Below are 71702 nucleotides of genomic sequence, written 5' to 3'. Positions count from 1 at the left end.
TATTGGCCTCAAGAGCAGGCAGGCAATTTGTAAAAATTGCTATGAAATCTTGGGGAAGTTAGCAGTAACCATGTGTTTAAAATTATTGATATAACCTTAAACTAAAATTCTTACACTATAAGCTTTTCTCTGCACAAAACAATTAAACCTAATTTTATTACATTTACGTGTATTCTTTTTTTTAAATGTGTCCAGAACCTGCTGGACAGTGTGTGTAAAAGGCCCAGCGAAGAGAGAAGAGAAAGGGTGGGACAAGAGACGCGCAGAATTGGAGACAAGACAGGCTTTCTGATCAAGTCTCGTTTATTGTGGGCAAAAGTACAAGTATTTATGGTGGTTTGTGAGGGAGTGGGGGTCGTGCAAACTCAGTACAGAGGAGACCCAAGATAAAGGGTTTGTTTCCCGCTGGAAGAGGAGTTGACCAGAGGCCTTTGATGATGTAGGAAGCTCCAGGAGGTGTCTAGATGTCTGTTTGTTCAAGGTTAGAGGAGTCTTAGGAATGTGGCTTTATCACTTGTAGATTAGTGCCGGCTCCCCACAGATTCCCCCTTTTTGTATTTATATAAAGAATCAAATAAAGAATTTTTCATTTCCTGACCTGTGCCTGGCTTAGGTTGTCCCATGGGGAGAAGCCTTACCCGTCACAGGAAGGATGTACAGAAACATCTCTTCCTGGCTTAGGTTGGCTAGTCCTTGAGGGATCTTACCCGTCATTGTCTAACCAGGTCTCGATGTTTTTTGAAAATTTTGATTGCTCATATGAGCATCAAAGGGGTCATCATCAGTCTCAAGACGATGATAGTGTATGTGAATGGGTTTTGCCAGAGCACTATCTATCTGGGACTTTACAAAGGACGTCATTTTCCGGAAAGCCCAGGGTCCAAAGGACAAAAGTATGAGAAAGCCAATTAAAGGCCCAAGTAAGGGAAGGATATAAGGGAGGATCCCATGGAGCCCACTCCAAAGAGGATTGTCAAAGAGCTCTTGGTGCCGTTTAATCAAATCTTCCTGGAGTCTCCTAATTTTGTCCCTAACAATACCGGATTTGTTTGCATAGAAGCAACAGCGTTCTTGGAGGGCTAAACATATCCCTCCTTGTTCTGCAGTGAGGAGGTCCAGGCCTTGTCTGTTTTGCAAGACAACATTAGCTAAACTATTGATCTGATCCTGAAGATCATTTATAGTACTGGAGAGAGCCTGGACGCAGATGCCAGTCCATGGTCTCATTTTAAAAACTGCTGCTCCAGGCTGTGAAATGTGGGTGTGCCATGCTGACAGTCAAAGCTGATCAAAGCTGAGCCAGGTCCCAGAAGCAAGCCAATATCTGTAATTTGACCAAAATCTAGAATAAAAAACACAAATCTAACAAAGAAAGATTAAATCATTCTTAGATAGAAAGACTCAGTTCACCAGACTGCTGCAGAACATGAGGAGGCCAAAATAAATTGTTTCCTATGTAAAGAAATGAGTTTGCTTTACAGGCCAGGCAAATGGCTGCAGTCTTAAAGAGCATTATTTATTGTCCTCTTATCATGTAGAAAACTTGAAGAAACAAAACACAAATATCCAGTAACAGACAGATGACCAGGCGAAATACTCAGTTGCCCAAGCATTTAGGATACAATGATTACATATAACCAGACTGAAAATAGCAAGGCATGACACAATTGAATTGCATTAACAGTTTCTATTGACCATTGCTCTGATCATAGAGATCAGTTACAGAAGGAAAAATGCAAGAACAAAACTATAACATCTGATAAATCTTAAACAATTATTTATTATAACCTTATAATAATAACAGAAAGAAATTTTGTCTCAGTTCACAACTTAGAACAATTATATCTAAGTAGATGTTACATGAGTGAACATTATACATACAAATCATTTTGCTTTTATAATACCCAATACATAGAAAAATATCCCAAATTGCATATTGTCCATAACAGAAACATTTTCAAAAGGACAAAGAAAAAAACTATTATGTTCAGTGTTGAGAGGCCCTTTAAATAACCTCAGGATGACCCAATACAATCAATTTAAACTTATACAAAAGACCCAATTCCACATAAAAGAATTCAAGAAGTTTCTTAAAATAGCAATTAAACTTTTAGAAATATTCCTACCAAAGTATGGATCACATTTATGACCATATTCCTTAAACAAGAAAACCTTTATGTATCAAAAACAAATATTCAATCAATTAAAAGTAAGCATGCCCTTAAAAATCAGTTTGCTGCACTGTCCGTAATCAGATAAAGAAAAAAAAAAAAAAAAACGGCAGGAACACATTTAGAGGGGTGAGGGGAGGAGAGGATTCCACATAGCCACCCTTCCCCTATTCCTGCCCGCTAGAAAAACAAAAAAAAAAAAAAACAAACAAAAAAAAACTTCCTTCAGCTTCCCCACTCAATTTCCTACATGGAGATCCTTTTCAAGATTTAACTCATCAGTTTATTTACTTTCTTCCCAAATCTACCAAGTTCCAAACCTTCTCCTTCCTTCAAAAACCTGTAAGATTCACACTACAGTGAACAGCCCAAACCTCCATATAACCCACACGTGTCCAGCAGAGCTGGATTTAAAGTATGACTTATGTTAACAAATAACTCAATATATTTCAGATGGTAACAAACTGAATCAAACAGCTGTTTTTAAAAGTTTTTTTTTTCTTTTCCACCACCTTTCTTCTAACAGCTATCAGCATCTCATCTACAAAGCTTTTTATTGCCTTCACAGAGAATGCCTAGATATTCCATTCAAACTTCTTTTCTTTAAATGTTAGCACACTGCTCTTCTATATATATTTAACTTTCCAAACTTTCAAATCCCTTTCAATCTATTTTTTTTTATTCATTTCTTTTCTTTTTTTTTTCTTTTTCTCTCCCTTTTCTCCCTTTTTCTCACAGGCTGCTGCAGTCAGCCAGAGACAGAAGGAGAGAGAAAGATTTTTCAAGCTTCTTGATATTTTCTAAGCCTGCACACAGAGGCTGAATCCTTATCTCTTACAAAGTTGCTAACTTTTAGCACAGACACACACAGACACACTCGGAGCTCCATTTTACTAAGCACAGTTGCAACGTTGTTCTTTAAAATTTTTCAACCAACAACAAAACAGATAGACAAATCACACAGAACATAGAACACACAGACTACATAGTTAGAACATTAAAGAAACATATAACACATACCTAGAGGATATTTTCCAGCGTCCCAGAAAATATCCATCTCAGAACGTTTAAACCTATCGGTTTTATTCTGAGACCACAGGTAGCCAGCAAACAGACCAGAACAGAACCAGAAAAGAATCAAAAGGTCTACTCTCTTGTTTATCTTGCTAATTTATAACCTCAGAGCAAATAGTCTTCAGTCTTAATGGGTCAGAGGGGGAGGGGAGTTTTACAGTTTAGGAGATTGAGACAGAACAGTTAAGGAAACCCAGACAAGGGAAACTCGTACAGGGAAACTGAGTCAGGACAGTTAAAGAGAACTGTGGCATAACATTCCATACTCTCTCCCCTAAATATTCAAACCTTTGAATATTAGCACCTTCCTCTAGATACCCAGGAGGTCTTAGCACCATAATTTTGACCAACCCAAAATAAAACTAGAAAAATGTAAGGACTCATATGGCAAGAGCAAGTCTCCCCCTGATAACCCCAGAGTTAACAGCTGTACAAAGGCTCCCTTGTTGCAAGCATGTCAGGTCCTCTACAATTCTGGAGTACCACTTCAGCCAGAGAATCCAGTTTGAGATGGACAATTAAATCTGTGGTCATTTGTGCACTTTACTAACAGCAGGGCCCAAGGGCTCAACCCACTCTAGGGGAGAAGGGTGAGGCTGTAGTAGCTCCACCAGTCCCCACCCAGAGAAACAGGCAGGGCTGCTACTAGAATACAGATTTCTAAGCAGATTATGTACAGTAAGACCATCTAGGCAGGCAAACTCCAAACTTTTTAAAATGCCTGATATCAAACAAGGCCCTTTGAAATGCTGAGGTACTAATTAATGAACTGGGGTTACAGGACTGAAGAAAAACAGATCAGAGAGACTGACAGTCCCAAGTCAGGTGTCTGATTTCTAAAACTTTTCTTAAAAAATATAATCCCAAAAACTGAGTCTGCCAGGGCAATTTTAACAAAATAAGGGATTCTAAAGCTAATATATTCAAATCCAATCTGAACTAGTGAGATAGGGGGTGGGGCAGAAGTGCCTAAGGCAAAGTGAATAGGAGCTAGGGGTTCCCATTCTTTCAGGTATGTTGAAAAAAATACACCAGTTTCCCCAATGTTCTATCTCTTCCTTCCCCTTTTATTATTTATTTATTTATTATTATTTTCTTTCTCATGGAAAGGAATTATCAAATGACTATTCCCCATATTTAAACCCCAAGAGTGAATCAAAATCTCTATACATAACAGACTTGTACAGTAGCATTTCCTAAAAAGCCCTCAAACAAAACAGCAATAATTACACAGTTTTAACAAATCCCATCCCAAGTCTTAAACACACAGTAATAGATGATCCAGGCACGGTTTAACAGTCAGTCATCAATCATTCCCAAAGTCCCTCATATCAGTCCAAAGTACACTAGATGCAGGGTCTAAAGGCTTGTCGTTTGGGGAAGTTAAAGAAAACTGTTGAAGGGGTAGATTTTTTTCCCGTCTGTTATCTCCTTTTCATTGTTATGGGAACTTAATTCGAGCCTAGAATTGGTGAGCTTAAGGGAATCTTTTAAGAAAGAGGAACTGTCCTGAATAACTTTGTTAATATTTGTTAACATCCTCAGCATGTTGATGGGCGGCAAGTAGGCCGCTTATGCAATTCCAATAATTGAAAGCTGTGATAAGGACCTTTCAGGTCCGAAAGTTCTATAAAAATCATTAAGGCAATCTCTAACTCTTTCCTACACTTTTCATATCAATGGTTCCTTCCTGCGGAACTATGAACAAACATCTTCTAAAAACTTACAAATTTTACAAGTCTTTTTTTTCTTAACCCTTATTCTACGCGCCCTTAATGAATCTTTGAGACCCTCAACAAACTTATGTACACTAATGTCCTGTCCCATATCAAAAACCTCACTCACCAGGCCTCTTTCTACGGGGCGGGTGCACCCAAGCGGACCTTCTTCTCTTTATTCTCCGGGACTGCGCAGTTCTATTTCTTCAGAGGTTTTTTGATCCAGCAGTGGCTGCTCCTAACTCCACAATCTTCCAGGCCCCACGTTTTGGTGCCAATTGTCCAGAACCTGCTGGACAGTGTGTGTAAAAGGCCCTGCGAAGAGAGAAGAGGAAGGGCGGGACAAGAGACGCGCAGAATTGGAGACAAGACCGGCTTTCTGATCAAGTCTCGTTTATTGTGGGCAAAAGTACAAGTATTTATGGTGATTTGTGAGGGAGTGGGGGTCGTGCAAACTCAGTACAGAGGAGACCCAAGATAAAGGGTTTGTTTCCCGCTGGAAGAGGAGTTGACCAGAGGCCTTTGATGATGTAGGAAGCTCCAGGAGGTGTCTAGATGTCTGTTTGTTCAAGGTTAAAGGAGTCTTAGGAATGTGGCTTTATCACCTGTAGATTAGTGCTGGCTCCCTACAAAAATGTACCTTATTTTCAACACTGTGCATTTTTTGCATTGGTCATTACATTGTTTTATATTAAGAAAAGTTTCCTTTTTGAGACAAAATAAATCAGTGTTATTAAAGTAATGGAACTGGTGGCATGAAATAGAAATGGATGGAGAAATAGTTGTTTCATGGAAAAATGAAATTAATTTAGATTTTTTCCCCTGCCTCACAAATGATTTTATTTCAGTCTTTAACAATCAAAAAATGTTCCATTTGGGGGGAAATGAAATAAAAGGGGCTATTGTTTGGTTTTGTATGTGGTCAAACAGATGTGTAAAGTAGCATGTGAATATTTGTTGGAATTCTCCTGTGTTTATAACTTCTAACTTCTATTAATTTTTTGAGTTTAAATTCTTAATAAAAATAGCCAAGATAATAATATTCTTTTAAAAATCTATATCTTAAAGGTTTATAAATGTTTGGATTATCTCAAGGCTGGTTTCTCTAAAAATATTAAAACAATAAAATATTTATTTTGCCTAACCAAAAAAAAAAAAAAAAGTAGACAGGATAAAGATGGGAGGTAGTAGTTGGAAAATTGGAAAATTTTCTAACTTTTTAAAAAGTTCCTCATGAGCCAGAGAAAACCATGAGGTTTGATGAAATGCCTTCTGTTGATTATTTCCTATTGATGGTATATATTGCTTTTTTGTACACCATTGTATAAATATTGTCTCCCCCTCCCCCATTAGATTGTGAACTCCTTGAAGGCAGGGACTATCTCTGAATCCCCAGTGCTTGTCTGCTTTATAGCAAATACTTAATAAATGTTCATTGACTGACTAAATGTAAGATGGGAGTGATATCATCCTTTCCCAAGGTAATGTCTTTGGAACAAAAATACTTTAAAGACAAAGACAGCATCTAAGATTGAAGTTGTACTCCAGGGTTTCTTGATAATAGGAATCAGGAGGAGACAGTGTTGAAAATACATATCCAGGGAACAAGGAAGGAAAATATGTGCCCCTTTGCCTTGACCCCACCTAGTCCTAAAATGTATCTGACTATTGAGGGGGAAAGGGGAACTGCTGATTAAGTTACTAAAAACTTGTTGGGAGAGGAAATGAAATTGAATATTACCTCTATCATGACCTCCAACCATAGAGATGTGAACAGATGGGACATCCCCACCCTATATCCAAATGCTATGATTCTGGAAGACATGTCTGAAATGGTCTTAAAGTTACAAGAATGGGGGTAGGGAGAAGATAGTATAAAATTCATAAAATCCTAAAATATAAATAGGCTGGAGGACTGGTTTTTAGAGTTCATCTAATCTAATCCATTCATTTTAATCACATAAAAAAACTGGGAAGGGAATTAATTGACCTCTCCAAAGTCATAGCATTTGACAAATCTCTCCACAGAACCCTTCCTGATGACTATTAATTTACTCTTCTCTCCATTGTATCTTGATGGATAGCAGTCTCAATTCCCATGGGTCTCTAACTTCATCTTTGCAGCTCCCTAATCTTCATCTTGAGTCAAAGAGGCCCAGAGTGAAGGCACCAAGGCTGAAAGATGGGGTTTTGGGGTCTGGGATGGTCCATGAATAGGTATTCTAAGGCACTGGAAGATTACATGATAACTACTTGACTAAATAGTAGACTCAGGAGCCAGAACAGAGATAGAGCCTGTCCAAAGATAACAATTCCCTCTTAAACTGAGCAGTAAAGTAAGTCATTCTCCTTTCTAGGTATCAGTTTCCCCATAGGTGAAATGAATAGGTTAAACTGGGTTGTTTCTAAGTTCCAACACAACCCAAATCCAAGCCATATTCAGATTTCATATCCCCTATAACAGGATATCAGAATCAGGAAAAACCTGATACCCATCTGCAAAAATGCCCTCTTTCCCATTTCTTTTATTGCAACTCCCAGGTACCGTGGATATCTTTTACCCTTCTTGGAGCTGATGATTTTATCCCCAAGGCTCTTAATTTGGCATGGTAGATGGCAGAGGCCTTTTCCAAAACTGGAAACAACCAGGCTGAGGCCAAGGGGGCTGGGACAAGTTCAGCAGCAGATACCTGAGCAGGGTGGGGTGGCAGGTTGTGGGGTGGGGGTGGGGAAGAGGTGGGAAAAGGGCATGGTTTTGTTTTGGCTAAGTTTGCTGGAAGGAACCACGGCTGAATTGTGTTTCCCAGACACTGTTGGGCAACTGGGGGCACGAGGCCTCTGGGCAACCATTCCAGGAATAGGAACTAGGAAATAAGGAGACCTCAGCTCCTTTTACCTAAAAAAAACCCCTACTCCCCATTCTTCTTCCTGGCCCCAAATACACTGGCAAATGAATGTGTCATTTAGGTTATGTATACAACTACCTGTGAAACAAACAGATTCTTTGATTCTGTGGGGAGAGAGAGAAAGTAAAAGAAAGATTGGAGAAGGGAGGTAGGAAAATGGGCATTTGGCAAGGTGTGTATCAGGCTTGTCCTAGTACTGAATTCCTATTATAGAGGATATAAAATCATCATAAGGTTTGAATTTGGGTTGCCAGGTAGGTCCCAACTTTTTTTTTACTTATAACTAAATTCTCCCTAATAAATTTTCTTCTATCTTTCTCCTCCCATTCCTTTGCTTTTCTGGATCTTTGGTGTGTCTGGGAAAGTTACCTCGTAGTCTTTGCAGAAGCCTCAGAGGTCAAGAAATTGTTTCTTCCTTGATGTGGGGCAGAAGGGAGTCTAAGGAATTGATTCCATCTACATACACAGGTCCCTCTCCACTCCCCACTCCATAGACTGAGCTGTGTTATACTTGACACTGTGTAATCAATCCTAAGAGTTTGTAATTGGTTGTCCATCCTATTTGCTGCCTATGGCTATATTTATAAAACTTTCTGAGATATCAGTTGTCCATGCTTTGTGAATGTTCTGTCACTCTGCATTTTAATACGGTATATGTGTCCTTCATTGTTCAAATGGTAACCTAGGTATTGGGGCATCAATAGGTCTATATGCCTGGGTCATGCTCTAGTATCTAGACATATATACTTGAAAGATCCAGTAGTACAATAGAAAAAGCAGTGAATGGAATGATCAGTTTTTAAAGGACCTCAGAGATCATTTATTCCACCTTGTTTTAGAGGAAATGGAAACTCAGAAAAGTGAAATATACCAGGGTTACCAGGAAGTAAGTAATAGGTTTATGGGTTTTGTACCTACTCAGAACTTATTAGTTCCATTATCTTGAGCACAAGTCACTCTCTGAGACTGTTTTTCTACCAATAATACTGGTGAGACAATAATACCTGTGTACCTTTTTTTTTTTTTTTAATAGTTGTTAGAGGATTAATGAGATAATATGGAAAAACACTTTGAAAATGTGGTATATGATATTATGCAGGTGGAAAATGCTGTTTGTCGAAATGTATTGCTGTGAATTGTGTAATCCTGGAGTTTGCAATACACTCCAGAAATTAGGCTGGAATGGCCCATCTTGGAGTTTCTCTTCTTCCTTTTCTCTGTGCCTATTTATGACCTTATCCTCCCCACCTTCTGCTATGGACTACTTGTAAACCTCAGTCCCATGGGAACAGAAAAGGATCCAAACCTCAGCCTGGCAGATATTGCATAGAAGAAAGTTCATTATTATTATCATCCCTGCTACCCCTAACCACAATCCCCACCCCTACCATCAAAACACACCTCACTCCCAACTTTGTTCTCTTAGAATCCAGAGAATTATGGCATAGACCTGTGTTCCTTGTCCAGAGAGATCACAATCTCCCCTTTAGTTGAATTACCAAATGCCTATATAGTATGGCCTTCTTCAATTGCCAAAATTTTGTCCCCCTCATCCCTCAGCTCTGGAAGATGTCCCTAGATTTAATGAAAGAGGAAGATTTACCTTAAGAAAAGTTCCACCTATGTCACTATCTTTCACCTCTCATTTAAGCTGTTCCCAAAATCTGATTATTTCTCTTTTGTAACATTTCTTAAATATGCCCTTTTCTCTTCTATGATATGGCAACCACTATGATGCAGTCTCTCATCACCTCATGCCTTGATTATTGGAATAGTCTGCTGCCTCAGATTTCTCCCCAATCCAGTTTATTCTCATATCAGCAATTAAGGTAATTTTCCAAAAGCACAGGTCCAATCACATCCCCCTCCTAAAAGTCCAGTGATTCCTTGTTGCCTCTAGGAATAAAAACAAAATGCTCTGCTTGACATTCAAAGCCCTTGATAACCTAGCCTTCTCCTATTTTTGCAATCTTCTTACAACTTACTTCCCAACATGTACTCTGTGCATCCCTCGGTTCAGAGTATTTTCTCCAATTGTCCATGTCTGAAATGCTTTCCCTCCTCTGTTCTGACTGCTGATCTCTCTGGCTTCTTTTCTTCCAGCCAAAACTCCACATTCTGAAGAAAGCCATTTCCCAACTTTCCTTAGTTTCAGAGTTTTCCATTTCTTCATTATTTCCTATTTATCCTGATTAAAGCTTGTTTTGTATATATTTATTTACATATAGTCTCCAATTAAATTACAAACTCCTTAAAGGCAATAATGATGTTTGGACTCTATCCTGAGAACTTAGTACAGGGAATGTAATAGATACTTTAAAAGATGTTTATTATTTTCTTGATCTGCTTTCATTCCTTTGGGAATCTGATGTATATGAGTGACTGGGTAAGTATAATCTCTGCATTGGAGGAATATTCATGGTCTTGTTAGTCTTTCACATGCAATTAAGGTATTCACCCACTTTATATTTAAATTTTTCCCCTTTTTTTGGGGGGTGCTATCTCAGGAGTGCTACTATTTTTAATTTAGCATATATAAAGTGTTTCATTACACCTATGATATCCTTAAGATACATTAGTGATGTCTTGGTCAAAGAGTTAGAAACATTTTAGTAACTTTTCTCATAAAGATCCTCATTAATTTCCAAAATGATTGGAATGTTGAAAGACTAATTAGAAGGCTGTTATAGTAGGCTAAGTGTAAGGAGATAAAGGTTTGAACTAAGGTAGTTGCTATGTAAGTAGAAAGAAGAGGATGGAAGTAAGAGATATGAAAATAAAATTGGCAAAACTTAATAACTGATAACATATGAGTGAGGGTAATGGAGAAGAAAAAGTCATGAATGACGTCAAGATTGCAGAAGTGGGTGACTGGAAAGCTAATGATTCCTTCGACAGAACTTCCGAAGTTTGGACGAAGGGCAGGAACAGGATACAGATAGATCTATTTTGGATGTATTGAGTTTGAGGCAACTATGGCACATCCAGAAGAAATCTAGCAGATAATTGATGATTTAGAACTGGTGTTCAGAAAAGAAATTAGTGTTGGATATCAAAATTTGGCAGTCACCTGTATAGATTCCTAAAAGAGACAATGAGAGAAAAGAATTTCAAAGAAGCCATGGGAGAAAGATGGAGAGTATACTCAACTGTGTCAAAAACTAGAGAAATGTGGAAGATGAAAACTGAGAAAAAAATTATCTGATTCAGCAGCTAAGAGATCATTGCTAACCTTGAGAGCAATTTCAGTCAAGTGTTGGAGTAGCTAATAACCTTCAAGGGAAGTAATTGTGTGGTTAGGAATGGGAAGAAACAAGCATTGGTAAGTCTAGGAATTTGGCAGCATAAGGGGAAAGTGATAGGACAATAGCTTGAGGCGACTACCAAGAGAAGGGCAGGATTGTTAAAGATAATCTAAATATGTTAGATAAAAGAGGACCAGCAAGCAGCCAGAGATTAAAGATGAATGGTAGAGTATGGGGTGGGCGTGAGTGGGCAAGAAAGAGCAAAAAGAGAGCAGTTGGTTTATGAAGCAGAAATTCTATCTTTTCCTCAGAAAACACAGTAAAAGAGGAAGTAGATGAAAACAAAAAGGACTTTTGAAGTGGGTCTGAGGGAAAACAAGGAAGTCCAAAAAAGATGTTTTCATTGGTAGACTTACATTGGAAGTGAGACCATTAGCTGGGAGAGATCGATAAGAAACTATTTGGAGTCTTGAGAAAAGAAGAGAGGGTTTGGAACACTCCCCGAGATGAGTGAAATAGATAATCAGAGAAGACTATATAAAGGAGAATGATCCTCCATCAGTTTAAGCATACCCTTCTCCCACTCAACTCTTTATCTTTTATTTTCTTGGCAGCTAAGACTGTTTTCAGTTGATTGATTGATAATTAACCTATCAACAATCAACAAAGGCAACTGGGTGATACAGTTTATAGAGCACTGGGTCCGGAGTCTGGAGGTAGTTGTAGTTGTTCTTCAGTCCTTTCTGACTCTCTGTGACTCTTTTTGGAGTTTTTTTGTTTGTTTGTTTTTACAACGATTCTAGGATGATTTGCCATTTCCTTCTTCAGTTCAGTTTACAGGTGAGGAAACTGAAGCAAACAGGACTGTGACTTATTCTAGGTCTGGGCAGCTAGTGTCTAGACAAAGGCTGAGTTTGAACTCAGGTCATCCTGACTCCAGGCCAGGCATTCTATCCATTGCACCAATTAGCTGCCTGGAGTCAAGAGAACTTGGGTTTATATATAGCTTCAGTTATTTACTAGCTATCTGACCATGGGCAAATCATTTGTTTGCCTCAGTTTCCTCATTTGTAAAATTGGGGAGATAATACTAGCACTTACTTCCCAAGATTATTGGCAGGAGAAAATGGTAAAATACTTGTAAAGCACTCAGCACAATGTCTGGAATGTTAGCTGTTTATTAATGAACATTTATTAAGTACTTATTTTGTGGCGGGTATTGTGTGAATATTCTGGGATAGAAATATAGTTAAGTACTTTCTCTGGTCTCAATGTCCCCAGATTCTAAGTGACTCCCTGAGCAATTTCATTTTGGAATGTTATGGCTTCAGTCCCCATCCTTGGGGTTTTCCCTCCACTGTTAACTATCAATAACTAATGTCCCAGTTCTGGACACCTAGGCTTTGAGCAATTAGTTCTCCCGACCTTTTAAACTTCACAAGGTCATAGTCTACAATTTCCTTCACCTAGAAAAAAACAAAAAACTAATATTGGGCAAAAAACCAAGACTTATATTCATGGGTATACATGTCAGCTCAGACAGAGGGAAAAGGCCCAAAGCTTCTCCTCATACAATATTGTCTCCTCTCACTGGAACATTGACAGCTGGAAAAATGTCAGCAAAATTAATTGTTCATGGTTAAAATGAGTCAATATAGGAAAAATAACAATACTATATAATACTTTACTTACTGCCATATTATTCCAACTGCCAAAGTATTACTTTAGAAGCCAATGAAAAATAATAACAAAGTTCATTGGGAGCAACAAAAAATCAAGAATGCTAAGGTAATTTAAAAAAAAAAATGGGAAGGAAACAGGCCTAACAGTACCAGATAAGCTAAACTTCAAAGCAGGAATCATCAAAACAATTTGATTCTGGTTCAGATATAGAGAGGTTGATCAGCGGAACAGATTAGGTACACAATATACAGAAGTAAATGAGGGAAGGAAGAGAATAAGCATTTATATTTGTTGTTGTTGTTGTTGAGTCATGGCTGACTCTTTGTGACCCCATTTGGAATTTTCTTGGCAAAGATATTTCAGTAGTTTGCCATTTCCTTCTCTGGTTCATTTTACAGATAACAAAATCGAGGCAAACAGGGTAAAGTGACTTGCTTAGGATCACAAAGCTAATACGGGTCTAAGACCCAGTACTCTTTTCACTGTGCCATCTAGCAGCAGCACAGTAGGCTAAAGTGTTACATAAATCCAAAGATCCTAATTTTGAGTGAGAACTCACTATTCAAAAAAAAAACCATTTGAAAAAGTGGAAAGCATTATGGCAGAATTTAGATATAGACCAACATCTCAAGTCTTTTACCAAGACAAGCTTCAAATGGATATATGACTTAGAAATAAAATGTGATATCATAAACATATTAAAGAACAAGAATACATTACCCATCAGATTCACGAATAAGGAAACATTGAAAGGAACATAGAAGGTAACATGAAAAATTTTGATTATGTATAATTATAAAATATTTGCACAAACAAAATAAATGCAGTTAAAATTAAAAGATAAGCAAATAAATGAGGTAATTATCTTCAATAACAAGCTTTTCTGATACTAGTCAGTTTTATAAGAATAAACACCATTCCCTAATTGATAACAAAAGATATAAATATGAAGTTTTCAGAGGAAGAAATCCTAATTATCAATAACCATGTGAAAAAAATGCTTTAAATCATCATTCATGAGAGGAATGCAATTGAAAACAATTCCCTAGTTCCACCTTGTGCCCATCAGATTGGCAAAGCTGACAAAAATGGAAAATGACAATGCTGGAAGGGCTGTTGGAAAAAATATATACATTAATGTATTGTTGGTACAACTATGACTTGGTCCTGGCTTTCTGGAAAGCAATTTAGAACTATTAGATTATGCAAAACTCTTAGATCCACTGATACCACAACTCTGTTTATACCCTAAAAGAGATAAAATAAAGAAGAAAAGTTCCTATATGTCCCCAAATACTTACAATATCTGTTCCTAGTATCAGGGAATTAGAAATTGAGCAATATTATAAATGCAAAAAACTCTGAAAGACTTAGGAATTCTCATCAATACAGTTATCAACCACAATTCCAGAAAATTTAAGATGACAAGCTCCTAAGAGCAGTGATGGACTTAAAATATAGGTGGAGACACAATTTTTTGTGGATACAGCCAGTGTGGGAATTTATTTTCTTTGACTATATGTGCTTGTGACAAGGGTTTTGTTTTCCTGCTTTCTCATATTGGGGGGCTGGGAAGTACCAAGGTGGCGGGGGGGTAAGATGGAAAGAATGCAGATTTGAAAACAAAATAAAATTTAATTTAAAAAAATTAAAAATCAAACAAAAAAGTCAATCAAGAGAGGAGGAAAAGGCTGAATAATGATTTTTGGATGAATCCCCAATTCCATTAAAACTGCCACCAAAGAGGCTGTTATTTACCTTGAAGTTAGTAGACTAAAAACAGTTACAGAATACTTGTAGATGCTCCAAAGTCTCTCCAAGACAATTAGTGTATCTATCATGAGCAGTGCTCTGGAAGAGGATTCTCCAGTCTCTTCAATGTAGGGAGTTGCATTATTGGCACTCTACATACTAATAACTACTGAGCTCAAAGTTCCCTGTTACACAAAGGAAAAGAGAAAGAGTCACTACTCTTTAGAGTTTACATTCTAATGGGGAAAATAGCATATACATAGATTGGTGCATACAGGATATAGAGCAGATAAAAGATAACTTTAGGGGTAAAGACAGTAGCAGCTAGGGACTGCATGAGCTCTTGGAGGAGCTGTTCTTTTGTGGTCTGGTAAAGTTGAATGATAGAACAACCTCACCTTTTTGGATCCTCCTTTTGCCTTATGGATTGTGCTATATTTATTTGGAGTCCCTAGTGGGGGTGAGGAAAGGAAAGTTTTCTTTCTCTTCTCTCCAGGAGCAATTGATGGACACTTAATGTACACATAAATCAAGATAGGAGTATATGAATTTGGCTAAGGTTAAGAGGTTAAGACATGACATCAAATGGGGCGATAGATTTCCTTCAGAAGCACATTTAAGATGCAAATACTTGATGAAGTAGGAAAGTCTTTGGACAATGTTCTTGAATCCCAACTTCTTTTGTAGAAGAAGAATGATTTAAATTTTCTAGGCAGTGTAATTTTCCATAGTACACTCATTTAACCTGAGAGAAATGTCCAGGGCAGCACCCACCTTGGGGAAAGGCTAACTCTGAGGATAAGAATCCAGATGGGTGAGGGAGAAGGAGAGGGTGTGTGTATGTAAAAAAAGCATCACTCATTGATCAATTTTGAAGGACATGGCTCTTTTCAACAATAAGATGATCCAGGTCAATTCCAATAGACTTGTGATGGAAAGAGCCATGTACATCCAGGAAGAGGATTATGGAGATTTAATGTAGATCACAAAATAATATTTTCATCTTTTTGTTGCTGTTTGCTTGCTTTTTATTTTTTTTCTCAATTTTTTCCCTTTTTGATTTGCTTTTTCTTGTGCATCATGATAAATGTGTAAATATGTAGACAAGAATTGCACATGTTTAAACGCATATTGGATTACTTGCTGTCAAGAGGAGAGGGTAGGGGAAAGGAGGGAGAAAAATTTGGAACACAAGGCTTTTCAAGGGTGAATGTTGAAAACTATCTTTGCATATATTTTGAAAATAAAAAATTATTATTATAAAAAAAAAACATTATGGAGTAGCTAGGTGGCCCAATGGATAGAGCACCAGCCCTGAAGTCAGGAGGATCCTGGGCAAAGCACTTAACTCCAATTAACTTAGCAAAAACAAACAAACAAACAAACAAACAACAACAACAACAACAACAACAACAACAACAAAAACATCACTTGTGTGGTCCCTATAGCTGAAGGACAAAAGCTGTATCATGTAAGGTGGGAAGTAGGAATATGAGGTATTTCCATTATTGTTTTGCAAGAGTGAATGTTGAAAACTATCTTTGCATACATTTTGAAAATAAAAAAATTATTATTAAAAAAAATCATTCATGTGGTCCCTATAGCTGAAGGACCAAAATTATATCATGTGGGGTGGGAAGTGGGAATATAAGAGGTATTTCCATGATCATTACTATTTCTCTGAATCATTTGGTCTTATTGGAAAAGGTTTTGTCATTTGACTGGTATGAAAAGTAAGTTCAAGTTTTCAGAGGTTTTATTGGTTTAAGGAGAATTCATTCAAAATTCAGAACCACTGTGACTACTTTATATTTGTTTATGGAATTTTAGAATTTTATTTGTGTATCCCTGGGTATTTTCTGAGTATGATTATGAACTCCCTGAATCTATCAGCTAGCTAATTCAATGTTCAGAGAGCTGGGACTCAGAGATGAATCTGAGCTCAAATTCCGATTTTGGACACCTACTAGTTATATCTCCCTGGGCAAGTCAATTAACCCTATTTGTCTCAGTGTCCTCACCTGCAAAATGAATTGGAGAAGGAAACGGCAAACCATTGCAGTATCTTTGCCAAGAAAACCTCAAATAGGGTCATGAAAAGTCAAAAATGACTGAACAACAACAATGAATCCCTCATTTTCTGTGAGATGATATGCATTATTTAATTGAGTACTTGCTTTGGAGCTGGGGATCCTATTGCCCACATTTGGGAAAAGCTAGACATGTTCTATAGGTAACTCCTGTGTTGGAGATTTCTTCCAAATAAACTCCAGGTAAATGGCATAGTGAGCCAAAGATAAAAAGTCTTTGGGGATTGACCTCTTCCCTCAGATTGTCCCCTGACTATCTAAATCTAGGATATAAACAAGAGGATTGTCAAGCAGCAAAAAAAAAAAAAAAGTCCAAATGAGATTAACTAAATTTTTAGGGAAATTAGTCAGCAGAGGAAGTAGACAATTTGCATGGAGGAAGTGCTTCTGATTTGGGGATTTGGCTGGGCAAAGTTAGGACTAAGGATGAGTCCACAATGGAGAATAATTAAGCAATTGTGACTGGGGTAGAGTGAGGTGATAAGACAGGAGAGTAAAGGAGGTTGTTAAAATAGGAGATCAGGGTTTTTGAAGGGACAGCATCAGATATATTATAGACTCTAAATAGGAGAGGTTGAATTGAAAAGAAAGTCTGTGATCCATGGGCTGAATTTGAAAAAAGGGTAAGATGAAGGCCATAAAATAATCAGAATTTAGGCCAATGAATGTTTTCCTCTTCTCTGAATGTCCTTAGTAACATCTCTTTTAGGTGAATTTAATTAGGTGAATTAAATATTCTTTCCTGTATTATTATATATATTACATATAGTCAATTATAATATTCTTTTCTGTGTTATACACACACACATACACAGAGAGATACCAGGTAGCCAGATAGGGCACTATGACTAGACCACTAAATCTAGAGGCAGGAAAACTTAAGTTCACAAATCAGTTCCAACAGAGCAGTAAAGAACTGAACCAGCTACACCCAGGGAAAGAACTCTGGGAGATGACTATGAACCACTACATAGAATTCCCAAACCCTCTATTTTTGTCCACCTGCATTTTTGATTTTCTTCACAGGCTAATTGTACACTATTTCAAAGTCTGATTCCTTTTATACAGCAAAATAACTGTTTGGACATGCATACATATATTGTATTTAACTTATACTTTAACATATTTAACATGTATTGGCCAACCTGCCATTTGCTGAAAAATTACCTATGCATATATTTGTAAATAAAAAGCTATAAAATAAAAAATAATACTAATAGCTAACATTAAAAAAAAAAGAAGAAAAGAAAACTTAAGTTCAAATCTAGTTCCAGATTCTTACTTGGCTTTGTGATCCTGAACAAGTCCCTTGATTTCTGTTTATCTCAGTTTCCTCATCTTTAAAATGGGGATAATAATACCTATCTCCCAAGGTTATTGTAAGAATCAAATGATATTTGCAAAAAGTGCTTAGCATTGTGCCTAGCCCATAGTAGGCACCATATAAATGTTAGTTATTATTATTATTATTATTACTACTACTAATTTTATTATATAACCATTCCTAGACTTAAGGCCAGGGACCATCTCTTTATTTTCTCCTTCTCCACAGGTATAGCAATTCTCAATTTGTCTTTCATTTTTCACTTTACATTGGCCCTTAATGAACCCATTAGCCAATCGACACTTTTAATAGCTAGCACTTTGTCCTTTCTGGCTTACAAAGTACTTCACATATATTATCTCCTTTGGTGAAAAGCTATAAAAATGGGTGCTATTATTATTCCTGTTTTACAGATTGGACTCTAATGAAACATTAAGTGACCTGCCCAGGATCATGCTACTATTAAGTATTTGAGAGAAGATTGAAACTCAGGGCTTCTAGACTACTAAACTCATGTGTTCAATCACATTGTTGTTGAATTGTTTCAATCAAGCCTTACTCTCCACCATCCCACTGATTTCTTTATTTATTTATTTGTTTGTTTATTTTGGGCAGAGAAACTTGGAGTGATTTGCCATTTCTTTTTCCAGTTTTTGACAGATGAGCAAACTGAGACAAGCAGGGTTAAATAATTTGCCTAGATTCCCACAGGTAAAAAGAGTCTGGGGCTAGATTTCAGCTCAGGTCTTCCTGTCTTCAGAATGGGTGCTCTGTACATTATGTCATCTAGCTGCTCAATAACATTACAAAATCATTCCCTTTTTCGGACCTATCTAAACAGTTGAGCTTTCACTCAGACTAGACTTTTTATATGTCATTCGAATCCCAGATATGACTGTTTTCTCCCTTGTCTCACTAATAATAGGCCAGAAATTTGACCTGTAATGACATCGAGTTAGGCCAAAGGATTGATGTAAGCTGAGATAACTTTTGGCCTTTGCTGATTTCTCTGAGTGGAGTTGGGAAGGGTAACAGAGGGAACAGTGTCCTATGATCTTTGTGGCTCCCCTAGAGGGCACTTTCCTTACTCTTGGAATGTCTTTTACCACTTCTAAACCAACCTTCCATCCCTTCTCTTGTCAAAGGCATATTCAGTGCTCTGGAGCATTCCTGATTCATTCACCCTACTCCCTCACAGTAGTCCTGGACAAAGGGAGGAGATGTCTTAGTGATCTTAGTGATCCCAAGGACATCAAGGCTGAACTTCAGCTATAGTGCACTCAATTCCACTCCATTTCCAAGGTCATCTATTTCCTTACCAGCTACCAAACCACTGCCCTCAAACTCCAACCCTTCCTCCAGTTCCAGAACCATAGTCAAATTAGTCCATCTTTGCTGTAGGAAAAGGCAAGTCAATCCATCCTACTCCGTTTCCACCCTGTCACACAAATCCCTGTGTGACTTTCCAAGCTATGTGGCTTAGAACAAGTCAGTGTCTCTCAATCTCAGTTTCCTCTTCTGTAAAATGGGGGAGATACCACCTATCTGCCAGGATTTTGTGAGGACTAAATGAGATAGTCCACCATTTGTAAATCTTAAAGATATAGTGAGTTCCTTAGCAAAGAAAGCCCCCATTCCCTGCACCATAACTGGACTCCCTCCCTAATCCCATAGTTCTTTTTTCTTTCCATTCTCAGAACCAAATCCCTGCTATGGATCAAAATGCAAGTGAGGGGCTGTTGGACTAGAAGTCATCCAAGGGTATTCCCATGATGTCAGTGCCATTTTGCTTTCAGAAAGAAGCAAAATAGAAAGTGAAGATGGGATATAAAGTATATTAGTCCATTTTACCAGAGTAGAAACTACCTGTTTTCCCACAAAGGTAAAGTCCACAGAGAATGTCATCCTCCCACAAGAAATGAGCTAATTCGAAGGAAACTAATCAGAAAAGACCAGATATAGACACCAGTTACACATTTTTATGGATTCACATTCTGTGCAAAGATACAAATACTCAGTCACACTTCTGAAATGCTAATGAGTGTAGAAGAGGGACCACTCCTCCCCATTATAAGTTAGAAGCCCTATTAGAGTAGGAAATAGTGCATATGTGCTTGATAAGGATATGGATAAATATAAAGAAGAGGAGGAAGAGCTACAAATCTATGCCTGGCTCTGCTCACATTCAGTTCCATGGAGCCTAGCTGATTTATTCTGCTTCCATACTCCATCAGAGCCCAGAGTGGCTAAGGGGAGGAAGTCTGGAAGATCGAGTCCCAGATATTGTCAGAGCTTCCTTCATCATGGCTAATCATAAACTTTAGTACCCCATTCCTCTGCCATGGCAGACTTGGAATTAAAAGAGCATTTGACCCAATCCTTATTCCTTTGCTAGGGCATGAGGATTTGTGGACAGAATGACCACCACTCTACACTGTCAGAGTGGGATAAATTATTGAATGGGCTGGATGACCCACATTCCAATAGTGACTTGGGAGTCACGATTAGTCACATTAGGATAAACATTTTTCTTCCTCCAGTGTCAGAAGGTCAAGAGTCAAGTATGTCTGAGTCATACGTGGTAGACTTTCTCCTCCTCATCCCCATCTCTCAAATCCAGACCATGGTTCACATGGCCCAAGGTGTTTCGGCGAACAACCTCCCAGCCCCAGTGACTGGAGCTGCTCTGAGATGTAGTTCGGGATAAAGAGGGTGTTGGGGCTGCTAATGAGGCCTTCCCCAGGGTTTTACACTTCTGCTTGGATTGTAGCTTCTCAGATAGCTGTTCTTGTTCTGATTCATCTTGGTCAGATGACTTGAGGGCTTCTACATATCGGAGCACACGAAGAGGATTGTGCTCCTGAAAATCTTCAACCCTGCAAGGGAATAAATAGAAAGAATATGGTCATAGCATAGCAGGCTTGTGAGGGTTAAAGAGAAGTGCTATGAGGTAGAAGAGGGGATAGGGAGGAGTATAGAATGAGTAAGACTGAAGACTAGGATTAGTGAGAAATAGCAGCATAAGAAACCATTAGAATGAAAGGAAAATAGATTGGAAATAAGAGTGAAGAAAGGGATTATGGGGGAGGGAGACTGGAAAGAATTGGAAAGAAGGGTGGAAGACAGGAGGGTTAGGAAATTGAAAGAAAAACAAGTTTAAGAGTCTAGATGAGGTCAGGAGGACCAGAGTTCAAATCTGGTCTTAGACACCTGACCCATCCTAGCTGTGTGACCCTGGACAAGTCACTTAACCCCAATTGCCTCAGCAAAAAATAAATAAAATAATAGTAATAATAATTACAAAAAAAAGAGTCTAGATATGGAGGAAGCTAGGTGGCACAGTGGATAGAGTACCAGCCCTGAAGTCAGGAGGACCTGAGTTCAAATCTGACCTCAGATACTTAACATTTTCTGGCTGTGTGACCCTGGGCAAGTCACTTAACTCCAGTTGCTTCAGCACTCCCCCCCCCAAAAAAAGAGAGTCTAGATGTACAGATGCGGTAGTCAACCCAGCAGAGTATTATTGAGTGCTCAGTTTTAATTAGGGACCATAAACCCTAGATCAAATAGGAATGTGAATTAATAGAAAGTGAGTGGTACACACAGTTGCAAAGATATGTAAATACACAGATTTGCTCATATAGTCCTCACTCACATACTAACCAGACATTATCCCTAAACCACCCCCCTCCTAAGACTTCAGAACCCCAACTTTATAGAATGACTTCTCCCCCTAGTGGACCCAGGAGGAAATCTCATAAAAGGAAGTGGATGATCAGAAGGTAAGACTTTTGGGAAAGATGCTCACATATCCTATGTGGATATAAGGTTACCACACACACGCCCACTCACCGCAAGAACCATCGATCTCCAAGACCAAATTCTCTCCCACAGATCCCTGAGCGAGGCCATAGGCAGCGTGGTAGCTTTCTCTCCAACATTACTGTGGTGGCCACAACCTGTGTGGGGAAATTGGGGAGGGAAGAAAATTATCAAAAATAGACTAAATATCATACAAAATATAGCAGTAAAGATGAAATGGGAACAAATAAAATTTCATACAGATGGATATCCAGAAATAGGAGAAAGAGAGAAAATAAATCACACCTATTTAAAAGAAAATTTGGTGATCATTAGACTTCAATAAAAATCCACTAGTAAAAAACCCATTCCATATTTTACATGCTTTTAGGTATGTTTAGAGAAGTGACTTATGTAATTATAATATACTTAATTTCAGCAAAGAATTTAAATGAATCCTTATGCATGAAATGATTAAATGTGAACTAGTTAGAAATGTTATCTATTGAATTTATAGTTGGTTGGACATCTAAATCTTAAATTAACAAAATATTGACTAATGTCTCTATGTTAATCTGGAAGAAAGTTGTTACAGTTGTCTTTATTCTATTCAACAGTAGCAATGGATTAGATTTTTTTTTTAATTTACAAATATCAAAAAGTTGGAAAAGACAACAAATTTAAGAGAAAGAAAACTGAACCTTTGTTTTCCTCAGCTGTCATATGGGTTATGAGTTGATCAGGATGATCTTTAGGGTAATAAGTTCATAGATTCAGAACTAAAAAGAACCTTAGAGATCATCTAGTCAAACCCTGTTATTTTATCCACTGTTGTTCTTTGTTCTTGAAGTGATCCCTGACATTGGGAAGATGATGTCATCATTTTCAAGTAAATTGGATTTAAGTAAGGCAAGGAATCACAAGACTCACTTTTTCCTCTGGGCCAGCTGGGTCCTGTGGCAATGAGGTCATATAAGTGGAAGGTATGATATTTAAACCTGGATCTTTTAACATCAAATCAAGTACCATGGGTTCTTTTAATTTCTCTCTCTCTCTCTCTCTCTCTCTCTCTGTGTGTGTGTGTGTGTGTGTGTGTGTGTTCTTATTTATTTGAGATTCTCAATAGTTTGAAACCATAAGATTAACAAAGACCTGTAAAATCCAATTGCATGGTTACAAGAAATGGAGACTTCTATGGACTGTGGTTGTGATAAACATTTGGTGATTCTATGTAGCTAAAAGTCAAGAGTGTGATAATACCTATGAAAAAAGATGATAAAGTCTTAGGCTACATTAATAGAAGTAGAGTATTAGTGAAAGTCATCTATTAATCTACTACAACAATACATATAATCTCACTACAGTCTCTTCTGATCAGATGATACCTGAATTATTTTGTTCTGATCTTGATGGAATTATTTGATAGGAACACCACCTAGATGAAGGCAATCTGTATAGTGAGGGTTCTGTAAAATATCAGCAGGGAATGACTGAACAAAATAAAAATATTTAGCTTTAATGTTGTTGTGTCATTTCAATGGTGTCCCAACCCCATTTGAAGTTTTTCATGACAAAGATACCGGAATGGTCTACCATTTCCTTCTCAGCTCATTTTATTGGTGAGGAAACCAAGGCAAACAGGGTTAAATTAAGATTTGCCCAGGGTCACATGGCTAATAAGTATCTGAGGCTAGACCTGAGGAAGATGAGCCTTCCTGACTCCAGGCTGGCACTCTATCCACTGTGCCACTGACCTGAATATAGAGTGATTTTTCCAAGTGTATATTATATTATTATTATAATATGGTAATATTAGACACAAGAAATACAAATACAATTAAAACAAGAAAGGCAGTAACTGCCTTCAATATCTCATATTCTAATGGAAAAGGACAACAAATATAGTTAGGATCTTTAAAAAATTTAAGGCTTATCTATGGAAGAGAGAAGCATTGTTTTGGGCTTACGCCAGGAGACAGAAATAGAAGAAGTGAGTGTTGCAAGTTATAAAGAGGAAGATTTTAGCTACACATAAGGAAAAAGAAACTTTCTACTAACTAAATCTGTCTAGTCACAGACTAAAAAGGCTCAAATTCATCAGCAGATATATTTAAGCAGAGACTGGATGACTATAAAAATTATTCCTTCTTTAAGAAAGAGGTTGGATTAGATTACTCTTTAGGTTACTTCCAACTTTAAGATTCTATAATTGAAACAAATATGGACTTAGGGAAAATGGTGAGAAATACACAAATACATATCTGCTCCACCCTATTCTATACTTCTACTAGAAAGACAAATTCAAGGACAGGAAAAGAAAAGATTTTAAAAGAAAAAATAATTAGTTATGCTGGTCTCCCATTTCTTATCTCTTTCCTTGTTTCTTTTTCACCTCCTGCCCTCTTCTTTTTTTTCTTACCCCTTACACAATCTAGGCTTATTTGATAAATTTTATAAGCAATATTCCTTTTTCAGTAGGGAGGTGTCAAATATTTTGCTTGATACAAAAGTGTTCAAAATGTTTGGTCCTACTCTGGCTTTGAGATGCTATGGGAACTTAGGAATTCCTTTTTTGATCCTTACATTGGGTTAATCTAGAAACCAGTTTAAAATAATACATAGAATCCTAAGTAACTAACAATCAATCATATTGAAAGCACAATAGTAAAACTCCCCCTTTTACAGATCTCCTGTTAATATGCTCTCTCCCAAAAAAGACCTAACATTTATTTTATATTTATGTGTATTTATCCATCTTCTTTCTCATCCTCCCTCCATTTCTCTTCTTTCTGTTCTCTCTTTCTCTCCATCCCTCCTCTCTCCAATCTCACCTCTCCTTCTATTTTTCCTTTTCTTCTTCCTCCTTATTTTTTTTACTTCCTACTCCTCGTCCTCCTTTTTCTCTCTTTCTCTCTTCCTCTCTCTCTCTTCCATACACACACATACATGTGTGCATATGTGTGTGAAGATACAGATATATGTTATCACCCCTATTAAAACGTAAGATCCTTTACTGAAAAGTGCTTAGCATAGCAATGATATATATTAAGTAAGCACTATACAAGTGTTTGCTCTTATTAAGGGTAGAAATTGTTCCATTTTTCTTTTTGTTTCCTTAGCACTTAGAATAGTTTCTGACATGGACTAAGCCCTTAATGAATACTTATTTATTAATTGATTTAGAGTGCCACTAACATGATCTATGTCCTCCTCTCCCCTCAGATATGTCCTATTCAGTCAGCATTTATTTTGTGTTAACTGTGTATCAGGAACTATGCTAAACACTGGGAAAGCAAAGAAAGATAAAAATGAAGATCTTACCCTCAATAAACTCAATATTCAAATTGTAGGGGTGGGGGAACATGACAGAGTAAAATAGCTAAAAAGGAAAATAAAACCCGTTTGTACAAGAAATATACAGGGCAAATCTGGGATAATCTCAGAGGTTATCAACTTTCAAATTCTCTCCAGGTCCTTCACAACCCCTTTAGCATATCACCACCATGACTAAGATATCTCTAAGTTATAAGATATCACTCTCCCCTCAATGTTCTCCATCAACCAAGTACTTCTTGCTGTTATGATTTACCCTGAGGGGACTCACCTGGGCTCTCCAGAGCTCATCCCGCTCATGGGCCACCCGCCAGTGAGTATCTCCCATCATAGCAATGAAGAGGTTGAGCATCAGGAGGGCGGCGATGATGGCAAAGGCAAAGTAGACCACACTGTACATGAAGGGCAGATCCACATCATAGTTGGCAGGACCATCAATAATTGTAAGGAAGAGCTCAAAGGTGGTGAATAATGACATAGGATAACTGAAGAATTGGCCCAGCTGGTTTGGATTCTCCGTCTGAAAGATGATATAAAACGCTGCTCCACCCAAGGGAAAAGGGTGGGGAAGAAGATGGTTACCATAATAATCACAGGCCTGGGGTTAGCATACTCCCTATGGCTAATGGCTAATGATAGAGATAGTTATGTTGAGACTTTCCATGACTCTAATGAGGTACCCCACATTTGATACTAATGACTATGTTAATATTAGGGTTGACATGGTCCAGACTTGTGATATGATACAATACAATCATTTGGCACTAGGTTCTTTTTTTTTCCCCTGAGGGAATTGAAGTTAAGTGACTTACTCAAGGTGTCTAACTAAGAAGTGTTAAGGGTAGAAACTGTTCCATTTTTCTTCTTGTTTCCTTAGCACTTAGAATAGTTTCTGACATGGACTAAGCCTTTAATGAATACTTATTTATTAATTGATTTAGAGTGCCACTAACATGATCTATGTCCTCCTCTCCCCTCAGATATGCCCTATTCAATCAGTGTTTATTTTGTGTTAACTGTGTATTAGGAACTATGCTAAACACTGGGAAAGCAAAGAAAGTTAAAAATGAAGATCCTAACCTCAATAAGCTCAATATTCAAATTGTGGGGGTGGGGGAACATGACAGAGTAAAATAGCTAAAATGAAAAAAAAAAAAAAAACTCAGGTCCTCCTGACTTCAGGGTGGGTTCTCTATCCACTGCACCATCTAGCTGCCCAGGCACTAAGGTTCACATATTAAGGATCTGAAGAAGTGAAAATGACACTGTTGTATAAATAAATGATTGGATTGATTGTGTACTTTTGGGTATCATACCTTTCCTCTTTTCACTTCATACTTTTATTTGTGCATTTGTGGGGCAAGTGTGTGTTTACAGATATCAAAATGGGATGGGATAGACCAGAAATTATTAGTGGGTTGGAAGAAAGGGACATTACCAGAAGCAAAGCCCAGGATGACCACAGCCATCAGCCAGCAAAATCGTAATAGATCCCCGAAAAACATCTGCAGGGGTGAAGAAGAGAACGAAGAACTAAGTCATTTCCCAATAGTTGTTCCTTCCTGCCCCCCTCCCAACAGAGTGAGCGTATTCCTAGAGATCCACAGCCCCCAGAATAATTTAGCTTCTTTAACATGCCCTTTCTCCGAATCCCCTCCACCACTCGCTCTGCTTCTTTGGAATGGTTTAAGCAAGGAGAAGCAGTCCATACCAGAACTTGGAGCGGGGAACACTGACTGACCTTCTGGATCATGATGGTGAAGGGGCCCAGCATCTGGAATCCTCGGGCGAAGTACATCACATTGCACCAGCCAAGCACCAGGGCAAAAGACATGGGCACCACCTCCCCGGATGTGCTGGTGAGCCGCATCACCATGGTTACCAGCACCAAGCCGGCATAGATGATACTTGGGGAAAAGGAGGAAGAAAAACATGGAGCACACGTGAAGGGCTGGGCTGATAGACTGTGCAATTTGTATGAGACCCCCACCGTTCACACAGACTCACACACTCATACATTCAAATTTGGGTACCCGGGTAGCCTCACATAAATTCTCTAGCAGTGGAATTCCTCAAATTGGAGGTTAGCTGAGACCAAGAATACAGCACCATTAGCCTGGATGGATTCCAAGCGAGGGAGGGAGAGAGAAGGGACTCACATGATGACATGGAAAGGTCCCCCAAGGATGGTGCGTCCAAAGTATCGAGCAAACCCAACTCTGAAGATGTCCGGAATCTGAGGAAAAGATATTGATCATAGCAAAAGGGACAGTTCCTTTAAGGTTTCCACAATTCCATTGGAGAGTGGGGAAGGGCTTCTGCCAGTTTTCCCTTCTTCCCTCCCACTCCCTATAGCTTATTTTCTGAATAAGCCTCAGGGTACTGGAGAGAGCCCTCATGTCTGTCTGCTTAGAATCTAACTTTGCTTCCACTGCCAGGGAAGGAATCCAAGAAAGAAATGGGAATGCTACTTAGAGGCAGAAAATGAAGAAGGAATCAAAAGAGGATGAAGAATCCTCTTTTCTGATTCCCAAGAATCAAAATAATGGATGTAAAGGAGGGTGGGAGTGGTAGGGAAATTTCCTCAGATTCACCTTCCCTTGGAATCTACCTGCACATTCAGTCCTATAGCACATCCTCTGTTACTGGGGGCTCAAATCTGGCTCTCCTGACATTAATGCCATCACTTGTCCAGAACAAATGGTTAGGATAACCTTTTAGTGCTGCTAGACATGATCCTGTGGTGATGCCATAAATCTCACCTTCTAGCCAGTTTATCTCTATAGAGGGGGCTCCTAGTTCAAGAAAGAAAGGGGCAAGTCCTACCCTTTCCTTGCCCTCACTTAATATTTGGCACTGTTTTGTCCTCATCCCCTACCTTTTCTTGTCTGGGGGTAAAAGATCATAATGAATCAGAAATTGGGATAGAGCACAAGGAAGCCTACAAGACTTCTGGGGCTCATTGTGGGAGACCTGGCCCAACTACGATCCTTTCATCTGAGGAACTAAGCCATCCTCTGCCGACAACCTACCTCTGAGAGTAAAATGGCCACAGCTCCAATGACAGACATCAGCTCCCCAACCAGCCGAATATAATCCTCAGAAGTCACATAGGATTCCTGCAGGGAAATCAGGGTTAAAAGTTGGATGCAAAGTGGGAAGTGATCTCTTTCTGTGATGAAAATTACAGCATACTAACCCAGAACCTCTCCCAACCATCCTCAATTTTTTATGCCTGTTTGATTATCTTTGTGGGAAGGATTTTATATGCTATATATTTTATGTAAGCAAGTGTTTAAAGATAATGACTGAGCTATTCCTAACCAAGTTCATTGTCATTAATTTTTTTTTTACATCAAATAGGTTTGAGTATCCATGATCCTGTTATGAGCAGAGACCAGCCTAACCACATGCCAACTGTGAACCGCAAACTATGAACACTGGTCAGACACAAACAAAGCTTCTTAGGGCTTGGATGAGAAGATGAGGATCTCGATTTTCTCTCTGAGTGAGTCCCAAGTGAGAATACAAGCTAATCCTGGGTGAGGAAGGGACCCCAAGTCAGACGATGGATAAGTTGGAGTTTGACTCCTAGTATAGTGAAGGGACAAAACAAAGTGCAGGGGAAGAAATGAGCAGCAGAGCTTTTGGACCTGGGATTGGGAATGCATTTGGTAGTAGTGGTATGTGGGTCACTTAGGAGAAAATCAAATGATTTTTAATGAGGAAGAAAACTGTTCCTGGTCTCTCTAACTAACTCTGGAAGGATTACAAATTCATTACTTAGAGTGATAATAAATATAAATGTAAAAAGATTTTGAACTTTGAATAGGGTTCTTGAATACTTTGCCATTTTTATAAGAAATGTCCTTGTCTTTCCTCCTGCCAAAGACCAGATGGTTGAATGACTATTTCTCAAAGGTGCTGCAGAAAAAAAGCAGAAAGCATTTATTCTAATTTTGGGTTGGGCTTATAGTAGATGACATCTGAAGTTTCTCCCAACCCTGACATTCTAGCATACTATGAAAAACTTGGAGATTCTGGAGATACAGGCTAACAATTTCTTCCTGAATGAAGTAGACAAATAATAAGACTGAAAAGATAATGCAGACTTATCATATGTCAGAAAAAGTATAAATCTGAACCATGAAATGGATGGGATGGACTTTGGTATCTAAGATAGAGATATGTCGAATCAAATGAAAGCCTAAGAAACCACCTAGAGTTAGACTCAATACCACCTCTATGTCTTTAATGAAGTATTACGTATAATATATATATATATATATATATATATATATATATATATATATATGTATGTATGTATATAAAATCTAATGAAAGATTTAATTCCCTAGGACTCAAAGGCAACTAACTTAAGAATCACTGTCATATTAACTTGTTTACTAAAGAAGAGGGCCAGAGGAGGTTGTATAAAATAAAGGAAAAACTGTTTTCCTGAAGTTATAGCTATAAAAAAGAGTCCCATAGCCTTTAAGAATATTACCATTGTTTCCTTTTGCCCTCCCTTGATTCTGCCTGATTTGCAGGTTTTTACCCATCCCTGAGAGGAAAGAGGAACAGATGAAGGCTAGAGAAGAAAGATGTTTAGGGGAGGGTCTTGGAAGGGAAGGGCTAGAGAAGGAGAAAAACAAAGAGTCCATTTGGAATTCTAATTATTCCTTTTCAGAACAGAGGAAAAGAAGGGGATCCATATAGATAGTTCCAGATGTTTTTGTTAAGGAAATATGTCTGATAATAGTCAGTCCTGTTTCCCAAAGACCAAAAAATAATGAGATGAGATCCACTGAAAGATTGTGTCACTTTCTTAGGAATCAGGTCTTTGTCCACAGCTATTTATACACCAAAACCAGAACATATTCTCCCAAGAAATCTAAAAATATAGAAAGATGGAGAACATTCAGTACATAGACATAAACTCTTCCCTATGCCTTCATTCAACTTGTTCCATGTATCAGTCCAGCAACTTCATCTCCTATTCTCTTCATTTTCAGCACCCCTTCTCCTTAACCATCTATTCCTGTCTCTCTCTACTTGGGGATCTGTTTTGTGACAGCTTCAGTCCTTGTCCTCTCATATAATAAATCATTTGCTCTCAGGCCAGCCTTCCTGAAAAGTAATCAAAGCTACTTGAGGGCAAATCTGAGATAAATAAGAAATAATACCAACTATAGTTATCTAGAAAAATAATTATAGAGACACAAAGTTGATAAATTATTTTGAATATGTGAAAACAAGTCTCTCCCTGATTTTCCTATCAATGTGTATCTAACTACTTTTGATTCATAGTTCTTTCAGTACTTAAAGTATTTACAAAGAATCTATGTTCTCTTTTTGGAAGTAATCTCTCTCTCTCTCTCTCTTTTTTTTTTTAACTATTGACACACCTTTAAAAATTAGCTATAATCATTTAGCATACACTCAAACATCAACATGAGATATTAGGCATATGGTCATTGGGAAGGGACACATCACATGTTCTTATACAGACATTACCAATTGTTTCAATCTAGCTAACACTTTCATTCTCTCTGTCTCTTCTATTCCATCCCATTCTCTTTTTCTCGAAGATTCCTATGTAGGGAGGACATACAATCACAGAACCATAGAATCTTAGTATTGCAAGGGACTTTAAAGGTCATTGTATCCAAATTTCTATCCACAGAAGTCCCTCACAATGACAGGTGGTCTGACAGGTGAAAAGTTATTGCCATTGAGCTCATGTTGACAGTATATGCAGGAATGAATGAAAGATTATAGGGTATCTTTGTGTTGACTAGACACATCAGAAGTATATTCAAGCATGTCTAAACAGAATCTCCCTCCCTTGAAACAACAGAGTTCCCTTCTGACATCACAAAGGATTCATTCTCCTTAAAGTGTGTGCAAACATATATGTAGAACAGGTAAGTGGTGCAATAGATGGAATAGTGGGTATGTAATTAGGAAGACATCTTCCTGAGTTCAAGTTCAGCCTCAGACACTTACTAGCTGTGTGATTCTAAGCAAATTATTTAACCTGTTTTGCCTCATTTTTCCTTATTTGTGAAATGAGCTGAAGAAAATAGCAAATTCCTTCAAGATCTTTACCAGGAAAACCCAAATGGGGTCATGAAGACTAAGCTAAAGCAGCCCAAGAGCATACAAGTTTAATATATTTTGCATAGTAATTTGGAACCATAAGTGTTTTCATATCTATTATCTCATGAGATCTTCCCAAAAGTCCTATTAAATTTCATTACTATTACTCCTATCTCTAAGAAAAGAACATCAAAGTTTTGGGGGAGCTAAGTGATTTATTCTAGGTGGGATGGGTGGATAATAATTGGACTCAGACCTTAGTATTGGGGTTTCAAAACCATTACCATATACCCACTACAGGACAGAACAAAGGGAGGGGAACAATCCTTTTATTAAATGCCTCTTATGTGCCAGGCACTATCCTAAGCTCTTTATAAATACTAGCTCATTTGATCCTCCCAAACAACAAGTAGGTGCTATTATGATAGCACTTCATAGAACAGGTGAAGAAACTGAGGCACACAGAAGTTAAGTGATCAGGGTCAGAGGGCACACAGAGCCAGAAAATGTCTGAGGCTGGATTTGAACTTAGATGCTACTGCCTCCCGGTCCAGTGTTCTATCCACTGAAGAAATACATCAAACAAAAGATGATCTGTAAGATGATCTGTAGAATGGACCAGAAGTCCATTCTATTTCCATGACTACCATGTCTCAATGTCAGTGGTTCTTGATTATGAAGCTGGTGAGGATGTGAAAATAAAGACTTTCAGAAATATCAGAATAATCGATCTGGGACTATCAGACAGACATATACTCAAAATTCTTTCTTCCAGAAATCTTTCTCCCTCAAATGTATTAAGCTAGTCATCCTTCTATTTAATTAAAGCTATCCTTTAACAAATTCTTAAGAATCACAAATCCCATTTGATCTTATCCAATCCCGACCCTCCAATTTTTCTCTGGCTTAGTTCCATTAATTATCCCCTCTCTCTAGGACCTTCATTTTCACCACTTCCAGTTCCTCTTTCTTTTGCTATTTTGGAGTCATTGTCAAAAGTGACCCCTGGGCCTCCATTACCTACTAGAGGAATGAATATTGGACCTAACTTTTTGGGCCACTTCATTTTTTTTATCTTTAGCATCCTAACCTTCTTTCCTCATCTCTCCATCCCTCTCCCAGGGACAGGTACCTGAAGACATTTTTCTTTGAAGAGAGTCATGTCTCGCGAACTGGTTTGGTTGTCATTTCGAGGCTTGAGAGGACGGTAAACACAACACATGGTGAAGCAAATCATGTAGAGAACATAAATGGCACCCAGAATGTAGAAGTATGGTCTCCCAAACCTGTTCCACTTAAGGTTCACCAGTTCCTTCACAGGAGTCTGGTCTAGGATCTGGCGGGCCTGGTAAGAAGGAGCAGATGGCCACTGATTCAACTGTAGATGGGGGAGGATACTAACAACAGAGCATAAGGCTCATTCTTGCCAAACCCTACTCAAAAGTTCCATCTAACTTTTTTCTCCTTTATTTCATTTCCTTCACACAAATATATACTCAGTTTTCACCTTATTCATTTACATTCATTGATGTATTGCTTTGTAAATATTCTTATGTCAACTCAATTAGCAAAATCGCAGAAAGGATAATAACAATAATAAAATCCCATTTATAAGACAATTTAAAGTTTGTAAAGTGTTTCATATATGTATTTCATGTGGTTCTCTCTACAACCCTATTTCATAAGTGAGGAAACTAAGTTTTATGATAATTAGCCAGGGTCCGTCAGCTACTAAGTGTCTGAAGGAGGATCTGAACTCAGGATGCCCTGATTCCAGATTCAGTATTCTATTCACCACACCACCTGGTACATAGAGCACAGTGTTAAATCACAGGCTACAGAATCAAGGAAGGGAAGAAAATACCATGACAAGGGATGAGGATATGGGGAGGGTAGTGTAAACAGATGGCTGACCACATAAACAACCATGTCAACTTACACTATACTCCCAACATCATTTTACTGATCATCCACTGAACTTCTTGAGGTTTCTCACCACCCTTGATTACTTCAAAATCTATGGTGATGATTTCTATAGCTCTTGGGCTTCTTTTTTTAAATTTCTTTAACTCTCATGGTCTTCATTGCCATTCTACTTTAGACATCTATAATCACTATCACATCCTGGACTTTTTCACTCACATTTAAGAGAAATGGGACTCTTGAGATCTTTTTTTCTTAACCTAGCATTCTATCCTTCAATTCTCACATTCTTGCACCTTTTGAAAGGTTATCTCAAAATTATTCTCCTGTACCAAGCCTTACTGCCTCAACTTCTCCTATTCTTTCAGTCTATCAATTCCTTCCCAGTTTAATTTACCTTATGACCCAGGATGGACCACACTCTTTCCAAATATTCTGGTCAGCACCTTAGGAGTCCTTCTCTGTTATCATGCTTACCCCAATCCTGGATAGATTACAAGACCCGTTTTTTTAATTCCCCACCCACAGCTAGCAATTGTTATAGATGTTATAAATGCATAAAATCTTCCACAAATTTATGTTATTTAACTTCAGTGAAGCCTCTTAGACAATATCTCTATATATTTCTAGTTGATTCACTATTACATTTCTTTTATTGTCTAACATCAAATATTTTTCATGCTCCTTCAGTGTTTAATATACCTCCATTCTACTTATCAAGATAATCATCCTTCTATTTAACTAAGATCCTCCTTTAAGAGCTTGTCTCCTTTCTAAGAGCCACAAATCCCATCTGATCCAATCCTGGCCCTTCAATTTTCTCTCCTGTCTTGTTCTATCAATTACCCACTCTCTCCAGGACCCTCAGCTCCATCACCTCTAATTCCTCTTTCACTTTTACCTGTATTAAAATCATTTCTAATTAGGGTTTCTCTGTCCTAATATGTTGTTAGTAACATTTATTTATTCCTTCAAGCTCCTTCCCATCTCTTTATTTATTTTTGTAAAAGAATATATTTTGAAAGAAAAGAATATTTTTGTAGTCAAATGTTATGAAAAGTCTGCGCTCCTCTCATTCACTCTTCAAATATTTGCAGTCTGACTTCTCACCCCACCATTCATTCATTTGAAACTACTAGTTCAGTGACTGCCAATGGGACCCACTTAATTGGCAAATTCCATAACCTTTTTTGAGTTCTCTCCTCTATGAAGTATTTGATGCCATTTGCCATTTTTTTTTTACTTTTCCTTTCCCAAGTACTTTTCTTGATTTGTTTGATATGTCATAATTTCCTCTTATTTCTTTTACAGATTTATCTCTAGTTCCTTGAGAGATTTTTATTTTTCTTTCTTCATCCTCAATGTAGGTGTTTGGTCCTTGGCTACTGTCTCCCTTAATAATTGCTAATATTATTAGTAATAATAGACAACTGTCATTTCTTTTTGGAGAATTTCCAAATCCATTTTCAATTTGCTGAATTACAGATTTAGCATTCCAGCTGCCTATTTAACATCTTCACCTGAATGTTTCAAATTTAGCATGTCCAAGATGGAGCTTATCATTTCTTCTTCCCCACAATGCCCAAAGTCTACTCTTCTGCCTTTCCTATCTCTGTAAACAACATCACCAGTGATCCAGATTCCAACCTTTCAGTGGTCTTTGCTTCTTCTTTCTCTCTCAATTTCTACAACCAATTATTCATCAATTCATCAATTCTCATACATTTGAACCCTTACCTGACGGTTCTTGGTGGAGACAATAAGTTCCAGGAAGGATAATTCATCTCCCCAGGAATCGATGTCCGTGAGATCATACAACGTGGAGGACAATGGGCCATGTGTCCATTGGATATATTTGCGCTTTTGCATCAGATGGTGAAACATCTTATAAGGGGAAGAATAGCATGGAGGTCAGATTTGGAGAAAGAGCAGAAGGGACAGTACATCGAGAGCCATTTGGAAGACAGTGGGAGTGAAATCTGGGAGTAAAAGGATTCTCACTCACACAGAAATCTTGGATTCCTTTCCTTTTTCCCTCCAGAGATTCCCTCTAAATCTCTGAAAGAGCAAAGGAGAGGAAGGGATGGAAAGATAGTGGTTTGTTTGTGACAGACCCCCTGATTTGTGACCTTCAAGTTATTAGTGTTTAAGGGTTCAAATTAAAAGGTTAGGAATAAAGTAGACAGCAGTTTGAGGAGAAAAGTCATTTGTGAGGGTCAAGGTTTAGGGGTGAATTCCTATTTCTCACCACAGTATTGCCTTCCACACCAGCTAACTTGAAGGGAGTGAGGCCCTGGTGGTTAGAGATGTGCTCAAGTGGCTGTAGATGACTCCCATGGCTATCATAGGATAGCAATACATTGTACATCTGGCAGGCAAGATTTTTGCCAGGTTGCAGGACTAGGATGTGCAGCACTGTGTTTCCTGGTGGGGAAGATATGGGACATTAGGAAAATCATTGCACTTCCCACTGCTGTGGGAGAAAAGTGGATTCACAATCAGAATTGATGAGAAACCTGCTTCATCAAGTCCAGCTCTTTCACCATAAACGTGGCCCTGCAAAGTCATTTTAAGTTTCTCTTCCTCAGTTTCATGATTGGTAGAAGCAGAGAGTTGCCTAAATGTCCTTTATACATGGCATCCCTAAATGCCTTTTTTTAACCCATCCAGCCTTTCATGCCAAATCCACTGTAGCTCCTCAGTGGTTAAGTGAAGGAAACATTTATTATGTCCCTACAGACACTGATTTAAGTGCTAATAAATGGGCTCCATGGTTCTCTACAGATACTTTCCCCAGCTATAGGTTTTCCTCCCAGCCTTTATTTTCTACCTGCACCTCTTACCCAAGTGATCCTGGGCTCTGATGTTGGCTCCAAACTCAATAAGTAGGCGGACGATCTCCTCATTGCCCATACAAGCAGCAAAGGACAAAGGATGCTCCCCTAGGATGGAGGGAAAAAGATGATAAAGCTGTTAGTCAAACCAGGGATAGGGGAATGGGTATGAATAGAAGTATCTAACTGGTTTGGGCCAGCTTGAGCCTCCTTTCTGTATATCTGTCTGTTGCTCTATGCATAGCTACCAATAAGAGAATGGATCTGATGGAAGTCAGAGGTGTAGTATGGAAAGGAAGAATGAAAAGCAGAGGTTATATTCAGTGTGATAGAAAGGGACTCTTCAGTCATGTAGCTTAGGCTCTGGAGAGAATGATTATGAAAAAAAGGATAATGAGCATATTTTCCTCTTCTCCAATATATCTTCCACATTTCCTACTCAACTCCCTTGATTTCCTCCTTTCATTAGCCGTGACTCTTACCAAAGTAGAAGAGTTTATTTTGATGAAAGGCTTTTCCAGTAACTCGGGCAGAAACATTGGCTCCATGGGCCAGCAGGGCCCTCACCAAGTTTGTATTTTGGTTCACAGTAGCCATATGAAGTGCTGTTTGGCCTGTGCAACAAGAATATTTCATCAGCCTTGGGAGAGACTCTGTCTGGAACTGTCCTCCCAGTAAGATACTCCTATGAATGGCCATTTCTACTCTGAGATACTTTCAGACATAATATGGGACACTTTTAGTCATGAGGACAATCTATCCCTTCCACTGGAAACCTTTATGAGACCAACTATCTTATCTTGATTTCTGACCTATGAGATCTCTTCGTCTTATATCATAGAGAGAATTACCTTTGGGAGAGATCCAAGAGGATGTAATCATGACCTATCCCAACCTCTCATCAACATGTAGCCGCAATAACTGAAGGGAATGGAAGATAACTGATAGTTGGAGATGAAAGCAGTGAGAGGTAAACCATGAAATCACCACAATCATGAGGCTGATTCCAAATCTCAGGTTCTTTCCTACTCCTGTATTTCACTACTCCTAACAATTCCAATCATCAGAGGCCTTTTTTAGGGACAAGTCTAAATCTCTGCCAATACCATGCCTTATAAATCCCCCATTCTCTCCCCATAGCTTTCTAGTCCCTCCTCACAGGTTTCCTTTGCTCCGCCCCTTCTTCTTACCTGCATACAGTTCAGAGGTCATTGGTTCATTCACCAGTTCAGGAGCAACTTCCATCAGCAACTTGGCTGCCTCCAGGTTGTCATAAAGGGAAGCAATATGTAGTGCTGTCTCCCCCAGGGCCCCTGGGGTTAGGTGGGGGAGAGACAGGAAGGTCAAACATATCCTAGAGAAGGGTCCCATGCTGTCAGGGTGGGGTCACTAGGAGGAGTATACAAGGTTGTAAAGCTCAAGGCAAAATAAATAAACAAATAAAACCATTTCTTCTGCCCCCTTTTCATCCTTCGTCTTGCCCACCTCTTTGATGAATATCACAGGGACCATCCAGAATCAACTTCTTGAGGGTGCAGAGATCATTCTCCTTGGCTGCCTTAAGTAGGGGAGACTCCCAGATCCTGAGGCAAGAGAGATTTCAAAAAGGGGAAGAAGGGAAAAAATGAGACAGGCAGAGAGAAATAGGGAAGTTGAACAATTAAGAAAAAGATAATCAGAAAGACAGACAGACAGATGTAGCAAGATAGAGAGATAGATGAAGAGACAGAGAAAGAGAAACAGAGTCAGAGAGTTAGAGAGAGGTGACTGAATAGAAAGATGTAAATCCTTCCCACACATTTACATGCATACACATAGATGTGCCCATGTATACCCAGAGACTATTTCTGTGAGAAGTTATATAGTCAATGTAAGTGAGTTGTTGTTTTTTATTTGTTTTATTTTTTCTTTAAATTTTGTTTTTCATTCATTTATTTATTACTGAGCTAGCTAAATTAATATAATCTCATTCTTTGGAAAGGACCTCTAAAATAGCCTCCTGAAGCAGACTGTCACCAAAGTAGACAGGAAAAGCCTGAAATGCTTTTACTTTAAGAATGAGAATGCAGTTTGTATTAAGACCAAGACTTTCTAAATATGAAGACAAAGGAAAAATAAATTAAGTGCTTAAGAACTACAAAGGAGAAGTACTTTCAGAAAAAGGTGGTCTGGGAGTAGGGGTGAGTTGAAGGCTGGGGAGTAAAGGTCTACATGTTAGGTTCTTATCAGGCTAGAGAAGCCTTTTGTCTAGCGTGCAGTATGTTTTGCAAAATTATGTAGAAGAATGCTGCTGCAGAGTAACCCTAATTGCCAAATCTGGAGAGATTCAAGCTCCAGGTTATACTAAATAACCTCTGAGCTTCTTTCTAAACCTGAGTATCTACAAACCTACAAAAACATAGAAATTGGGAAGACTGACGAGGATGAAACTCTCAAAAACCTTTGGGTGGAGTTAGAAACCAGTATCTTTGCCAAAAAAAAAAAAAAAAAAAAAAAAAAAAAAAAAAAAAAAAAAAAAAAAACAAGGGATCACAAAGACTTGGAAGCAACAACAGAGAACCTGCGTTCAAATCCTGCCTTGGAGTCGATTTCCCTTGGGACAAATAAGTCATTTCACCTCACTAGATCTCAGTTTTCTTTGTCTACAGAATGAGGAATTGGGTTGGGTGGTCCCTAGGTCCTTTCTGCCTTTAAATCTAGGAACCTCTGACTCTGCAATCTGCCACAGACCATTATATGATTGTGACAGATAACTGGACAATGAGAACCCAGCCCTGAGGAGTGTGAGCATGTGCAGCGAGCAAGCCCAAATATTCTGCGAACCAGTCATTTGGCCCATTCCCTTTAGAATCGTAGCTATTATAATTATTTATTATTAATATTATTATTAAATCAGAAGCAGTGTTGTCTGGTGGATAGTGAGGCAGCTTTACCTAATACTGGAACCCTGAATAAGTCACTTAACTTCACAATGTTCCCCCAGGCTACTTACAAAGAATCTGAACTACATTCCAAGCAGTTGTCACTGAGAATTTTTCTGTACTAATGAAATAATAGGTCTGGTCTTTAAAAATAAAAATTAGGATTGAATGAATAACTAACTATTGACCCAGTTCTGTTTCTCCCGGATTCCAGTCTCTCTTCTTCCTTCAAGGATTTTTTATATCTTGAGAGCAGGAATTTTCTTATCCTACCTTGTCTCTTTTTCTACTCCCTTTCTAAATTCTAGGGGCTGGCTCTGGGCTGGTGACAGGGAGAGCCGGCTGTGGTTAGAGGTGAGCTTTTCTCTCCCAGTCTGTGCTTCTTAAACTTGTTTGTTCCTCTCTCAGCCTTGACTTGAGCCAAACAAGACAAGACCACAGCTTGCCCCATCAGATGAGGTGAGACAGTGGTGGGCTGCGAAGACAAACACTGGCTCTGACAGCAGGAGGGGCGCTTAGGTGATTACACAGCATGAGGTGGCTGCTGCTTGCCAGCTTCCAGGAGGAAAGGGCATTTTCAAAGTCAACAGTTCAGGGCTCAAGAACTGCCTTGGAGAGACTCCAGATATCTGGAAATCAAGGCTCAGAGATCAGATATCCAGAAGATCATGGGACTTCACTTCTTCCACTTAAAAAACACTCACCTCATGCCTTCCCCCATTCCTAATTTTGTGATTCAGCAGTTCAGGCTCTTCCTTCTTTACCTGACAGCCTAGGTTAGAAATAAGGAGCCCTTTAGTCCTTAGCCACAATCCTGCTAATGGCTAGTCCCTAGCCTGGAAGCTCAGTTTCTCCATCTTCCAATTTGAGAGCACCATAAGTCTGAACAGATATAAAGCTAAGCTAGAGCTCTTAGCTTTATTCTCAGAACTGAGTCTGAATTGAAAGGTCCAATCCCTGCCAGTGGGCTGGAACCTCCCAAGTAACAGATTTGTCTAAATCCCTGTATCACAAGGCACGGCCTAAATTCAAGGGGCTACTATCCCTTTAGAAACAAATAAAAGACTCAGACAATGAAAGCCTAGCTTAATATTATCCTGAAATCTCAAATCGCTGACTCTTTATTGATCTTTTGCATTACAGATTAACATAAAATGACTAGAAAATCTGTGTCTTTACTAGCCCCCATTCCACAGGAGACAGATTGACAAACTAGGGTCAACTCTGGACCTTGAGACAATGTGTTCTCTCCCTTTCACACACACTCACTTGCTCAATCCCATACATACCATTGCCCTCCTCCCCCCACTGAACTTGTTGCATAGCCTCCTCCAAGATACCCTGTCCCCCTCTCTTCCTTCTTTTCCCCAGCCTGGCCCACTTGGGCTCCCCTCAGTCCTTACTTCAAAGAAGGTTATCAGAATGGTCACTGGTCACTGCCCTGTGCTCTTTCTGGAACTCAAAACCTTCCCTAATGCAGTCCTGCTGCTGAGTAAACACCTGAAATCTTGTCCCAGGAGGCAGCTCCTCTCCTACTCCAGGTAATGCAGGAGGGGAGTGAACCAGCCAAACCAGAGAGGTGGGAGGGCAGTGACGGGGAGGAAGCCGATTTCTCTGCTGAGGCAGTAGCAGGGATGTGGATTGGCAGAGGACTAAACCACGGGGGATCTTACCTCTTCTGCTGCAGCATGTTAGCTTCATCCAGGCTCTGGGTCCATAGCTGCTCCTTAAGCATCCAGGTTCTGAGAATCTCCCTAAAGTGAGTCCAAGTTCCCCCCATCTTGAATGAAGAACCTCCCATCTTCCTTCCACTCAGGACCAAACGTTTAAAGGAATGTCCTAGGGAGAATTGACTGGGAGGCTCTGAGGGGACCAGAGCTTCTGGTCCCACGACAGGGTCAGGAGCCTGTATGGGATGAGTTCAGGAGACTTGCAGCTGTACAGCAGGGGAGAGGAGGAGGGAGGAGCTAGAGCTCTTTATAGGGCTGAGCCCCCAGTGCCCAGAATCCAGCCCTATACCTGAGGCAATTGTGGAGGGAGAGGGAGGGGATCAGGTGTACTGACCGTGGGACCTAGGCTAGGATAGGAAGAATGGGATAGGGGGAGGGTAATAATGGGGAGGGACAGACATAGTCTAAGTAGTTGTGAGGGACAGGCAATAGGAAAGATAGACAAGACTAAGAAAAGGCCTCTAGGGGAAGGGACCATCAGAAGTATTTGACCCAACTACCCCTTGCGTCATATCATCTTCACTCCCATCTCATCCCCTTTGCCCTTGCCTCCTATGTCAACTTTGCTCCACTCCCAGTTGCTTTTCCTCCCTTATTTCCCATTCTTTTTCTGGAGTCTGAATTCAACTCTGGTTTTGTTACTCTTTACCTATGCAATCTGAGACAAGTTAATTCAACAGTCTGTGCTTGAGTTTCCTGGAAAATGAGGGGATCAAACTAGATAATCATTAAAATCCCTTCCAGATCTGAGCCTATGGTCCTGGGCTTTTTTTCTTTCCTGCCTCATCCTCTAGTCCTTTGAATGCAGGACTTGGGCTAGATCGTTCTTTCACACGCCTGGAATCAGAGGGAGACGGCACCCACTCCTTTCCCTGCCAAAGCGTGGACAGACCCGGACAGGACGAGAAGTTCAGGCAAAGGCAGACAGTAGGGACTGAGTCAGAGAAAGATTTCAGCAGCTGTTTATAAATGGCCCACTGGATGCAAGGCTGTGCTAGGTGCCTGGGATGACAGAAATGGGAGAGCGCCTGTCCTCAAGGAGCTTACATTCTATTGGAATAGAAGCATGGGGCTTGAAGAGAAAATAGAGATTAATTTATCCATCTTGTTTTATGGATTAGGGAACATTTAGGGCAAGGAAGGTTAAATATTTCTTGGGATTTAAACAAGGGTCGATCTCCAAATTTCCCCATGCTTGTTTTTTATTGCATTAGCACTTGATCTCTGAGAAAGATGTTCTCCAGAAGCAAGAAATTAAGGGCAAAATCAGAAGGGATTGAGGTTAAATTCTCCTATGTCATTTTAGCATAATAACACCTTGCACGTGCGTAACTTTTTGACCTTTTCAAAGCATGGTTAGATCTATAATTTTATTCTAACAACAATCCTGCAGACGGTATGTGAAGTTGGGGGTTGGGGATAATCGTTCACCGAATTTTCTAAATGTAAAAACAAGGGCATAGAGGTTAAGTGATCTAAATGAATGGCAGAATTGGGGGTGACTCCCATGCTTTTTTGACTCCCTCTTTCAGAGTTCTTCTGATTTGGATGTTAATATAGAACTTTGGGTTGAAAATTGTGAGCTTAATAGGGGAGTTGCAGAGAGCTAAGACATGTCCCAAAGAAGGCTTTGTGATCAGGAGTCCTTTCTGATTGCTCTGAGAAAGGGCACTCAAGGTAGTCAGCCAAATATTGGACATAATGACTCAAGGAGGGCTCCACGACCAGGAGAATCCCTGTTGGTTGCTCTGAGGAGGACCTTCCTGGTCCAGTCTCCCCAGGATGTTCCTGAGAGACTTTAGCTCTTAACAGATGGATCATGGGGGTTCCCTGACTGATGACAAGTGGAGGGGAACTTGGGCTCACTTTAGCATCCTGGATAAAACCAACATTCAAACTTCTGGAGGATTCTTGAGAAGTTCAGAGAGATACTCCCGATTCCAAGATCACTAGAGCTGGAGGGAACTTTTAAAACAATTCTCTGACCCAACCCTATTATGTGACAATTGAGAAGTGTGAGATCAGGAGGGAAGAAGTGACTTTTGTGCATGAGTCCTTGGTTATTCCTGCTCATGTTCACTTACCCATTTCTGTCTGACAGATAAAGGAGAAGAAAGGAAGGGTGCAATGGAAGGCAGTTGAATTGAAAGACACAAGTCCCAGCATTCAATTTCACCAGCATTTTATTGCTCCTTTGATTTGGGGGCAATTATTCTTGGCCTCAGTTGCCTTATCTGTAAAAATAAGGAACTTGGCTTTTTTGGTTTCTTCCATCTGCACATCTGAGAAGCTTACGAAAAAAAAGGATTCTAGGGAGGAGATTACTGTAAGAGCAGAGATTCCTACTATTGCCCCATAACTGATCATCTCTCTTGGAGTATGAAAAAGGGTGAAGAGTGAGAAATGTGGGCTTTTATTTTTCTACCTTGCTAGGTGCCAAGGCAATGCTGGGGACTGTAACCTTAGGGATTCCAGTCTGAGGAGATGGAGGGCCCTGAGGAGATGAGGGCCCCGATAAGGTTGGGAGGAGGTGGGTAGATGGATTGATAAGCAGGAGCAGGGAAAGGTAAGGATCCCCTGCCAAGGAAACATGAGGCCCATAAAATTCATCCTTGAGGGGTTGGGAGAAAGTGGGAGGAGCAGGCTCAGAAGGAGGCTGGCCAGGTCGGTCAGAGCCGCACAGGACAGGTGAACCAGGAGTTTGGGGCACTGAGGACATTATTTCCTCACACCTCAGGGAGGTGGGAAAGAAGAATATACATTGTGCAAATTAGGATACTTGTCTCTTCTTTCTGAAATCTTGCACTGACCTTCTGAGTGACTCTCTCCTTATTTTCCTCTCTCTACTTCCTCTTCTATAAGGGAGTGTGTGTACATCTGAGGGAAGGAGGAGATATGTAGGGTTGGAACAACTGCCACTCAGGAGTCTCATGCACTCTTTTTATTTTTTTTTTTTCCTGAGGCAATTGGGGTTAAATGACTTGCTCAGGGTCACGCAGCTGGGAAGTGTTAAGTGTCTGAGGTCAGATTTGAACCTGGTTCCTCCTGACATCAAGGCTGGTGCTCTATCCACAGAAGTCTCATGTACTCTTCAACTTGACAGCCATTTGAATAGTGCCCCTCTTCTCCATTTCTTGCTTTGCTCTTCTCATTGGAAAAAGCATCAGAATTGGAATGAGTAGAGTTGAATTTGAGTTCCAGATTTGCCATTAACTGTGTGAGCTTATTGAAAGTGGGGTAAATAATTTAGCTTCCTAAATCTCAATTTCTTTCTCTGTAAAATAGGAATAATGCTACTTCATGATAGCTACCTCATAAGAATATTGTGAAAATGAAGTGGAGTGATTATGTATAGATTCTTGTATTCATAAAATTACTACATAAATGAAAGTTATTTGTGTATTGGACTACCTTCCATCTAGAGCAGGGTGTTTGGGGAAGTAGGGGGAGATTTAGAATAGAAGGTTTTGCAAGGGTCAATATTGAAAAATTACCCATGAATATGTTTAACAAATAAAAATCTTTAATAAAATAATAAATAAATAGATGTAACTTGTTATGATCAGTTCTCTTCCCCCCTTCTCTCCACCTTTTAATTCTATCCCTTTCTTCTCCTTTTCCTCCTCTTTATTAATTATATATATAATTATATATATTAATTTATCCATCTTGTTTTATGGATTAGGGAACATTTAGGGCAAGGAAGGTTAAATACAAACCAGCCCTGAAGTCAGGAGGACCCAAGTTCAAATCTGGACTCAGACACTTAACACTTAAAACTGCCTAGCTGTGTGACCCTGGGCAAGTCACTTAATCCCAATTGTTTCATCAGGAAAAAAAAAAAAAGATATTATTACTTAGGTCAACATTCTTATTTTTACAGTTAGAGACCAGATCTAAGTAACTTGTGTCCCAAATTAGAGGAAAGCAGTAGATTCGAATTCCAGTGGTCATATTCCAAACCTATTAATCTATAGGATCACTTGTCATCAGAGGCATATTGCCCCATGTCCTAGATGGGATGGGAAATGATGTTGGGGTGGGAGTAGAAGTGGAATATTTTGCTGTATTTTCTTTCTCTGCCCTTTCCAATCTTGATCTGCTTAATTTGACATTATTCTCCTCTTCCCAAAGCAACAAGATTTGTTTGTCTGCTTATAAGGACAGGTTGTATAGAATCTTTTAGTTTTGTCCCAGGGACTTTTTTTTTTTTAATTTATAGAATAAATTAGCATTTTTCTCTTTGGGGGAAATTAAGCAGATTTGAGGCAAGGAAGTAGAAAAAAGAAGATCAGAGGAGAGGAGGATTAGGTTCCCTCTTTTTCCTGTTTGATTTCTCTTCTACTCAGCTCATGGCACTATGGATTAATCGAGTGCTGGATCTGAAGCCAAGGTTTCAGGACAAATCTGGTCTCAAACCTTGACTAGCCTTGTGGTTTTAGGCAGTCAGCCTCTGCCTACCTCAATTTCCTCAATTGTAGAATGGGGATGACAGTCATATCTATTTCTCAAGTTGTTGTGAAATGAAAGAAGATATAACATAGATCTTATAGATAACTTATAGAACTCATAGATAAACACATGCTAATTTTTTTTTCCCTTCCTTCCCATCCCTTCCCCACTCCCCAGCCCCATAGAACCCTATAAGGAAACAAGATGCAGTCTCCTTCGGTCCAGCAGTTAGAAGGCCCCACCCCCATTAGAGCCAGGAGGGGCCCCCGAGTATTTTTCCATCCAGGTATCTGCTCCCTGTACCAGCAGGGTCACTGGGTGCAGAGCTGGGGTTATCAGGGCCATAGAGACACTCAAGTTTTATCCACTTCTCCCAGCAACCAGAAGCGACTCCTTCTGCTCTCACCCAATCACCAAGCTTTTCCTTCCTTCCTTAATCTGCCCTTAGATGGGGAGGGAGTCTCATGTATGTGTGCTCAGGTGTACCTCTTTATTTCTGTGACCATCAATATACAGATAACTGCCTGTGGGGCTCTAAGCACCTGCACGTGAGCTGGGTGAATGATTTTTTTTCCCTGCAGGAGTCCTTGTGCAAAGTGATTGTGCTACCTGATAATTGTATAAATATGTATGCATATATATTTAACATATATTTCTCCCATGTTTAACATATATTAGATTACTTGCCATCTAGGGGAGAGCTTGGGGGAAAGGGAGGAAAATTGGACACAAGGTTTTGCAAGGACTAATGTTGAAGAATTGTCCACACATATATTTTGAAAAATAAAAAGCTTTAATAAATTTTTAAAAAAGTGATTGTGCTACCCGATAATTGTATAAATATGTATGCATACATTGGATTTAACATATATTTCTACCATGTTTAACATGTATTGGACTACTTGCCAAATAGGGGAGAGCATGGGGAAAGGGGGGGAACACAAGGTTTTGCAAGGGCTAATGTTGAAGAACTGTCCACGCTTATGTTTTGAAAAATAAAAAAACTTTAATAAAGAAAAAAAAGTGATTGTGCTGCCCCAAAGGTCAATAATATTCTTTGCCTGGGGCTGTCCTTCATCTCAGCTAGTCTTTTCCAGCCCAGACCCTAATCCCTTTCCCTGCCAAACTTCTACTCATGCAGATTTTCTAGATGGGATGGGGCCTCTGGAAGCAGATAATTAGCCAGTGCTATCACTGGAGCGGGCTGTCTAAGGGAGAGAGTCTCCTTGCAAAGACTTGGGATAAATACACAATTCACCCGTGGCATGCTCCATTTCATGCCAGACAGGGAAGACTGTCTATAACATTCCACAGTCCTAATCCCCTAGCTGACTCCTTCCTGCCCCATAATTGCCCCTTTCCACTCCTTCCCTTTTCTCTGTCCTCTGCTTTCTTAACCATGAACTCTTTGGAAAAAATCCAGGATTATTGGCTTCCAAATATTTATTCCCTGGGCTAAGGGCTTTTTTTCCTTAGTTATGAGAATGGTGAGAAATACTTCATGCAAGGCTAGCCTAATTTGTGAATATCTGAGGATAAATCATTCCAGGAGAAAGCACAGGATTAAGTGGGGAAAAGCCCTGAAAATGAAAGACAGAGTGATGAGCCTTAGGTGGGTTCAGAATGCATGCTCCGTACACAGGTCAGGTGGGTCCCTCCCACCTTCTCCCCCATCTCCTCCAACTAAGACCTTTCCCTCATCTCCCAGTGATGTTTTAGAAAAAGAGAACTGCTGAGTTAAGGATTCTGTCTTCCCTCCTGATGAATCTCGGTTTTTGTAATCTTCCCTCCACCCACACTAAGATGACTAGGAAGTCTGAAGGAAGCTCCTTCTAGCTTTTAGATGCTGTGATCCCTTTGGAAAAACGAGGCTGTCCTTTGATGGCTATTCTCTGTCCTTGCAAATGAGAATCTGCTGGGGAGTTGGAACCTGGAGATAGAGCTAAGACTATGATATCATAGAGTCCATGAGGTCACAGGTTCTTCAGACAGGAAAGTAAGGGTGCTGGGGAGGGGTAGGGGGAGGGGAAGGGGCAGGGGCAGGCCGCTGCTCCCTGAGCAGGTGGAGGCCCTTAGGCAGAGGGCCAGTAAATGGGCTGATGACTTCTCTGGGCCCCAAGCTCCACCAGGCATCGCTCCTGGTTTGCCTCTTATTGTTGCTGCTGATGGTTCAAGGAGTGAAGCCCCAGACTGGGGATCCAAATGGGAATGGAAGGAGCCAAAAAGAAGAGGGGGCCTCCCCAGTAGGTGAGGGAATGGGGGAATAAAAAGGGGAATTGTGGGGGCACCCCTTACACCTCAACCCAAAACCAGAATGAATGAAAGGTCAAAGATGTGCTTGAGAAAGGGGCTGCTATCTGGATTGGGACGGAGAGGGCTGTTACTGGAGTATGGGAGCTCTGTGTGTCAGGGTCTACAGGGTAGGTGATGGTAGTATCAGAGTTGAGGACTTAGCAAAGCATGTAGAGCATTCGGAGGGTATCAAGGGGAACAAGGGCAGAGGGAGTGCTTCCCATCTGATCACTTACTGATTTCCTATTACCCCAGGGTTAGAATCCTGACAGCCATGTGTATTTACAGGTAGAGATAAAAGAAAATTAGCCAGCCTGATTGGTCAAGAACAGGTCTGTGGTGATAATAATATGATTATGTTACTTTGAGGTTTATAAAGCAATTTTGTTATGAATACACAAAGCAGGCAGTGCAAGGATTATTGTTCCATTTTAGTGAGGAGGGCCTGAAACTCCGTGACTTGCCTATATTCACATAGCCAGCAAGTATCTGGGGCAATGTGGAAGCCATTCTCTTGACTCCTAAGTCCAGGGCTCTCTGCAATATATTGGGTCACCTCTTATGCTCCCATCATTCATTCCCTTCTGATTTCAGGCCAGATTTGGGAAGGAGTCAGGTCAGAGCTGAATGAGGTCATGAAACACCCTTTAATCCCTACTAATTTCCCTGATTCTAGGTGAGGGTGAAGAACAGCTAGAGGAGCAATTTGTGGCTTCATCAATTGGAGAGATAATACAGTTGCTGACCATGGGGCCCTCAGACGAGGAAGAGGCAGAAGTAGAGGTGGAGGCAGAAGAGAACACAGCAGTTCGAGACCACCTCTTTGACCTGGCCTTTTGCTTCAATCTTGCCAGCATCCTGGTTTTTTTATGAGGGACATGGAGGCAGAGGTCATCGCCTGGTTTCTGGATGAGGAGCTGGACATCTACCTCCGCTTCATGATTGCCTACTGATTTCCCCGGACCCCAGGGTGACCCCCAAGGGGATATCTGCACTGATTCTTGCTAGCTCCCACCCTCTGGTCCTAAACCTCGGCCTCAGATGGTACTTGGGAAGTGGCGTATATCTGTTTCCAAAACCACTGCCTAATTTCTGCCACTAAACCCCCTGGACATCACCATCCTGGGCCAGGGACACCGTATCCCTCTCCTCTCTCTTCTCCTGTGCCCTGTGATGGAGATGACCAGAAGGTTGGGGATGAGGAGGGAAGCAGCAGCAACAGTAATAAAACCCCCAAAACAAACGAAGATAGCCGTCTTTGAACCAAAGACTTACTTACCCAACTGTCACCCTCCCATTTGTGTCCATAAGTGCTCATCTCTCCAATTCAATGACTGGTCATTAGACATCAGCGTCTATCTACATTTTTGTCTTTTATTTTATTTGTGTGAGAACTCAAAGCTGAGCCCCATGGGATTATTTTTTTTAACCTTACATAGTGCTCTCTCTTTTTCTGCCACGGATTTTGGAGAGACCACAAAATAGGGAAAGACAACAAGGAGAGAGGACAGACCCCTTCTTTATTTCTAGAAGTAGGAAGGTGATGGATACCTTGGTTTTCATAATTAAGTGCTTGGTTCATAGCCAGGAAGCATCTTTGGACAGATCACCAGAGTTGGCAGTGGCTACCAGGGTTCATCGGGGTACCATGTGGGCAGCTGAAGACTTTGGCAAAGGTTGGGATAGTGCTGAGGAGTCCATGGACTCGGAGAACAGGAGGGCTGTGGAGATCTTGGGAATCCTGAAGGTTGGGACTTCCACACATAGACTGGGGAGAAGAAGAAATGAGCAAGTTCTAGACGGAGTAGGTAAAGGGTGAGATGCATGCAGTGAATGGGGAGGGTGGTCATGGGACTGAAAATGAAGATTACTGAGAGAATGTTTCAAGGGAAAAAAAAAAAAAAACAGATAAGGCCAAGAAATTGGAGTGAGCCAGTTTCCCTAGTGGAAGAGAAGAGGATGGTTATAGTTCTAAGAGAGAATAAGTTTGTTAAGAGGAGTGTGACCATCAGCAGTAGTGTTAAGGTAGCTAGGGTCTGCTGAAGCAAGTTCATAAAATGAGATTGGGGAGGTGAGCTTCAGAGAAACAGTTTATGCCAGTGTGGGGTGTGCCTTGTAGCATCTGGTACGAGTAAGCCATTGTCATTGTTGTTTTTGGTGGTGATGATGATGGTGTGGTTTTGATGGTGGTGGTTTCAGTTGTGGTTTTGGTGGCTTTAATGGTGGTGGCTTTTGTGGCTGTGGATTTTGTGGTGGTGGCACTCCAGTGGCAGTGGCGACTTTGGTGGCGGTGGTGGTTTCAGTGGTGGTTTTGGTGGCTTTGATGGTGGTGGCTTTTGTGGCTGTGGTTTTTGTGGTGGCGGCACTCCAGTGGTGGTGGTGGCTTTGGTGGTGGTGATGGTTTCAGTGGTGGTTTTGGTGGCTTTGATGGTGGCAGCTTTTGTGGCTGTGTTTTTTTGTGGTGGCGGTTTTGGTGGCAGCTTTGGTGATGATGGCTTTTGTGGCAATGGCTTTGGTGGTGGTTTCAGTGGTAGTTTTGGTGGCTTTGATGGTGGTGGCTTTTGTGGCTGTGGTTTTTGTGGTGGTGGCTTTGGTGGCAGTGGCAGTTGTGGCTTCAGTGGTGGTTTTGGTGGTTTTAGTGGTGATAGCTTTTGTGGCAGTGTTTTTGATGTGATGGCGTGGCTTTGGTGGCGGTGGCAGTTGTGTTTTTGGTGGCAGTTTTGGTAACTTTGATGGTGATGACCTTTGTGGCGGTGCTTTTAGTGTGGTCGTGTGTGTGTGAATGTGTGTCTATATCAATATCAAAGGAGGAGGAGGACTAGGAAGAAATAGGAGATGACTATTGTAGTGGAGAACTGGTGTGTGGAGGGGTTCGAGCCTTTAATGAAAGTGATAGTAGGGATGTGTGAGGATTCTGGTCTGAAGAAGAAGGGCTATAGCAGGGGAGCCAGAGAAGAAATCTCAGGAATAATCTGTGTTAGAAGTTCTGAGAAGCATCTAGAAGAGAAATTCCAGGCAGGGAAGACCTATGGGAAAGGGTTTTTAAGGGCAGGCTATAGAATGAGGGAACTTACTGGGCACAGTATGGAAAGGTCTGTGTTGGGTGTAGGGACAGTTATTTCACCTGGGCGTAGCTTTGATAGAAGAGCTGGTAGGGGCCGAGGCCTAAGCTAGGCAGGATAGTCTCCCCTTTATGCGTCTGCTGCCAATTCCTGTATGCCTGAGGATGGTGTTGGAAATAGAGAGAAAAATAGTATCATGAGATTTAGAGGCAGAGAGTCTCAGAGATAGAAGGGAACTCAGAAGCCATCTAGGTCATTCTTAAACAAGATCACCCTTTCTACGACATAAGGGTCAAACTAGATTTTGCTTAAAGAATTCCGTTGAAGAGGAATCCATTACTTCCCAAATCATCCTCCTCTGCTTTGGAGATTCTTAATAAGAAGTTGTTCCTTACGTAAGACCTAGAATTGCTCAGTTGTGCCTTTCCCCCATCATTCTTAGTGGCTCTACCCAATGTGCACAAGCAGAAAAAGTGCAATTTTCATTTTCACTTGATGGCTCTTCAAATTCATGGAAACAACTGTCAAGTTCCTCTGAGTCTTCTCTTCTCCAGGCTTACTGTCCCCCCAGTTCCTTCAATTGATGATCATGTGATCATGTAATTATCTCACAGCTCTTAACCATCTCCTCCAGTTTAAAGGCGTTGGCCTTTCCTTTAAAAAAAAAAAAATGTCACCTAGCTCAATACCTACTACTAATTTAGTTTGAGCAGAATACAGTCCTTAGAGTCCCAGGCATCACACACTCCCAAAATCACATTCACTTGTTTGACCACCCTAGCACCCTGCTGATTCATTGCTTCCTAATCATGCTTCCTCAACTTCCTTGTATTTGGGAAATAGGTTTTTATGAATCCAGATATAAGAACTTATATTTGTTCTTATTGAATTTTGTCTTATTGGTCTTATCCCATGTTTTACCTTGTTAAGAGCTTTATGGTTCCCAGTTATTTCTAGTATTAGTTACCCCAGCCTTGTGTCATCTGTATATTGTATATGCTAGCTAGATGGTTAGCTAAGATACTGATTTTAAAATTATTAGGAGGAATGAAAATTAATACCATTTTTAAGTAAATTAAGCAGCTAAAATTAAACTCTCAGACTTGAGAACTCTGAGCTTTTGACTACAAGCTTTCCTGATTTTCCCCATACCTCAGCCTGTATATACCTTGTGAAATGGTACTTGAATTCTGCCTTGGCCCTTTTTATTTTCATTCTACATTCAGCATAACCCATAATTTCTTTATTCTAGATTATGCTACATGCAGTACAACCCATAGGTTCTCTGTTCTAGGTTACTCTGCATTCATGTACAGCACAGTTTCTTCATTCTAGATTCTGCTCTTACCTTTCCTCCTGTCCCCTACCCCAGAGAGAGTAGAAATTGAGGAAATGACTAGGGTCAAGAAAGTTGGGTTTTATAGTTAGATTGGAAATGGAGAATTAGGGGTAAGGAGGGATTGGTGGAGGTTGGGGGAACCTAGATGTTTAATGGAAAATAGGAATTGCTCAAGAAGGCATTTCACTCATTGTGAGTAGAAAGGTTGTAGTAAAAGAAGGGTTTTGTAGATGTAGTGTCCCTTGACAGGTCCAAAGAATTTTGGGGAGATAAGAATTTGAGGGCAATATAGTATATTGGAAAGAGAGCAAGCTTTTGAATCAGAGCACTTAGGTTCAAATCCTCCTTTGAAACTGGGTGACATTGGATAAGTCAATCAAACTTCCTGAGTCTCAGTTTCCTCATCTGAAAAAGAGGAGATTAGACTAGATAGCTTCTGAAGTCCCTTCCAGCTCTAGAGATGTGTATCTCTGGAATTTTGCTAGAGTTTCCTTTACAGGCAGGAGAGCACAATTACCTGCATCGCAATAACCACGGCGCCTATATCAGCAGCATTCTTCAAAAGGGTGTGGGAACTATTGAATGTGCTCCCTGCTGGCAGTGAGAAGGACTCGTAGTGTTGCTGCAAGCAGAGCAGCTCCCCATGCAGGGTGGAAATGTCACAGGCTGGGCAGCCCCCTGGGACCACTGTGTTAAGTATAGGAAAACCTTAATAAGTGTGTCTGAAAAGGCAGGGAGCAGGTAGGAGAAGTCCTGATCTGGATAACACCTGGAACCAGATCTCTAACTAGCCCTGGGAAAATGGACATTTGCCACAAGGTGCTGACAAAGGACAGTTTTCCTCAGGGGATTAGCCTTTGTCCTGAGATCGGCAATGCTGCCTTTCCCTGATAACTCCATGAGTCCCTTGTTTCAAACCCAGGCTCATTTCTTCATGACTCTCCTCCTGGCACTATAACCCTAATGACCATGTGGTACCCCTGTCCTGACTTGTCCAAACTCTATAGCTAAGAGGACTAGATTCTTTTCTCTCCCATCCAAGGTTGAACTGTCACCTTCTTTTCTAACAATAAATTGCTCTTCATGACATGATAGCCCCTCTTTAATAGGCTGTAAGAGAGAGAACAGGGGCTATCTTCTGACTTTCTTTGTATCCCTATATTTAATAAGGTACCTAGCAAACAGTAAGTACTTAATGTTTTTTGACTGATTCCCCCCACCCCAGCTCATATACAACATTTGCCTTCCTATAGTTAAAATACTCAGGATATGGGGGGGAGGGTATAAAAGGGGAATGTGACAAACTCTCCTACCAACCTCCACCCCTCTGACATAAATATTATTCAGCATGTTGGACTAATCAGTGTTCAATCACTACTTCACATGCATAATGTCCTTCCATTCTTTTGAGAGCCCAAATTCATACCCGAAGCTTCCATCCTCCCTCTTGTACCCATCCGTTACCCACAGTACTGGTTGAAGATGTGCATTAATTCATGGGCCATCATACTGCCTGCAGCTCCAAAGTTCACAGCGCTAAGAAAGATGGGATTGGGTCAGGGAGAAAGAGGGAACTCACCTACTGACCTACTCCAAATGCTCTAACGTTAATCTTCCCATTGTTCCATTCCCCAGCATGAGACCTGTGTCTGTACAATCTTCTCTCCTCTCTCAAGGACTTCCTTCCCCCATTCCATCCTCTTCCTCAAAGGCTTTTATCCTTCCCAAGAACCTTCCCTTTACCTCCCTCTCCCAGCTAAATGTCTCCATACCTTGGATAATCAGGGCAGAAGATTGGGGGCTGTAGGAGTCCAGCAGGAAAAACAACCACATTATCAGAAATGGAATAGTAGGCCTTGACCTCCCAAGGGGGTACCTTCCAACTGTAAGAAAAGGAGCAGAGATGAAACTCCATTCCCTACCATTTGCCATACCCCACCCTTAATACCCAAGGTTCAGGGAGCCAACCTCACACCATTCCTGGCCATTCTTGTCCTTGTTCCCACAGATTCCCAAGTTTCCCTCCTCATGATCCAGGATAAAGGTTTCTCTGACTCAGTATTTCTTGCTTGTACCTGTGACTGTGAGGAGTCTCCAGAACGCTTCTCATGGTCCTCTCTCGGAGGGATTGGGAACAACTTAGGAATGTCTGAAGGAAACTGGGACCAAAATTGATCTAGGAGGATGAGACAATATAAAGACACACACACTGATGCACAAACAGCTGCCCAAGGAAATACAATCCGACGGCCTTCCAGGGATGTGAGAGTCTCTTCCATAGAGACAAAGGTTCACACAGACATAGATACAATGATAAAGAAACCAAATACATGGAGACCCATTTTAAATACACTCACAGCTAGATCTAAAACCCAGACAGAACTTCCAATTCTTTTGCTGCCATAGTATTTCATGGTAGAGAGCAGGGCTCTTAATTTTTTTCCCCCTGGTATAATCCCCTTTGGCATTTTGGAGAAACCTATGGACCTATTTTCAAAAAATTGTTTTTAAAGGCATAAAACATAAAATTGCAAAGGAAACCAGTTATATTGAAATACACATACATTAATACATACATATACAAATAGACACTCATGTACTATATATACATATGTATGCATATACACACATCCATGAAGTTATATACAAACATGTACATACATACATACATACACACACACACACACACACATATATATAGGGCCAGAATTACTTTTTTCTTAATAGTGCTTGACAATAGGGAGTGACAGAAGGGAAAGGGCTTGTTAGGGTATTTGAATGGAGTAGGGAAGACATTTTCAGGAAAGCAGAGGAGATTCTGGATGAAGAAAAAGCTAGGAAAAGGAAGAAAACAGATGCCAGGGGGCAAGAAGGGGTAGACAGTTAATAGGAAAGCTCCCAGGGAAAGCACCAAGAATGGGGGGTGGGGATGACAAGGATAAGAGACCAGGAATAGGAGTCAGAGGTACTCACATCCTGATAGTCTTGTTTAGCTGGATTGGATTTCAATAACTCCTTTGGGGCTCCAATTTCTCCCTTCAACTGGGATAACTAGGAAAACATGGTAGGGTATCAATATTAGATTCAATGTTATAAGGAGGAAACTTTCCCTGAGTCTTGTGTGTTTGTCTCTTTAATGACTAATATATTGCATATTGTTCCACATTCCCCAGCCGTCACTCTAACACCTCTCATTATCCTTTTCTGTGACATACCTTGGCCTGGACTTCTCTTCGGCTTTTTTCATCCATCCAGGGAAGCTTTTTCAGGTGCTTGCTCAAGGCATTTTGGATCTCAGAGAAAAATTGAGTGGCCTGATAATTGATGGAAAGGTATTGAAGGAGATGAGATAAACATCAACACTTAACTTCTACTGCTAAGACCTTTAAGGGTGGGAGCCAGGGGGTGGGGGCGGGTGGTCGAATGGTGATGCTTGAATTACTGGAGTTATTACAACCAGCTGGAAAGGAAAGGGGCCTTGAGGGAGAAGGTAAAAAACAAAGGGCATATCAGTGTTTTGATGGTGTGTACCCCTAAGTCCCCTCTTAAGCATCTTCTCTTTTTTTTCTATGACAGTGAAAAGGAGAAAGTAAGGTACACAACAGATGCAACTGCTACCCTCAGGGATCTTGCTGTCTGAAATTGAAAACACAATCCAACTACAAAGAGACAAAGGGAAAATACCAATAAATACAGTGGCATTTCCAAGAAGCTATTCCCATTTTCTAATGTGAATTCTTTGAGCAATTCTTCCCCCCCTACTTCCTCACCATTCAATGGACCTTGCTGCTATACTCATTCTCTCCCTAGGCAATATTTTCAGTCTTTACAAGTGTAATGCCCTTTTCCTATAAAGCTTAAAACATTCTGAAGCCTCCCTATCTTAAAACAACAAAACCTCCTTTACTTTTATATTGCTGCCCCTTTCAATGACTATCTGATTGATTCAAAAATGTGTTGAGAGATTCAATGAAAAAGATTCTGGGAGAGTATGGCTAGGGGAAAAAAAAAAAAAGAATCAAATGGACTGGAAAAGAATCCTGTCATACAGTATCTTGGCTGCGTTGGTCGAAGGTTTCTTGAACAAACATTGCTCCCAATGTGGGCTCAAAGAAGGTCCCTGTCTCCTCTATGCATTTCTTCCATCGAGGGAAGCTGATTGTCTGTGAAGGAAAGACAGAGGTCAATGACTTCTTTTGGATACTACCTTCCCATTCAAATCCCAGAAAACATGGCAAACTTGCATTGAGATAGCATTTCATGGTCTATAAATTATTTCCCTTATAATAATCCTGTGAGATAATTAATTCATTTATGATTTATGTTTTATAGATAGAGACTAAGGCTCAGAGAAATCAAAAGGCTTGCTCAGACTTATAATTAACAAGTCTGAGAATTAGAATTTGAACGCAGAACTCTTGGCTCAACACTATATTGCAGTGTATAAGATGATCCTTTCAATAGGTAGTAGAAATAGTGGGTATAATAAGTGTTTAGGGTCAATAAATATTAATACTGATTCTCACTTCATTAAAAACAACAAAATAGCTCTGCAATATGGTGCTCCTGTTGAAGAACCAATGAATAATTTTCAATGAATGAATTTTATGACTGGACTTGCATGGGTCTCTAGTTCCTCTCTGAGGTAACATAGCCATAATCTAGGCCATTACTTTCTTTTCAGATCTATGTATCTCCCTTGACTTCTTGTCCATTGGGGAAATGGCTCTTAGTCTTATATATTTATGTTAGTTTCATCTAGTTCCTTTATTGAGATTGTTGATGCAAAGATTTTCTCCTCATTTGATAGACTCCTTTCCTTTGCTGGTTGCATTGATTTTCTTCATGCATAAGCTTTTTGATTTCATGTAATCAAAATTATTTGGGTTTTGTGATGATGAGGCATTTGTTTCTAAGATGATTTGCATCTTTAGCTAAGAATTTCAGAAAAGGAGTTTTAGTCAAAGATTCTGCAACAGCTTCTCACCCTGTACAAATATCTGTTGTTCAGAAGCAGATGTAGAGTTTTTATAAGAGGGAGAACTAAACCATGATATCCCAAAGGAAATACTTCTAAACAAATTGTAGAACATTCACTGAGTTCATGTGGGCCTCAGTGACATGATAGTAATCTTTATGACCAGGAAACCTTGGAAATCCAGTGATCTCAGAGAAGAGCTCCCCCCCTACCACCATCATTTTACAGTACCAATCACCAAGTAAGCCTTCTCATGCATTTGGCACAAACTTCTTACTGTTCATATGGATCAGATTATTTAACACAAACATCAAGGAACTACAAATGGTAACTGACATTTTTGTAGCTTCCTAAAATTTGCAAAGGGCTTTCTCCTTTGAGCCTTGCACCACTAATTCCCACCTCAAAAGGATAGGTTCTATTGTCATTCCCATTTTGTAAATGAGTAAAGTGAGATTCAGATAAGTTAAATGATTTGCCTATGGCCTCAAATATCAGAATTGGAATTTGAACTTGGATCTTCCTAACTTCAGATTCAACCATTGATCCACTCAACCATGCTGCTTCACAATATAGAATTAGTGAATTTTTAAGCTAAAGTGCTCAAAATGAATGATGGATCAAATGTAAAACTCTATTTCCCATCAGCCTTCTAATCTAATTACTAATGTTTAAGTTTGAACACCTAAAACTAATGACTAAACTTTGGGTCCAATTTCATTCATCATGAAATAGTTTGTAAGTGCTCTGATAATTTCAAGATCATAGGGAAGGGCTAGCTAATCTCATTGATTATAGTATTGTAAATCTAGATAATCAACTTGGCACTGGAGAAACACAGATCAGCAGAGATGTGGGGAAAAGTGTTTGGTGAGAGTCCACACCTATTGGTGTCTCTTCCTCCACGTGGCTCTCAGCTTTCAGGTGAATTCCATCATGTTTTGTAAACACCTGTTTGCAAGTAGTTCAACATAAGGAAAAGAGTACAGGACTTGAAATACAAATACCTAGGTTTGAGTCCTGGGCCTGCTGCTTATATTGCTTATATTGATCAGCTAATTAAGAATGGAAAAATCATTTGCTTTTTGAACATCAGAATCTGTATGATTCTGTATGATACCTATACTGCCTACCTCACAGGGCTGTGCGGTCAGGAACTGTGTAAAATAATGAGTCCTTTAGAAATGTATATACTATTATTATTTCCTAACTTGCTCATTTCAATTGATAGTAGTGATGGTGAGGAATATAATAACCCTGACCTCTTTATTTCACATTTACTTGTTATGAAGAAATGAGCCTGGGTTTGAAACAAGGGACTCAGGAGGTGTCTAGCTTTGTTAGGAGTTCAGTCTAACATTTGGTGACAAGAAAATGAAGTCTTTTAATCACTTTAGGGTTTAGGATCATATACTATGACTGGAAATCCCCCTGCCAGCTGACATTTCCTTTTTTCCTTGAGGCATCTTTTCCCTTTGAATTTCATCATGTTATTCCTGGTAAAATGATTTGCAAATCCCACCCTCCCCAACCCAGACAGAGAGGGTTATATCTAATGCTTCCTCACAATGGGAGATTGTCCAGTCTGTTCTTGAAGTTTCTGACTCAGATTCCTCTGTGCATTCTGGAAGTGACTGTCTAGGGCTGGGATAAGCTTTGAAACCAGCCCTAGGATCATGTGGCTTTGAAGGTAGTCTCTGGAAAAAGAAAACATATAGACAAGGAATATATGGGACAACTGGATGATAGAGTGGATAGAGGACCAGGGCTAGAGTCAGGAAGACTTCTGAGTTAAGATCTGGTCTCAAAAATTTACTAGCTTTGTGACCTGGTCAATTCACTTCACCTTGTGTGCCTCAGTTTCCTCATCTGTAAAATGAGTTGGAGAAGAAAATGGAAAACCATTCTAATATCTTTACCAAGAAAACACTACGAGGACTCATGAAGAGTCAAATATGACTGAAGTGACTGAACAACAACATAAGACACAAGGAAAATACAGGATAAAAGGGAAACTCTATTCCATTTCCCTCAGTTTTCTGATGAGGAAACTGATAGGAAACTACAAAGAAACTAGACCAAGGTAACACAGATGAGAATGAATGTCAGAGTTAATTCTGGAACAGAACTTAGAATCAGCACTTTGATTTCAAATCCAGTATAAGAAAAGAGAGATGTAGGTAGATGAGTAAGAGCAAACTAATTATAATTTTCTTAAGTGCCCCTATGGGCAGTATGATTCATTTACATAGGTAAATGACTGTTTCATGATAGAAACCAAGATCTATACTAACATTAGAATAATGGACTGGAGCAGGTAGCTAATACAAAACTAAATCAGAAACAGGAATGAACTGAGATATCCAGATAGGAAAGAAAAAAAGAAAAGGAGTGATGTTTTCAGTAGATTCATAGAATGTTAAAACCCAAAGGGATTTTAAAGATCATCTAAGGAGGTCTTTTCATTTTACAGCTGAGGATAGTGTGGCCCAGTAAGGGTAAGAGGTTTACTTTGGGGCCCAGAGGGAGTAAATGATAAAGATGAGGCTTGAAGCAGACAAAAAAATTCATATTTTCCCCACTATACCATGGTGAGAACCAGGTAGGACTGTCCCTCCTATACTAAGCAAAATTAGATCTAATTGGGTCAATAGCTCAACTAGAATGATGGGCAGAATAAGGAGTACTGTAGTAATTTGCTAGCTATTTTCTGGGTGGCCAAGAAAGATCAGTGTGGGGTGAATTCAGCTGAGAAATTGGTTAAAAACAAAAACAAAACAAACAAAAAGGGCTAGGATTGAATAGAGAAGACAAACTCTAAGCCAGGGAGAAATGGGTATAGAAAGGCAAGAAATAGGTTTGAAGTAATGAATGCAAAAGTATGTATTGAGAATGTACTATCTACAAAGGATTGTACTAAAAGCAAGAGATATAAAAACGAAAGCAAAAAAAAAAAAAAAAAGAGCCTTGCATTCTGATAAAGGAGACAATACCTTTAAAAGAATGGAGACCAGAGGGGACACTGGGGAATAGTTTGAAACATTCTTTTCAGAACAAAGGTAAGATTCATATCAACATGTTTCAGGAAAGAGAGTTGGGAGTTAGGGGTAATGAAAGGAAAAATAATGTAGGAATCTGCAAGATTTAATTCTAGAATCTGGAAGCAGATGTGCCCAAGTCAAGGGTGGACATAGTAGAGTAGAAATAGAGCTGGATTTTATACAAGACCCAAGGTTGAATTCCATCTGGGATAACTCAATCTTTGTGAGCCTCAGTCTCCCAATCTCTAAAATGAAGGGACTGGATGAGAGACCCTCTTAAGTTCCTCCACTTCTAAATCTGTGATCCTGTGTGATTTCTAAATAATATTCCTTCATTCTTTCACAAATTGTCAATCTCTGCCTACCTGAGGATAACAAATATCCTGATTTGGTTTCAAACCTGGATTAAATTGTGTTGCCTTCAAGGCTGGCATAAATGATTTGTGTCACTGTAGATAATTTATTAAAATAAGGGGTTATTGAAGAGAGGAGACAGTTACTTTCTGAGAACAAAGCACCTGGAAGAAGCCCCCAGATCCTCAGATAAGAGCAACGGGATTTGGAGTGAAGATAGAAACAAGAATTTCTTCACTCCTTCCCCCAGATTCACCACCCTTCCCAACATATTTTCCATTGTTGTTGTTTAGTTGTTTCAGTCATAATGGACACCATGTGACCCCATTTGGCGATTTTTTGGTCAAAGATACTGGAATGGCTTATCATTTCCTTCTCCAGCTCATTTTACAGATGAGGAAACTCAGGCAAAGAAGATTGAGTAATTTGACCAGAATTAAAATTAAGACACTTGCCCAGCTAGTATTTGAGCTGAAAAGAATTGGACTTCCTGAAGCTATTTACCCCCCTGAATTCCCCACTCAACCTTTTCTATGCAATCTACCCTATCCCTAACAAGATGACATGAAGATCAAGTGAGAAAATGTATATAAAGCATTTTGCAAACCTTAAAGCCATCTATTAATGCTAGCTACTATTTTTATATCTAACCCATATCACTTTTTCTCCCAAGTCCTCTTATGCTGCAGCAGGTATACTCACTCCTATCTCCCATGGGCTTCTGGGTCTCTCATTCCTCCCCTATATTCTTCACACCTTCCAGCATCTTTGTTCACCTTTTCTAGTATTCCAGATTCTCTCCTATGACTCCTGAATTTTTCCTTACTTCCTATAACAGATATTTTTGCTCACCCCCCACCTAGTACATACCTGTATCTGTCCGTTGGTGTCTGTCCTATCACCTGGGACATGCCTCTTATGTATTCCAAGTCATGAACAATGATAGACTGAGAAGAACTGAGGGTTACTGGGGAGAACGTTGCCCGCAAACAAGACAGCCAGTCAACAGAAGGAGCCACTTCCTTGAGGGGCACATAGAAAGTATTAGATACAGGAAGAGGAATGGTCATGGAGAAGATTTCTATTTAGTACTGGTATAATGGGGGAAAATACTATATCCAAGGTAACATAAGAGACTCTTGGGAAACTAAGGAAGAAATAGAGACAGTCTGGATAAGAGCAATAAATGGGTGGTATGGAATGGACTGGGTTATATTTAAAAGACCATAAGAACAGAAGATTATGAAGGGATTATAAGTGAAGTTCAGAAGACCCTGGTGAAAAGAAGAACACCAAAATGTAGGTTCACCCTATTTTTTTTATCCCCTTTCCAGAAGCCAGGCACCTGCAGCTGGGCAATAGTAGTCTCTTGGAAGAGCTTGCCCTCTCTCTTCCTCTGATCCAGGGGTTTTGCAGCCAGAAAGAGTTTTGAAGTTATGCTTATAGATACAGATGCATGTTCCAACACAACATTTTGGTCTCCCCCCAGCAAGGTTCCCAGTTGCTGTAGATATGACAGGTATGCCCTCAATATCTGAGAATGAGAAACAGCTTTTGACACAATTTCTGTAATCCCTCCATCTCTTTTTCAGGCATGGTATTTTATGTGCATAAACTCACATCCCTTCTTCCCCCACATCAGACCATAAAATATTTCCGTACCTCAGTGTAGTTCTTCTGATCAGGCCGAAAGGGTATCTGAAACTCCGGTTGGTCAATCTGGACACAAGAAACACTAGAGAGAAATGGGGTATATGGGGAAGGAGGAAAGGAAATAGGAGATAGATATGGAGGAGACTCTCGGGTACTAGGTAAAGATAGTCGGTACAGGGAAGAGCCTGCATTGAGATTAAAAGTATGTTGTAGGAGATATGTGAGAGAGAGAAGAAGAGATAGAAGTAGAGAAAGAGGCAAGACAATGATAGGGGCACTGAGATTTAGGGTCTAGTCTCTGAAAATGGGGCATTTGGAGAGGCAATTGCAATGGGACAGTTATTCCAAATCCTCTCAAAAGACATTTATATAACACTGTAAGATTCACAGAGTGTTTTTCTCAGAACCCCTAAAGTAAGGTAATACTAGTATTGTTATCCTGACTTTATAGAGGTGGTACCTGGGGCTCACACAGGTTATATAAGGAGTTACTCTGGGAGCAGGGATTTTAGCCCCTCCTTCCTGATTCCAAGTTCTACACTCTTTTCAGTGCTTTATCTTTGATCCTTTGTCCTTTGCCTTTGATTCCATTCTAAGACACCTTACTTCTGTCTCCACCATCTTTATTCCTCTCCATTGACTCCTTCTTTAGCTTAGAATTTAAACAAGTCTTTCCATATCTTGAAGAAAAAGAAAAAAAAAAAAAACACCACCCTGCTACCTACCATCCTATCCATTTTGCTCTCGAACCTTTTGATAATTTTTTGTCTGTTATCTCTATTTTCTTATTGGTTACTATGTGTGTCTTGGATTCTTAATGTTCCCAGGCTTCTCAGGAGGGAGTTGGCAATAAAAGGCTTATGAAGCCTTTTCTAGCTCTATATTTCTGATTTAGGCTAACATCTTAATTTTACTGATAGGGAAACTAAGTCTATATTCTTGCTTAAGGTCACACAAACAGTACATAACAGAACACAGATTTGAACCCAGGTCTTCTAATTTCCAACCCAGAGTTCTTGTCATGATACTTTCTGATATTTGACACAAATTTAGCCATTATGCAACATTTCATATTGTTTACTATTTTCCACATTCATCTTTTAATGCTTATTGCTCTGAAAAATTCTTGAGGCTCCATAAAAAACATTATTTTTCTTTTGCACTTCACAAATACTTTGTGTTTTATCCAAGTGTTAAAACACAATGTTCATAAATATTCATCGATTGATTAAAAAGTAAGGTCATTCTGGTTTCTGGAGAGGAAAGCCATGGGACTTATATCATGACAATAATCCTTTATATTATATTGCCTTTCTGTTTCCCTGTCCTTAAGACTTTCTGGGCTCTGGTATCCTTCATATGGGGCTCTACCCATTGCACATTTATTTTGTACTCCTCCTCTCACTAATAATCTCTCCCCCTTCTTCCTACATGACAGGTAGGGAGTGAAGAATATTGGTAAGCCGGTGGCTACCATGTAGATGTCTACATGTGTGAGACTCACCTGAATCACAGGTATGTGTGGAAAACTTGGTTGAGGTTTCAGGTAAGCTTTGAAGAATGGGAAACTACCATACTGACTCATTAAAATCTTCAAAGTGTGGTTAAAATCAGGAAGTGTCCAGTTACCTGAGATACTCCAGCCCCCCAGCTGTGACAAAAGAGAGACAGAACTCAATGTGATCAGCACCCATTGTCCAGACTGTCTCTGACTTCAACAATCCACATCTGGACTTTTCTGCTCATTGTTTTTTCTGAGACTCTGATTACCTCATAGGTCCCTGTCACTTTTATCGATCTCCTGGGACTTCAAGGTCTTACACACATACACACACACACATACACACACACACACACACACACACACACATACACACACACACACGCACTGGGGGAATGCCAGTCCTGAGTAGAGAAGGGGGCCTTTGTGTCTTGAATCTTGTACAAGATCCTGCTGCCTTAAGATCTTACCTCCTCAATGACCTGTGTGAAGGGCTCTGTCCCTGAAGCATCAATGGCATCTGTGTCCATGCAGGCTTTGTAGAACCTCACAGTCTTTCCCTGTGCAGAGTCAGGAGGCCAGGGGACTGAAGCTTCTAAGGAGAGGAACACATGAAGGAATAAAGAGATGAAAAAAAGTGGAAGAAATGAGTGAGTTCAGAGGTTGTGAATGGAAGCAGAGATGATACAAAGAAAAAAGAAACAGATGAAGGAAATGAAGAGGCAGAGAAGTGGGGAAACGATGGACTAGTATAATGGTGTGTCTGTGTGTGTGTGTGTGTGTGTGTGTGTGTGTGTGTCTGTGTGTGTAGTACTGAGAAAGACTAAAAAGAGATGCTATGAGAGAGGGAGATGAGGTAGACTAGCAGTCTTGAAAATGGAGTACAGAAAAAGTGTGAGACTTAGAGAAGACAAGAGATGGAGAAAAGGAAGGCTTAGAAAAGGAGATGGAGATGGGGTGAATAAGACATTAGAGAGATTGAGGAAGATACTGAAAAGACATAGGTTGATGAGACACAAGAGAGAAGAGGGAGAATAAAAGGGTAAGAAAAGGAGAGGGCCATTCTGTTCTTGATTTTCATTCATAAATTCAAGTTCAAAAGCCTTCTTTACATGGGTTCTTCTAATTACCATGGCATATAGTAGGTAGCATTTATACAGGGCTTTAAAGTTTGCAAAATAATTTACATGTGTTATCTCACTTACAGAAAAAACATTGTTTTGGATTAGCAGTTCTTATGCTAATTGGGTTGTTGAAATCTTTACAAACTGTTGTCATTAGAGTTGATAGAGACAATAATTATCTAATTTAGCGTTCAGTATGATTGATCTAATCCTATAAGGAGATGTTATGGGCCAGAAGAAACAAAGTATTAAGTAGAACTAATTGATACAATGCTTGTGTTCATACCTTTACTCATTGGAATTCACAAGTATGGGAGATTTACAAAATAAACTTTGTAACTTTATGAATTCACACCTCCCTTAGGTGTGCTGCCAGAAGGAGGAGTCAACTTTTGGGACATCATATATAAAGAGTCTCTCAGCTTTGGGTTAGTTAGTTACTTCAAGGAGAGTTCAGCTGAATTTAGATTGAGAGGGGAGTGTCAAGTGAGTTCAGCCAGAAGCTCTCTCTGAGTGAGGAGTTTTACTTCAGAACATTGACTGGGGTCAGAGAGGAGCACTCTGGGAGATTGAGAGCCAGAAGCCCCCTCTCAGAGGCAAGACAGATTCAACTTGGTGCTGGCTCTGGAGGCTGAAGAAAGCAGAGGCAGAAGCAAAGGACAAAGCTGCAAGAGCTCTTGGAACCAAGCAGAGAGATAGGCTTCTAAGCTAACTGGGCTATATTGGAGACAATAAAAGATCTGAACTTTTGTCACCTGGCTGCGTTTTGGGGTAATTATTGATCTGAACTGATACTAAGGCTGCCTCCAGAAAATCTCCCTGAGAAACCTGCTTTCTCTCAGAGAGAACCATAATATTATATTATATTAAAAGAAGAAAAACACCACATTGGGTCCATCAATTAATCCTTCTAAATTTATGTCATACACTAATCCTCTCTGCTCAGCATAAAGGATATGTTCAGCTACTTCAGTTGGCAGAAAAGAAAGAGTTGGAAGAGGAGGGAAATTGAGAGACAAAAGAGCTTTAGGAAAGAAGTAAAAGTAGGAGGAACTAGAAAAGAGGGAGTGAGTAGAGAAAGCTGAGCTAGATGGAAGAGTAGAGAGGGAACCAAGACAATAGAAGGGAGTTGGAGAGCAAAGACATGGAGAGCTTAGAAATATATAGGCAAAAGATGAGAGGCAGAAATTAGTTGAGCTGGGGATCGGGAGGAGGCAAGAGAAAGGGAATAAATGAGATACTTGAGACACAATGGAAGAAAAATAGGGGGAGGAGCCTCATTCTTGTGGACGCTCAGATTGATGTTCTTACACATAATCTGGGGCAATTATTCTATAATTATCCAATCGCACAGACTTATCACAAAAGTAATACAAGTATATCCTGTCTCTCACTCCACTTACCTAACATTCTCCGGAGTCGATTCTGGTTCTTTTCTTTTAGAACTTGCAATATGTTCTTGGATTCCTTGGTCCACCCAGATGTTAAGTTCCCACAGACAAAGTTAAAGAAGTCTGTGCAGGGCAGGGCACTAGCATTTCCAGAAGTCAGATAACTTGCCACAAGCTCCAGACATCTAGGGCTCTCACAAGGGCCTGTGGGTATAGGATGGCTGCTGGAGAAGATATACAGGATAGAAACTCCCTCCCCAAGACCATCTGAAAAAGCAGATACCAAATCCAAGGCTATGAGTAAGATTCCACAGAGCACTGGATGAACTAGAAACAGATGGCTGATGACTGGGGTTTGGGAGCTAGAACAAACTTAGGGAATTAACAGTGAGAGAGTTTAGAAATTCTTGGTAAAGAAAATAGGTGAGAGGTGCCTTATATCAAGGTATTGCAATGGAAGTAAGATGCTTTCAAAATAGAATGGAAAAGATTAGAGACCTGAGGGGGGTATGAGTAGAAGACTAAAAGATTCAGTATCTTGCATACGGGGTCCACAGCTATGGAAGGTGTAGAACAGGAGCACAGAAAAAACCAAGGTTAGGCCGAGGAGCAGGATACCCATCAGTCCCCATCCCAGTAAGGTCTTGCGTGAACTCCATTCTTCTCTGGATCCCTGTGGACAAAACCCAAAATTAAAACTCACCAAGAAAAAATGAGAAATGTACACAAAGACAGACAGACACAAAATAGGGTAAGAGATGAGTCCAAGTGGGAGGGAAGACAAAGAAGAAACAATAGTAAAAGTCTTCTGTATGTTTAGGCACTTAGGAAATGGCTATTGATTAGAACTACTCATCAGAGCAGGAAAAAAAGAAGGTAGGGAAGTATTAGTGTCAGAACAATTTCATATAATGGGGTGACTTTCCCTATTCCCCTCACTAAAATTTACATGCTTGAAACTTAAGTTGGGAAACTTAGCTTAAAGGGAATGGGCGTTTCATGTGTACTGGGAGAAAGAATCACAGAATATGAAAAGAAGAGAGAAAGAGTGGTGGATATGAGATCATCTAATTTAATCCTTTCATTTATAGATGAAATACTTGAGTTTAAGAGAAATGAGGTTATTTGCCTCAATATCCTGACTGCTAGTCCAATACTCTCTTCACTATACCAAGCTGCTTTTATCATCAGCCTCATGGGACAGATAGGATTGGGTTAGGATTCCAAATTGGCTTAGGCCCAAGTCTATCTCTCTTGTCTTGGGAAATTGTGGAGGGATTGGAGGATGGAGGAAATAGAAGGGCTTCTGGGTAGAGGGAGACTCCAAGAAGAAAGGAAAGAAAAGGATAGAGGAGAAGAAACCAAAGAGAAAAAAACACAGATAGGGAAACTGAAGAGGAGAAGGTAAAGAGGCAGTTCCTTACCTGCTGAGTCCAGACCGTCTCCATTCTGCTTCTAATTTGTCCCAGAGTAGTGTTACCCTCTACTTCTTCTGGTCTCCACCCTCCCTGACTGGGTGTGAGAGGAGGGAGGAGCTGGGTTAGGAAATGGGGGAGAAAATGGGGCTTCCCTTTGGACACAATTCCTCTTCTCCTCACCCCAAAGTTATTCTGAGCTTTCTGATATTACCTTCACATGGTGTTCCAGAATTTCTTCCATTAAACATTCTTGTATGTTCTCCCTCTACTCATAATACTTAAGTCTTTTCCTCTCCCATCAGTCTCCTCTTTCCAGAACTCTTTATTTTTTCAATGTCTTAAATCCCTTCTCCCCTGGACCAAGTAGATCTGTCCCATGATGTTGAAGTCCTGAATTCAATAGCTGATCTAACCTTTCCCTAAATGTCTTTTTCTCTGTCTCATAGTCCATATGTCTGAGTCTTTGGCTCCTATCCCCATTTCTTTTTGTCCATTTTACTGAGTTTATGGTCTGATATTGAGGAAACAACCTCTTCTACCATCTCTTTCCCCTGCAACTTCTCTTTCAAGAAAGGGACACCCTGCCCTTCCCCCACCTCCACTCTTAGACTGCTTGGAGGCCTGTTTATCTGTGGGCCTCCACCTTCCTTATCTCAGGTTCCCAGAGAGAAGTGAAGAAAAGTTCCCCCAAAATTCTTGTTATTTAGACTGTTTTTCTTTCCTTCTTCTCACCAACACTTCTCATTCTTAATGAGTCGTTCACTTCTTTTCTCAATTTAATTCCACTTAGGTCTGTGAGGTTTTTCAGAAAGTTCTCAGGCTCTGTTCCTCAACTCTTCTACCCTATTTCTTACTATTTAAGACAGAGAGAGTTGTGACTAGAAAAAAACTATTGAATTTGGAATTAGAGCCTCACTCATCTATTTACTACTGCTGTTACCCTGCACAAGTCATTTCCCCATCTCTTAGTTCCCCATTACATAGTTCCCAAAGTCTAATTGCATCATGACATGGAAGTAGCCCTAGATCCTCCAACAGAGTGCAATAAAGTCCTCCTCTGGAAGAAAAAGATAAAGGCTGAATAGATGCAGAAAAAGCATTTGATAAAATCCAATATCCATTCCTATTAAAAACACTTGAGAGTATAGGAATAAATGAACTTTTCCTTAAAATAATCAGTAGCATCTATTTAAAACCATCAGTAAGCACCATATGTAATGGAGACAAACTGCAACCATTTCCAATAAGATCAGGAGTGAAACAAGGTTGCCCACTATCACTGTTACTATTCAATATTGTATTAGAAATGCTAGCTTTGGCAATAAGAGTTGAGAAAGAAATTAAACACATTAGAGTAGGCAATGAGGAAACCAAATTATCACTCTTTGCTGATGATATGATGGTATACTTGGAGAACCACAGAGATTCTACTAAAAAAGTTATTAGAAATAATCCACACCTTTAGCAAACTTGCAGGATACAAAATAAACCCACATAAGTCATCAGCATTTTTATATATCACTAACAAAATCCAACAGTTAGTACTACAAAGAGAAATTCCACTTAAAGTAACTACTGACAGTATAAAATATTTACAAATTCATCTGCCAAGGGAAAATCTAAAACTTTATGAGCAATACTACAAAATTAACTGGAAAAATATTAAATGCTCTTGGATAGGTCAAGCAACTGTAATAAAGATGACAATACGACCTAAACTAATCTATTTATTTAACACGATACCAATCAGGATCCCAAAAAACTATTTTAATGACCTAGAAAAATTATAACAAAGTTCATATTGAATAACAAAAGGTCAAGAATTTCAAGGGAATTAATGAAAAAAAATCAAATGAAGGTGCCTTAGCTGTACCAGATCTAAAATTATATTATAAAGCAGAGATTACCAAAACCATTTGGTATTGGCTAAAAAATAGACTAGTTGATCAGTGGAATAGGTTAGGTTCAAAGGACAAAACAGCCAATAACTTTAATACTCTACTGTTTGACAAACCCAAAGAGCCCAGATTTTGGGATAACAATTCACTGTTTGACAAAAATTGCTGGGAAAATTGGAAATTAGTATGGCAGAAACTAGGCATCGACCCACACTTAACACCATACACCAAGATAAGGTTAAAATGGGTTCATGACCTAGGCATAAAAAATGAGATTATAAATAAATTAGAGGTAAACAGAATAGTTTACCTCTCAGACCTGTGGAAGAGGAAGGAATTTATGACCAAAGAAGAATTAGAGATCATTATTGATCACAAAATAGAAAATTTTGATTATATCAAATTGAAAAGTTTTTGTACAAACAAAACTAATGCAGACAAGATTAGAAGTGAAGCAATAAACTGGGAAAACATTTTTACAGTCAAAGGTTCTGATAAAGGTCTCATTTCCAAAATATATAGAGATGACTCTAATTTGTAAGAAATCAAGCCATTCTCCAATTGATAAATCGTCAAAGACAGACAATTCTCAGATGAAGAAATTGAAACTATTTCTAACCATATGAAAAGGTGTTTCAAATCATTATTAATCAGAGAAATGCGAATTAAGACAACTCTGAGATACCACTACACACCTGTCAGATTGGGAAAGATAATGTGGAACTTGGAAGAGATATAGGAAAACAGGGACACTGATACATTGTTGGTGGAATTGCGAATACATCCAGCCATTCTGGAGAGCAATTTGGAACTATGCTCAAAAAGTTATCAAACTGCATACCCTTTGACCCAGCAGTGTTATTACGGGGCTTATATCCCAAAGAGATCATAAAGAAGGGAAAGGGACCTGTATGTGCAAGAATGTTTGTGGCAGCCCTCTTTGTAGTGGCCAGAAACTGGAAACTGAGTGGATGTCCATCAAGTGGAGAAGGGCTGAATAAATTGTGGTACATGAATATTAAGGAATATTATTGTTCGGTAAGAAATGATCAACAGGATGGATTTCAGAAAGGCCTGGAGAGACTTACATGAACTGATGCTGAATGAAATGAGCAGGACCAGGATAATAAATGATAAACTTTAATTCCTAGTAAATGCCAGCTATTAGCTCTGTTATATATCTTTATCTCTGTTATCACAGAATCTCCCTTCTAGATATTCAGCCTTAGAATCATAGATTTATAAAGCTGAAAAGAAACTTTAAATTCTCTATATGACTTTAACAACAATACTATATGATGATCAATTCTGATGGACGTGGCCATTTCCAGCAATGAGATGAACCAAATCTGTTCCAATAGAGTAGTGACAAATTGAACCAGCTACACCCAGCAAAAGAACTCTGGGAGATGACTATGAACCATTACATAGAATTCCCAATCCCTCTCTTTTTGTCCACCTGCATTTTTGATTTCCTTCACAGGGTAATAGTACACTAATTCAAAGTCCGACTCTTTTTGTACAGCAAAATAACTGTTTGGACATGTATACTTACATTGTATTTAATTTATATTTTAACATATTTAACATATGTTGGTCAACCTGCCATCTGGGGGAGGGGATGGGGGGAAGGAAGGAGAAAAATTGAAACAAAATGTTTGGCAATTATCAATGCTGTAAAATTACCCATGCATATAACTTGTAAATAAAAGGCTATAATTAAAAAAAAAAAAAAAGAAAAAGATAAAGATTGAAGGCATTTTCCCCTTCAAAGCCTTAGTTAAACACAGAGCCAAAAAGACGAGAGCTAGAGCCAAAATTTACTATGGTTGCCCAATGCCTTGTGAATCCCCCTCAGTTCTGGTTCTATGGCCAGCCAAGAGAATTGTCTTTATGATATTATATTGTTAATATGTTATACTATATTATTAATAGGCCAGAATGAGTTAAGAATATGCATGCTCCAATGTCCACATATTAGATGGAAAATAGGATTTAGTGACTTTAAAGTTTCTTTTCAGCTTTATAAATCTATGATTCTAAGGCTGAATATCTAGAAGGGAGATTCTGTGATAACAGAGATAAAGATATATAACAGAGCTAATAGCTGGCATTTACTAGGAATTAAAGTTTATCATTTATTATCATTTACAGATGAAATGACACAAAACTTGGAAGCATAGTTATATAGATGTGAATTATTATTAAACATTAATATTGAACGTTTAAAAATAATTCACACCTATGTAGCACATGGGAAATCACAACTCAATGAGTACAAGTATGATCTCCATTTCATAAATGAGGAAATCATAGAGAAATTAATTAAGTTGATCATGACATAAAGCTCATAATTGTCTAAGGCAGGATTCAATCCCAAGTTTCCTAATTCTAAGGACATTACTCTCTCTATTATGCCATCCTTTCCATTTTTAGCAAAGCATTTAATGAAGTCTTTAATACTCCCCATGTGGACAAACTGGATGAATGCTGACTCTTTGACAGTGAAATTAGGCAGATTCAAGAGTGATTGAGTGATCACACCCTAAAGTAGTTATTAATGGGTCTATGACAAATTAGAAAGTGTTCTCA

The 71702-nt window shown here is 39.5% G+C and overlaps 3 protein-coding genes across 10 annotated transcripts; 1 reads left to right on the top strand and 2 right to left on the bottom strand.

Annotated features, from left to right (window-relative positions):
- Window positions 1–19885: 19885 nt before the first annotated feature.
- TRPV5 (transient receptor potential cation channel subfamily V member 5) lies at window positions 19886–40657 on the bottom strand. The gene is made up of 15 exons (XM_051962388.1): window positions 40551–40657; window positions 37442–37539; window positions 37147–37269; window positions 36439–36570; window positions 35966–36064; window positions 35371–35546; window positions 34860–35006; window positions 32332–32544; window positions 28130–28216; window positions 27257–27333; window positions 26839–27004; window positions 26536–26602; window positions 25369–25637; window positions 21816–21922; window positions 19886–20839 (listed from the first exon to the last, which is right to left on the bottom strand). Exons 1-15 carry the CDS (start codon window positions 40655–40657, stop codon window positions 20536–20538), a joined length of 2172 nt encoding a protein of 723 aa, XP_051818348.1. The 3' UTR covers window positions 19886–20535.
- A 5226-nt stretch (window positions 40658–45883) lies between these two features.
- On the top strand, window positions 45884–48598 carry LLCFC1 (LLLL and CFNLAS motif containing 1). The gene is made up of 2 exons (XM_052000938.1): window positions 45884–47306; window positions 48028–48598. The coding sequence occupies exons 1-2, from the start codon at window positions 47159–47161 to the stop codon at window positions 48222–48224; spliced, it is 345 nt and encodes a 114-aa protein (XP_051856898.1). The 5' UTR covers window positions 45884–47158; the 3' UTR covers window positions 48225–48598.
- Window positions 48599–48852: 254 nt separating this feature from the next.
- On the bottom strand, window positions 48853–67771 carry KEL (Kell metallo-endopeptidase (Kell blood group)). Of its 8 annotated transcripts, none has more exons than XM_052000929.1 (19): window positions 67424–67757; window positions 67219–67306; window positions 66293–66467; window positions 65807–66061; window positions 63750–63874; window positions 63283–63429; window positions 61788–61844; window positions 61435–61659; window positions 60996–61147; window positions 58298–58427; window positions 55802–55915; window positions 54968–55066; window positions 54726–54803; window positions 53828–53928; window positions 53525–53635; window positions 53221–53288; window positions 52270–52439; window positions 50476–50571; window positions 48853–49119 (listed from the first exon to the last, which is right to left on the bottom strand). In XM_052000929.1, exons 2-19 carry the CDS (start codon window positions 67240–67242, stop codon window positions 48958–48960), a joined length of 2289 nt encoding a protein of 762 aa, XP_051856889.1. In that variant the 5' UTR covers window positions 67243–67306; window positions 67424–67757; the 3' UTR covers window positions 48853–48957. The 8 variants fall into 8 exon arrangements, with proteins under 8 accessions (XP_051856889.1, XP_051856890.1, XP_051856891.1 ...); XM_052000930.1 differs by having other exon boundaries at window positions 61471–61659; window positions 67424–67756; XM_052000931.1 differs by having other exon boundaries at window positions 65807–65998; window positions 67424–67756.
- Window positions 67772–71702: the final 3931 nt, after the last annotated feature.

The sequence above is a fragment of the Antechinus flavipes genome, chromosome 5 (assembly GCF_016432865.1).
Source record: "Antechinus flavipes isolate AdamAnt ecotype Samford, QLD, Australia chromosome 5, AdamAnt_v2, whole genome shotgun sequence".
NCBI lineage: Eukaryota > Metazoa > Chordata > Mammalia > Dasyuromorphia > Dasyuridae > Antechinus > Antechinus flavipes.
The sequence above is the reverse complement of the archived record's forward strand: the minus strand, read 5'-3'. Positions and strand labels throughout refer to the sequence as shown.

Coding starts and splice junctions, on each gene's coding strand:
- TRPV5 (XM_051962388.1), bottom strand. CDS start 40,657: ATGGGGGGAACTTGGACTCACTTTAGGGAGATTCTCAGAACCTGGATG. Junction 36,571..37,146: donor GACCTCTGAACTGTATGCAG/GTAAGAAGAAGG, acceptor CTTGTTGCACAG/GCCAAACAGCACTTCATATG. Junction 28,217..32,331: donor TCAAAGAAAAATGTCTTCAG/GTACCTGTCCCT, acceptor ATTTCCCTGCAG/GAATCCTATGTGACTTCTGA.
- LLCFC1 (XM_052000938.1), top strand. CDS start 47,159: ATGACTTCTCTGGGCCCCAAGCTCCACCAGGCATCGCTCCTGGTTTGC. Junction 47,307..48,027: donor AGAGGGGGCCTCCCCAGTAG/GTGAGGGAATGG, acceptor CCCTGATTCTAG/GTGAGGGTGAAGAACAGCTA.
- KEL (XM_052000929.1), bottom strand. CDS start 67,242: ATGGAGACGGTCTGGACTCAGCAG. Junction 61,845..63,282: donor CACACATACCTGTGATTCAG/GTGAGTCTCACA, acceptor TCTTGTGTCCAG/ATTGACCAACCGGAGTTTCA. Junction 58,428..60,995: donor ACACCAACGGACAGATACAG/GTATGTACTAGG, acceptor TTCTTTTTCCAG/AGACTACCTTCAAAGCCACA.